We start from the raw sequence: 60948 nt of genomic DNA, 5'->3' as shown, positions 1-60948 counted from the left end.
TCTTGAGAAATCTAATTTAATATTTTTCAAAATTGGATTTCTCAGGAAAAATTTCACAGATTTTGCTCGAATTTTGAAATGCGTCGTTTAAAGTTGCATTCTTTAAAATTATGTATAAAAAATTGTATACCTTACTGTTTAAATCTTTTTTTCTACTATTATTAAGTCAAATAATAATAAAAAAATATTTAGTAGAAGTTATATTTTTCATGTATTTATCTTTGGATAAACAAATCTTATAATTATGTGCAAAAATGTTTCAATTCGATTTAAAGTTCGCGAGATACGATGATTACGCAAGAAGTAAACTTAACATTGAGGGGGTCTAAACTTTGGATCGCTCTTCTGTGCAAACTCTTAGGACCATATATCCCATATTGTGGCTATCCCTATATTTTGTAGGTCACAAATCCGAATACATTGGAAAACAAGTAAGTATGTTCAGAAAAAATACGTTTTTGTGTCTGATTTCGTAACCTAAAATAGTGTCTGCACTCAATTAATTTGCATATTTGAGGTCACCCCCTAAAACCGTTAAGATTGAGTTCTAGAACATGTAGATCCGATCATTAGATAAAAAGTTACTCAGGAGGCTTCGTTTATTAATTTTTTGCGCACTGTACATAAAGAGACAAGAAAAAAATGCAAATATATAAAAGTTTAATGAGAAAAAGATCAAATTACAGAGGAAAAGCTTAAAACAATTTCAAACTTAAATATAGTCTTCTCTTTTTCCTATTATAACCTAGAAATGAAAAAAAAAGAAACATAAATATGACAATTTTTAAACCTTTTAAGGTTTTTTTTTTTGTTTGAATTTGCATTATGTTCTACCCAATTAAATATAATATTTATAAATTAAATATGTACACAGTTACAAATTTATATACTTACGTATTTATGTTTTCTAAAATTATACTATTTACTTATTTTTTCATGTCATTAATTATATTGGTTACTTAAGAGAATACCTCGTTTTAAAATTTATAATACATTTTTATAAGTTGAAAAATATTAATATTTTTTCCTAAGTGTAGAAAAATCACCTCAGTTCACTGTACATTGTACATTTATTTTTTAAATACTCTGCTGTTTAAAATTAAACCGGTTATTTTAAGAACAACAGCTACTTTTTTCATGCAACATAAGAGTTTATGAAATTGAATACCGATTAACATCTTCAAAACGGGCGACACATATATGCATTTTCAGGGTGGCGACAATCAGGGTAAAGAAGGTCACCAAACAACTTCTTAAGCAGTTTATTTGTGGGTGAGTTTAACTTGTGGGTGAGTTTATTTACCTCTATTTAGTTCAAATAAAAAAAAAATTAGAGTTAATGTAGATTTGAAGAGGAAAGGACCTTTTGTCTAAGCCTTTCCAGACGGGCAATTCACCACTACTATAATGACCGATTTCTCGAATATTTGTCCGATTACTGCTTTTCTCTAAATAAAACTATTAACCATCTGCCCTTCCATATCCCTGAAATTGAAAGTTATGGTTGAAAAGGCTTGGTTGACCGAGGAAGTTGAATCACCGCTCCATGTCTTTCTAATAACTATTGTGACATTTTTTCATTTTTTTCGAGCAAAAGTGGAAAACATAATTTTAAAAAATTCGTTTAACACTTTCCAACTCCAAAACTTATTGAAAATTAAAAGAAAGGGCAAAAGTTTTTTTTTCAGACATAAGAGTAATAAGACATAAAAAGAGAAAGGAAATTTCATTTACCACTTTCCAACTCCAAAACTTATTGAAAATTAAAAGAAAGGGCAAAAGTTTATTTTAGACATAAGAGTAATAAGACATAAAAAGAGAAAGGGTTTCTTAGAAGCAAAAATTTCGTTTTCCACTTTCTAACTCTAAATCTTACTGAAAATTAAAAGAAAGAGTAAAGGTTTTTTTTAGACATAAGAGTAATACGACATAAAAAGAGAAAAGAAATTTCGTTTACCTCTTTCTAACTCCAAAACTTATTGAAAATTAAAAGAAAGGGCAAAGATTTAGTTTTAGACATAAGAGTAATAAGACATAAAAAGAGAATGGTTTTTTTAGACATACAAATTTCGTTTCCCACTTTGTAACTCTAAAACTTATTCAGAACTAAAAGAGAGGACAAAGGTTTTTCTTTTTTAGACACAAGACTTATGAGACATAAAAAGAGAAAGGAAATTTTGTTTTTCTCTTTCCAACTCCAAAACTTATTCAAAATTGAAAGAAAGGGGAAAGGTTTTTCTTTTCTAGACACAAGAGTCAAGAATCAAAGAAATAATAATTCATGTGATATTAGTTTTCCCAAAATTAATTTACACAGCACAAAAAAAATCAACTTAAATCTAAAATAACTTGAAACTTGAATTCTCATTCAATGCATTTTAACGTCAGAATAAATATATTTTTAATGAAATATTGAAAAAAAATTTTCAAAGAAAAATCATGAAGCGGAAAGTTATAATGTTTTACTAGCTTACTGGCAGTAAATGTTTTCCCCAAATGCGTATGACATTCGTTTCTGTCGTAGGGGTAGAAGCAGGTGTAACTTCACTCTCTTTAGCAATTGAAGTTTCGTGGTGTTCATTAGTATCCACGGTACTTGGTGATTCGTGCACTTGGTAAGTATTTGTTGATATCAAAGAACAAGTGGAATTAATGAGTTCGTAGCCATCAGAGCATTTGCAAGATGATCCTGAATGGTTGGGTAGGCATAAATGATGGCATTTATTGTTAGAGCAACGATTTTCACCTATAATAGAAATTAAGATTAGTTATACATTAGAAAATTAATGCTTCTCTAAGAAGAAGAGAGTGCTGTGTCAACATGAAGGCTCTGAAAAAAAAAAAAAGAAATTTTTTGAGGGAAATTTTTATTTTTTCTGGAAGAAGGATCTAAGCTATGGTCTCAGAGTATGTTTGGAGTGGAAAAAACAATCAAGTGCACTTGGTAACACAACGAAGCACCCCAAAAGAACCTCTCACACGACATCATGCTAGAAAAGAGAGGCCAGGATTAGGGTGGAACTTGGTGAATTCGCTTAAAATCAAAGTTCTCCAAGTATACTGTAAAGGTAGTATTCAACCGAGCCGTAGTGGCTCAGGGGATAGAGCAGTTGCCTTCGAATGAGGTCCGCATCCAGCTCGCGTTTATCACAGTGCTGACGTAAAATAATCTCAGTGGTAGACGGATCATAAATCAGAGCCCCTTTGTCGCCTGGCTAACCATGGAAGGTCTTCATGGTTTTCCTCTCCATGTAACCCAAATGTGGGTTAGTTACATCAAAAAGTCCTCCACGAAGGCAAATGTACCTTAATACTTGATCCAGGAGTTTCCTTGTCTTCTGGATTGGGTTCAAAATTACAAGGCTACGGAGTTAAACATTAATAGTTGTAAACTCTAAATTGGGTCGGCTATTCAACGACTGTTATGAAATTAAAAAATCTAGTATTCAAGGTATTTGATTGTCTATTCCTTGAAATATTGAGTTGTCAACTAAGTTGCGAGCAATTTCCATTTTTTTTTAAATTTTTGATGTGTGCAAGGATTACAATTTATCTGCCAGTTCCTTTCTCGTTCGAATTCAAGGCGAATTTTCGCGGGTAAAAGTTGCTTTAAATGCTCCTACTGGAAATCAATTGGACGGTCAGAACAAGGTATGAGTTTGAAATTGACATTTCTATTATTGAACTTGTTAAACCAATCAAATCACGAGCATTTATTTCAGCTATTGCATGCACAGCACATATGATATTAGCAGCTTTTGCTGCCTTAGAAACTTGATTAAAAGCAAAAAGAAGAAGGTGGTGAAAATGATAATTTTTCTCAACTTAAAATTCAATTTTATTGATCTGAATATTTTGAATGAACATAAAGAAACTCGAATATAAAACAAAAACAAAACGTAAATACCAATAAGAACAGGGCATCCGCTTTCAAAAGTCAATTGAAAACCTAGGTAAGTTGACCACCTATCGAAACGACCCTCTATAGTCAAGATCCAAATTCATACTGTATGATAAAAAGGAGAAAAACCTTTGTAATCCAACCACGTGTTTATCTTGTATGTTGATCTCGGAAATAATTTAAATTTCTTACGGAATGATGTTTAATGCTTTTCTAAACTCTTTATTAGTTGACCATTTAAAAAAAAAAGTAAAGAAATTAGTTTGCCTTTATGTTATGGGTATTAAACCTTCATCTAAGTATTGCATTAAAAGCTATCTTTATACCCTATTTTCAAGTTTAGCACTCGGTGAAACTACTAAGGGCTTTTATAAAAAACTATATTTGTAAGTACAAACAAAGTTATTGTTGGAAGGAGTTTTTAACTTTTGAATCTGAATGAAAATTTAATTTTTGAGCATTACTAAAATCTCATTTTTGAAGCTTACTAATTATGTGCTGTGTACGCGCTAAGCAAAATTTTTAAAGTAATGTTAAAAAAAAATAAAATTCCACTTATATTTATTTTGATTTGTAATTTATGATATGTATATAAATATTATGAACAATTTCAAATTCATGAGAGTTATATTATTTGAGAACTGATTAAAAACACAGCATCCCCTTTCTATAAGTTGACCACCATTCAAAGCTGACTACTGAAACATAACATAGAAAATAGTCAATTTATACAGGTTTTACTGAGCAGTATTTATAATAAAAATATTTATATAATATCATGTGTATTTGTAAACTTTTGCGTGTTAAATTTTTTCAGATATACTGAAAGAACAGAGCGTAAATATTAACTAAGTAAAAATAACAAGCAACTTATTAACTTTGAAATTAATTTAATTAAACGTTGCATCTACTCAAATCGTCACTGTTTCGATGTCTTAATTTTGATTGGATGACAAAAATTTTATTTTGATTTAAAAAAGTAAGGTAAATTCGACGTAAAATAATGGATTATATTATATTTAAAGTACTATAAATCAAACGGAATTCGTTAAAAGCGTGAATTAAAAGGTAAATTAATTATTATAATGTGAGTTATACTAGACAAAAAAAGTAAATTGGACTTGAACATGCAAATTAAATTATGCTAAAAAACTTAAACCAAAATATGTATCTTTAATAAATAAGAAAGTTAATTTCTGTTTAAAAAATAAGATGAGAAGAAATTTAAATTGGAAATTTAATAAAATTCTAAAGAAATTGAATAAGAGTTTTGCCTTAGTCAAAAATAGATTGTAGAAACCGGTGCTAAATAGCTAGGAACTAAGGGTCCAGAAAATGATCCCAGTCAAATATTTAAAAAAAAAAGAATGAATTGTTTTCAAAAAAGTATTCAATGCTATCAAATTCAACCCCTGAACCCCACTCCTGGGGGTGAGGTGATTCTTTATTGCAGATTTAGATTATCAAGACAAATATATTCCGATTTAGCTTTGCATTTTACTTAACAGATGGCGTAGTAATTGTAAAACAATTTTTCCTATAAAAATTGCTTTAATGATAGATAATTTTCTGGAGATAATTCGAAGAATACGTTAGATAAAAAAAAATGAAAACAGCAACGTTTAATGTATTGAAAAATAAAATAATAATAATGACCCAAAATTTGATGCATCACCTCCGAGATTCACCCTTGTTGAGGGGATGAAAGAGGGACTCTTGTTTGAAGTCCTTGGATGCATTAGTAAATACTTAACATCAGTTTTTTCATAATTCAAACTGAATCAAATTCTCCTTATTATATAGATAACCTGTATATAATATTAATTTGAATTAGATTCTGAACTTGGTTGAAAAAGTTCTGTTGAAATCAAAAACGAGTACAACTAAAATATTTTCAAAATTAAATGAAATGTAAATTTTTTTTAATCGTGACAATTTGTAACATAATTTGCTATCTAAAGCTTGTCTAAACAGTACTGGAACTTTATTAAAAGCGTGTCTAAGCACGTAAACTGGACATTAACATAACACTTTCATAAGCATTTTCAAGACAGTAAGCATAAACTATTTGTTCATTTACCGTCTTAACTTGTAATGTTTACAAGTCAAGACAGGAAGTAAACGCATGCATAAGCACTCTTAAGAGTTTCAAAACTTTGGGAAATAAGACATTACCTTTAGATTGTTTTGCTTTATGAAATATCATGATGGCATTTGCTTTTACGTTGCTTGAGTGAACTGGAATACAGTCTTCGCCAATGAATTTATCACATCTGTATATTGTATTGTTGTCGTAGTTTGAAAAGAACAAGTAGTCTTCGAAGATTGCCATGCTTAGTGGTTTATATTGCCCCTTTTCCAGCAGAATTTTCCTGCAAATGAAAAGAAACCCGGACATGCATTTAGAATCTAACTATACATGAATTGTTATTCTTCAACCATGACAAACGGAAAAGCGTAGTGGACGATTTAAAATTTTCATGGGTGGGGAAATTTAAAGTGTGTGAAATATGAACGTATTTCTTTAGGTGAGTGTATTGATGAAAGAAATATGCAAAATTAAATTATATTTAAAAAAAATTTCTTTAATGGCGGGCACTTGGGACATTGACCCATTGGCCACAGGAATGCCAGAACTGCTACCCTCTTACCTAGTGGGCACCTGTGGAGCAGCGTCACCCACGTCACACAACCGCAAACCCGTTTATAGGGCGGGTCACATTCACACAAAGAAGAAAGGACATAGAATACAGAGAGAGAAAGAAGCATCCATGCCCTGAGCAGGATTCGAACCCGCGACCATCGGCTCCGCAGTCAGGCACGCTAACCACTCGGCCATCCGGTCGGCAGTAGCCGGAATAAGAATCGATGAAATCGAAGAAAAATTATTATATAATTTTTCAATAATATTTAGCTTATAATTGAAACATTTTTACACGCAATTTTAAAGTTGGCTATCCAAAGATAATTCCATGTAAAAGATGCTTTTAGCAAATATTTATTACTTTATTAAAGAATGGTCGAAAAATTTTAAATTGTAAGGTATATTTTTTTGCATTATTTTAGAGAATGTATGGCAAGAACATGGTAAAACACAAAATTTGAGTGAAATCGATCGAATAATTCCTAAGCCAAAAGTAAAATTAACATTAAGGCATCCAAACTTTGCAGCACTTTCCTGACCGGGGGCCGTATTTCCCAGATTGCTGTACCTCAGATATTTTGAGGGTCAGAAATCTGAATCCATCGAAAAATTTGTATGTTTATTCAGAGAAAGTACGTTTCTGTGTGATTTTAAGTACGTTTCCGTAACTTAAATATCGTCTGTACTTATTAATTAGCATATATGAGGTCATCCCTTTGAACCATTGAGAATGAGTTAAAAGTTATTCAGGGTGCTCCGTTTTATTTGGCTCATCTTTCTCATAACATTCTTTCAAAGATAGACTAAAAATTTTAATGTATGAGCCATTTTTTTGTTGTCTGAACAGTTTCGGAATAATATTAACTGAGCCGGGATAGCCTGGTTGGTAGGACACTGATGTCCAAGAGTTCGTGGGTTCGATCCCCGAAGACTCCTAGTGTAGTAAATGACGACTGATGCACGTTAAATCTGTCGAGTCTCAAAGTCCTCCATGTTTCCATAACAAATCATACCTCTGAGGGTACTGATCAAGGAGTTACCTTGTCTTCTGGATTGGTTCAAAATTACAAGGCTACGTTGTAGAACATTAGTAGTCGTAAACCCAAAATTGGGTTGGCTGTGCAACGACGGTTATAAAACAAAATAATATTAACTGTATATTTTTCAAGATTTTAATATAATGCTAATAAAAATGTAATGCCTTATAGTTACTCTAATTTATAGCTTATAGCTTTTAACCTATTTTTTAGATTACATTAGGAAGTAATGTTGGAAAATATTTTCAATAAACGAATTAAAACAAAATTGAGCATAAATGATGTTTCATAATGGCATTATTTACCATGTCTGGCGTGTCTTTTCCCAAAATTTCAAAAAGTAAAAAATATTTTATCAAAATAGCTGCACAAATACAAATTTTATGCAACAACGAACCAAAAAAGAATTATCATTTTAATTATGAGAATATTTTTTTCTAGAAAAAAAGTTGTTGAAATTGCACAGATACGTTGTCTACATTATTAGAACTATTCAAAATATGGAATGCGAAGGACAGTAGATGAAAAGCAGCATTGAATGATTTTAGCAGAAGAAGACTCAAACCTATGGTCTATCCTTTCCCAATATTTGAAAATATATTCTAATTTGATATTTTGCACTGTGGAGTTTAAGCCAAAATCCCCGACACCAGTTTTTTATTACCCGATTTATTATTATTTGTTCAAGCTTGTTCTTCTGTCCTCTTGTTTCTCTACTTTTCTACTGTAATTTGGTGTTAAGACAATAAAAAAGGTTCTTGTTCATAGAATTAGGGTTAATTCTCAAAAGTGGTAACACTATTATTAAATGTTTTTTTATATTCTTATGCTTGTGGCAAATGGAATATTTTATATCCTCTTTCTGAATATATGCAGATCCGAAGGTGGAGCATATGAAATTTTAATTTTCGATAGTGGAAACTAAAATTAATAAATTTTTGGCTTCTTTATAACAAAGTTGATGCCAGTTTTTAATTTTTTGTAGGGATGGACGAACCCTGAGAATTGTCCATTTTATTTTTATTTACGCTTTATTCAGCTTGTTTTTTTGCTTTCGTCTACATAGCGCAAAGTATACTCTATTGTATTGAGCACAGAGGTTCGTGCTAATTGGAAATGAATGACACCTTACGACTCCAAAAATTTATTAGCAGAATCTTCCATAAAATACAACTATTTCTAGCTCGCAATTACAGCTCAAATAACAGTGTAAAACACACTGTTTACAGCCTCTGACGGTTCAATGAGCTCACAACAGACTTTCAAATCAGAGCACCATTACAGTCAACAAACAGACTAACACTCTCTCACTGATTTGACTTGATATGAGTGGGCATCTGACTCCTTTATCTCTCTAATTTGCCCTTAGGCGACTTTTGCCCTTAGGTGGAGGCTTGATATACGCCTAGAATACTAGTGTAATCTGGTGATGGTATACTCCTGAGTCGAGGATCATCTCAATACTCTCTCAGGGAAGGGCACTCCTATTTATATAGGCTTAGCGACGAAGCCCCGGAATTTACAATACGATTCTCGCGAACTACGTAAGTATTGGTCCTATCGCTTTGAAACTCTAGTTTTCAGAACAATCATTTCATGCCAAAATGGTCACCAAATCTCGCCAAGTCGGCAAAAATGTCATCAAACCAAGTCCTCCGTAAGAAAACATTAGGCGCATAGTTCTAATGTAATTCTTTCTTAATTACTTTAGAACTATAAGACTTTCTTGCAAATTTACTAATTAAACAGTTTATTTAGGATCCGTCTGAGATATTTAGACTCATAAAAAGAATATTTACAAAATTATACGCAAATTAACAATAGAACACTATCTTCCTTTTTGGATTTTAAGTATAATTGGGTTAGACTGACCTTTGACGGCCTTCAAAATCAGCAAATTCAACAACAAAGGTTTTTAAATCTGCCCAGTAAATTCTCTCTGTTACTTCATCGACAGTTACACAGGATGGAAAATACAAATCGTTCGTCACTATTACTACTCTCTCACTTCCATCTAAATCTGCTCTCTCTATTATTCCCCACTGGGACCGTGCAAAAACATTCCATATGCTCCAGAACATTATCCTAAAAACAAAGATATTTATTTAAAAAAAGCTGATTTAAAATTTTTTTAAATGATTGATGAAAGGCGATTAATTAGAAGCATATTACATATACTCCAAAACATTATTCTAACAATAAAAATAGTTATTTAAGCACGCTGATTCAACTAAGCTTTAAACAAAAAAGATTATAATGACGATAAATTAGATGAACTTTCTATATACTCCAAAACAATTTCCTAAACCAAATATAGTTATTGAAAATAGCTGATTCAACAAAGTTTTGAATAAAAGAGGATATAATTATAATTAATTAGAACAGCATTCGATATACTCCAAAACTTTATCTTTAAACAAATATAGTTATTGAAAAACACTGATTTATCAAAGTTTTGAACAAAAAAGGATATAATGACAATTAAGTAAAAGAACATTCTATATACTCCAAAACAATATTCTAAAACAGATATAGTTGTTGAAAAACACTGATTTATCAAAATTTTGAATAAAAAAGGATATAATTACAATTAAGTAGAAGAATATTCTATACTAGGAGGCTTCGCCACCTGCTCGCTGGCGCTCGTCAACCCCCGGAACTGCTTTCGCAGTCCTTTTCGGATTGCTCGCAATCCAATGCTCGCCTTGCTCGCTCATTGGATACGTTCTTAACGTCTAGCTTTTGTATACTTTTTTGAATACTGAAGTTCCGAAAACTTTTCACTGCAGAAAATTCCAAACCTGTACATTTCAATATTAATTTGAAAAAGCTAACAGTTCACATATTTTGCTTAATCACACTATTCTAAATTTCAGTTGTTGAGAAAAGTAACTGTTGTAAGTTTTGTTTTAAAGTCTTTCCCACCAGAGGGCTAAAGTCATGTGTTGTAAAATAATATGAAATAGTAGTCTGCCACTGAACGCCGGAAGTAAAGCATTGGCTTCCATGAAGATAATTTTGTATTTTTAATTCTCTGAAGGGCGCCACCCTAATAATATAGAATTTGTGAAATAAACGTATATATTTTTGATTGTTGATGAAGCCCATCATTTTGTGTTTTCATCAGTGTTCAGAAGCAGAACAACTATAAGTTTTTTATTTTATCACAAAAATATAAAATGTATAAAAAACAAAGAAAAGAGTAAGAAAATGAGTATAGTCATAGAAAAAGTTAAAATTATAATATAGTATTTGTCAGTTAAAATAAAACTTTTTGTTTAAGTCATTGTTAACAATTCAAATTTCTCCGAGGCAACTTTAATTTTGTTCTAAATGTCAGTATTCAGACACACAACAGAAGTTTAATATGAAGTTGTAAAATGCATATATATATATATATATATATATATATATATATATATATATATATATATATATATATATATATATATATATATATATATATATATATATATATATATATATATATATATATATATATATATATATATATATATAAGGATATATAGTTTTGGTGTCAGCAATACAATGCAATTTTTCACAAAAACGATTGCTACCATTATTAAATTCAGTGTCAACAATTCAAATTTTTCTGAGGCAACTCTTAACCTCTAAATATTATTTTTTTTAAGTACCCATTTATGTCAGTATTCAACCACAAAACAACTTGAAGTCCTCAAATTTAGTATGAAGTTGTAAAATGTAATGAAAGAGGGTCATAGCAATAATGTAAGTAGAAGTAAAGTTAGTACTGTAAAATTAAAACAATATTTTTATTCAATGAGCCAAGTTCTTCAAGAAGCAGATGTAGAAGTAGCTGGATAGAAGTTTTTTTTATATAAAACTTTTTATAGAATTTCTTTAAAAGCACAATTGTTAATCTGGGCATTTGGCGATACAACACTTATACAATTGAAGGATTTGTTACGTCAAGCGCTCAGGTATCATAATTTTGATCCAGTTGCGCTTCTATGTCATTTTGATTTATGTTGCTAAGTTAACTTTCAGAAAATTCTATGACTGGCAACAGCATTTATATTTTTTAAGTTGTTTATTTTTATTTCTTTGTTTTGTTTATTTTATTCGTTCTTTTTTTAGCGAAATGTTTTTTAACCTAACAGAATTCTTTGCCGACTGTTATCTGTATATATGAAGAAAATAAAGTAAATTAATTAATTCCTAATTGAGTTTAAATTAAATATTATCATGTTTTTAGGGCATGAATCTGAATTGAACAATCTGATAATGCTCACTCTGGTTATTGTTTTCGTTTTTAAAAGCGCTATATGTTGAGCCACTTCATCTAGATTTGCCATGTGACATTTTTAGCAGCAATCATTGGTCGATTTTCTAACGTTGCCATTCGGGGAGTTGCAATGAGGCTTTTTTTTGGTGCCGTGTATGAGAAATATATACATAGATACTCCAAAGCAATATTCTAAAACAAATATAGTTATTGAAAAACACTGATTTATCAAAGTTTTGAATAAAAAAAGGATAATTTGACGATTAAGTAGAAGAACATTCTATATACTCCAAAACAATATTCTGAAACAGATTTAGTTACTGAAAAACACTGATTTATCAAAGTTTTGAATAAAAAAGGCTATAATGAAGATTAATTAGAAGCACATACCATATACTCCAAAACATTATCCTAAAACAAACATAGTTATAAAAATGCTGATTTAACAAAGTTTTAAATGAAAAAGGGTATAATGATGATTAATTACAAAGGAGAGTAAACTGTAACCGTATTATTGCAACCATTGGTTTCCCATAATTCATTTATTTATTTATTTAATTTTTTTTTACTGGTAGACTTTTATAAACACCACAACATTTCAACTTATGGTTTGCAAAAACTTCATCAATTGATATTTGCTTTCTTGTCATGCAATGGGCTGGATTGATTTTTAATTTCTAGGATTATACGTTTCTCAAGACAGCAGAAATTATTATTAAATTATTTAAAATTATCTTCCTTCTTCATTATTCATAAACATATTAAAATTGATGGCCAAGAGAGTAATTATGAATAAGTTAATCATAAAAGGAACATAAAATTATTCTTAGAACAAACACATTACGTAAAAAAAAGTTTAAAATGCAAGTTGTTGAAAATAAATGTAAAAACCTTAGTCTGGAGAACAATCATCCTTAAGAAGTTTCAAAATTATAGCCTGTTTGCTTTTATAATCGCGATCGCAACGAACTATAGGGGGCGTTGTTGTATGAGATCTTTATAGGTCACATTAGGAAAACATTTATCGGTCATCAGGAAAACATTTATCGGTTATCAAGAAACCATATACAGGTTATCTGGAAAACATTTATATGTTATAATGACAACTTTATAAGTCATAAGGAAAACATTTACTAGTTATTAGGAAAACATTTACTAGTTATTAGGAAAACATTTACTAGTTATTAGGAAAACATTTATAGGTCATTATCAGGAAACCAGTTTACGATACGTATGCTTAACATCGATGGAGCACTAATTCGATAGTTACATGCTAGGAATCAGATTGTCGCAGCAGGGCACATGAGTATTGACATAATTACTGTAGACTCTTTGCATTATGATGCGCGTTAGCTTTAAACGTCCTAGATTAGCTCAGAAAAATTAAGACTCTATAAATCAGCAAGCATTACACTTGCAGTATTGCTAGGTGTTGTTGTTGCCGATCCTTTGCGATCCAGCTCCAGCTGGGTCAAATTCATGACTACGAAAATCCTTGAAAAATCAAGCTCCAAATGTGGTTTCAAGGATAGGCCTCTGAATTCTGGATTTATACAACTTGAAATTAAAGAGAAAATTTGTCATATGTACGTTAGAAGTGTTTAGAGTTCAACTTAGTGGCGTACAATGATATGTCTATCAACTTTCTACGCTTTTTGCGAACATTTCTCCTTGTGGTAGGTAAGTTTATGTTTTAATGCATAATTCTTTGTTTTGTTAATTTATTTTAAAGTTGTTTTCTACACCATTACATGCAAATGATTCAAAAGTGCACATAAAATGTCACTTTGATCCAGATCTCTAGTGGTAAGGCTTTTGAAATATTGGTCAAAAGACCAAAAATTCTGATGGATTCGCATCACTGGCTGTGGTCGGAAAGCGGTAGGTGTCCATTTCGATCTGCCTTGGTAGGGACTGAGGATGCGTGGTATCTGTCCTTTTTAAACTGTTTTACCTTGTAGTGATCGACTTCACACGCAGGTCATCGAGCTACCAAAGCGGGGGAGCTATCAATTCTGCAGAGGATCAAAATTGTGATGGCATGTCCTCTTTTCATCTTCAGGGATGTTTCCTAGATCATCGCCAAATAACGCAGCTCTTGTGCGACGTAAATAAAGTAAATACCTAAATAGAAACTAAAGCGGAAAGATACTTGATATAAAATTTGCTTAGATCAAACAAAAAAAAAAAAGAAAAAAAAAATAGTGCATGGAGTCCCTCCGCGCGGAAGAAGTTAAACTTCGCAACCCACTACGTTAATTGTAGAAGAATCAGCAGTCGTAAAAGGATCACTAGTTCTATTTAACGATTCTTTTTCCTGCTCCGCTCGCTTCCGTGCTCTGTAATCACGGTAATATTGTGCATTTTTCTCTCGTGGACCTCTTGAACCAGTGGAAGTGCTTGTGGTTGCCTCATCGTCTCGTCCTGGAAAATGTATTTGTACTAATAATGTATGTGAATGCGTCATAATGTAATTTCAGAAGAGAAAACCTAACAGTCAATTGATATTCACAAGAGACGTACCTTGACATAACCTTAAATCCGTCGCATTGTCCGTGGGTTTGTTTTCACTCGTTTTTTACAATTGTTATCCACTAAATTTGAAAATAAAAAATACTATCCTATTAAATTATATGTGTATCAAAGCAAACTAAAAAAATATTTATAGAAAAACAATACTTTTATGACTTTTATTATTTTTATGCTAGTGAGAACCAAAACAATATGGAAATAAATGAGGGAAAACTGGATCCTTCCACGTGATTTCCCGGCCAATGTAGCGTTAAACGGTTAACGCAACCTTGTTGGAAGTCGCATAAGAAGTATAATTTCAAAAAAAAAATATGAAAATGGTAATAAAAGACGGCATGTTTAGAGCACTCATAAAATAAGCGCTTGTTTTCAAAACCAGCTAGACATGAAAATTCACCAGCAAATGAGTTTTTATATTAACTATTATTTTATATTATGTTTGAGGTTGAACTATAAAGTAAATGGAAAGACAAATGGTATCTTACCCGTTCTTTGGTGATATATCAAAACCGCTACTGAAATAACCTGCATTTAGTATGGCTGTTGCACAATATTTACCACTTTCGTTGCAGGCAACTATAGACCCATCATCATTGGTATAAAAGAAAGTTCTGGTCAACCAGTCCCACTTCACGGATGTTGGCCGTATGGGGGTCGTTAGCAAGGTGATTCTTTCGTTCGTTATTGGGGCATAACTATTCAAAGTGCTCTGCAAAAAAAAAAAAATGTTTCAAATGCATTTTTAATTTAATATTTTGTGCAAAAGTAAAAAATGTCATTTGATCAATTTTTTTAACTCTATCATGCTTTAAGATTTGTGTTTTTTCATAATTTATCCGAATAAATTGAACTATTCGATCAAAAAAATCTGATTATCAGTTCCAAACCTAATCCAATAAAATTTAGATTATTAAAAGCAGGAAAGCAATAAGGCATATCAAAACTTTTCTAACGGAACGTTCTGCGATGTTCTAAGATAGTTTAACTCGAAAAAAAATCTACATTTTAATGGAAAATTTATTGTATTGTATCTTTGATTGGTTGGTAGTCTGGTCCATGGGTAGTCTACTAGATGGTACCGTGGGTGGTCCACACAGCCTCAGCTACCTGAAAGCAAATGTCCGCATATGAAAAAAAAAAGGTTACCTTTAATATTGCGTCCTTATTTCAGGCAACTGAAATGTGTATGATAGATCTCATTTTTCTAGCAGATACCAAATTTTTCCCCATTGTAGCTATGCAGAACTTGCATATTATTTTTTTGTGATATCTTTATAATGACTTATTGATTAATGCTTTCTTATTATCATATTTTTTATTAAGCAATAAATGCTCGTTAATTCGCCTCTCCAAGTATTAAAAAATGGCTATATTAGAGTTCTCTCTTTTCTTTTCTTTTTTGTCTTTTTATTGTGTAATTTATAGATTTATTCAAAATTTTTCTAACAATTATGAGAACTTAAAAAAAGGACATACATTTATAAAAAAAAATTGCAATACTAATAGAAAAATAATTGCAAATCAAAATAAAAGAACTGAATTTTTAAATAACCAAATTTTTCCTAATAATAATGAATACAAAATTTTAACTAGGCAACTTCATCTCTAAGATTGAGAATTCAACTGCCGAACATGAAACCTAATATAAGATGAGTAATGATAAAACGATGAAAAGATTTCAGTCATCGTTTTCTTTTAAATATAAAAAAGTTCTAAAAGTAGAAACAAAGTAGTCTTTTAATGGAATATATAATAAGGAAATAGTTAATACGAACTTAATTGTCTTTATTTACTTTAATTATGAAGTCGGGGTTCCACTGGAAGAAAATTGATTATTTAGGGTTCCGTAGCAGAAAAAAATGGGAACCGCTGGTCTAGATAGTTCACGAAAATGTAGTTCCAATTTTTTTTGTAGACAAGTTTGGTTATTTAACTAAAGTGAATTTCATTATCATTTATAGCTTTTAATAAGGTACGGAACCTGAACAATTTTTATTTCATAGTATTAATCAACAGGCGATAAGTGCTGTAAATTGAACTAATTTCTATAACAAAAATTAAAATATGCAATTTTGATAATTTTTTCTGAAATTTAATAAATTCATACCATTTGAGGAATTCATAACATTATCGATTTCTCTGAAATTTTATAAATTCGTAACAATAGTAAAATTCATAACATTAGTGGTTTCTCTTAAATTTTATAAATTCATAACATTAATGGAATTCATTACTTTAGCGGTGAAATTCCTTACATTAGTGCATTAGTGGCCGACCCAATTTTGAGTTTATAACTACCAATGCTCAACTCCGCAGCTTTGTAATTTTGAGCCCAACTCAGAAAGATAAGGGAACTCCTGGATCAAATATTGAGCTCAATTCGTCTTAATAGAGCCCTTTTTGATGGAACTAATTTGCAGCGTTACAAGGAGAAGAAAACTACGAAAACCTTTCTCGGTCAGCCCAAGAATAAGGGGATTCTAACCCATTATCCATCTACCACTGAGAATATTTTACGTTAACACTGTTGTCGGTGTAAGCCGGGTACGAAATTCGTAATAAACACCCATCGCTGGTACTCTAACCTGGGTGATCTCATCGGGAGGCTAGAGCTCTATCTCCTGAGTCATATTATCTCTATAATGAATTGCTACTTTTGGAACAGAAAACATTACTTACGAGTTTCCAGTCAGTCCAAAAAAACTTGAATTCCTCTGCATCGTAGTCCAAACCACGCATATCCCCACCTTCATCGCTATAGAACATTGTATGATAGTTAGTGCTCATCTGAAGTCCTCCTATTGAGTCAGATAGCAGATATACTAAAGTCGCTTGACCGCCATTTGGCATGCATTTTCTGCGATCTTGCGTCAAGACGTATGCATCAACGCAGCTGCATTCGACACCACCTATCGTATTGTTGCAAAGCTGGCTGCAGTATCCTGGCATAGAACACTCATTAATGTCTTTACAAGTAACTCCGTCATCCATTAACTCGTAGCCAGAATTGCAAGAACATTTTGATCCAGTCGGAGTTTTACTGCACTTTTGCGAACAATTCCCATTGTTTCTGCATGCCGTATAGCATAGGGGTCCTTCATCCGTTCCATCTGTACAATCAGCATTTCCATCGCAGGTTTTTGTCCACGGAATACATTTACCAGATAAATCGCAAATGAATTCTGTGCATGCTAACCCTGAAAAACATATGAACATTATTACTAAAAAAAAAAAAACTGCATGAATAAAGCACAAATGAAAATACATAAATGTACGTACTATAGTTTCGGTTTTATACACAATAACCTTCATCAAGGTCTAAGCACCAAATGGTAATAGAGCAGTAAAGAGCAGAGTGGTTTAAGCAATAGGGACAGAAGAACAATTTTGAACAAGATCGCCGAATCGATTTAATCTTGACTGCTTCAACTCAGTTTTGTTGTTCATTATTCTCAATGAAAATATTTTAAACGTATTAGTTCAGTTATTTTAGTTTTGATTCCTTTAACCCAGGGGTCGCCAAACTTTTTTGATTATCGACCCCTACATAATTTTTCGAAATCTCCATCGACCCCCGCAAAAGTAATTTTCTGTTAATTAAAATAAAACTCTATTAGATACTGTGTTTGTACATTTATTTTATGATTTTAAACATTTATTAAAGTAATAGTACATTATGTAACAATAGTTTTATGAAAAATATATTAATATTGAAATTTAAATACCTTATTATTAAATAATAAGTAATTATGCATAAGTAGATATAATAAGTAAAGTTACTAAAGATTTACTGCTTCTTGATCAATAAGATGGGTGGGCCTGGTGTTTTTTTGCAAGGTTCGCCATATTGGGTTCAAAATGGGTCAATTTTAATTTTCGTCAAAATTGGTCAATTTTGTAATTTTCGTAAAAAAATACAAAGTGTGCTATAGTTTTGTCGCGGGCTGTACTAATCCATATCATTAATGCTTACCTTCTTTTTTGTGCATTGATAAATAAAATTGATATCTAAACCAAACGAATGGTTTTATCGAAACAATAACTAATTATCCAAAAATATAAAAGTTTTAATAATGACACTGCAAATATTCAACACAGTTTGCAAAGATAGTTGAAACTGCGTATGATATTTGCATTTGTAACGTCAATACTCGTCACACGTGACATTTGGACAAGCGCACATATGCATATGACTTATAAACTGCGCTGAGTTCGTGCCACTGCGCGGTGTTACGTACATACTTGTTTCTCCCCAATAAATATACGTTTATTAATTTATGTTTTATAAAGAAACTGATATTGAGTCAATTATAAAAAAAATTCACAAATTTTACATACTTAATTAGGTATGTGTGATTTGCGTATTGAGAACTGTTTCTTTTTTCAACCCACAATTGACCCTTCCGATTCGGATCGACCCCCATTCGCCCCCCTGTCTCAGATCGACCCCTGCTTTTGTTAAATAGACCCTTGGGGGTCTATATAGACCACTTTGGCGACCTCTGCTTTAACCATTGTGTCATTTCAACCTTTAAATTGATCGACTTATTTTTTAGCATTGACACATAAAGGGTTACTTCTTCCCCTCGTGCTTAGCTTAAAATCACTTGATGAGTATTTTCCACCTGAGAAGGTGACCTCTTTTCAATAGAACTTTTACAGCATCCACTGTGTGTCCTTATTTATTTGAATAATTTCTGGGAGATTTTTAAATAAGCTAATACTAAAATCTTAATTCAATTTAATAGCTCTAATTCATTTCCAAATTAGAAAATGGTTTTTGAAAATTTAAGCAGGCAGTCTGGAAAAAGGCACGTGCATTTTCTTCTAGGCGATCTCCTTTCTTCGCCATAGGAGCATGTATATATATATATATATATATATATATATATATATATATATATATATATATATATATATATATATATATACACTCCTCAAAAGTGAAATTGCAACACCAAGAAATAATGCACGTAGCGTCATGCAAATTTCAGGAGCGATAGTAGTGAGATGGATATGCAAATGATTAAATTTGCGCACGCATCTGATCACGTGGTACGCGTATTCGGGCTATAAAGGCCAGCAACTTTCCCTTCTCATAAACGGCATCTGAGGTTTTGCGTAGTATTTGCGACTTTCGAAAAAGCGTAGAAAATGCCTCTGAGACGTCGACGAGCTCAATACCATCAGTTAACGACCGGGGAACGTGACCGTATTATCGAACTCCATGAACTTGGTTTGTCGCTGCGCGCAATAGCAACTCGTGTTGGGCACAACGTGAGTACCATCCAACGTTGTGTCACGCGATGGATTCAGGAAGGTCTACGTGCACGCCGAAGAGGAAGTGGTGCGCACAGGTGCACGCCAGAGCGCACAGACCGGCGTATTCGCCAGTTGACTATTCGAGACCCTTTCTCCACGGCACGTGCCATCCGAAGCCGGTTGCCTTCAGGAGCAGGTGGATCTGTGTCCACCCAAACCATACACAACAGATTGCATGAAGTACAGTTACGTGCACGGGTACCAGCAACAGGGGTACCGTTAACCGCTTTACAGAGGGCTAGACGCCTGGCGTGGTGTCATCGTCATCGTACCTGGACCATCCAATGGCATCGGGTATTGTTCACGGATGAATCTCGTTTCTGTCTGTGGAGAAATGACGGCCGTCGACGGGTATGGCGGCGACCCGGAGAACGCTGCGAACCAGCCCATTACGCCGAGCGTCACAACGGTCCTACACCGGGCATCATGGTTTGGGGTGGCATAATGTTTGATCGCAGATCGCCCCTAGTACACATTCACGGCAGTTTGACAGCGGACCGCTACGTCACACAAGTTGTGTATCCCTTCGTTCTGTCCTTGTTGCAGGGCGCACCCAACACGGTATTCCAGCAAGCAATGTCGCACGGCGAACTCTTAACAGCCTGACATCCTTCCCTGGCGGGCAGTCTCTCCAGATCGGAATCCCATAGAACACCTATGGGATCTCATTGGACGTGGCATGAACAGAGGACCAATGGCGCAAACCATCGATGATCTGCGCTCAGCAGTGGATGTGGCTTGGCAAAGGTTACCTCAGGCAACCATCAATGGAGTCATTGATAGCATGCCTCGCCGGATAGAGGCCTGTATAGCTGCCCGAGGTGGCCACATTAGATATTGAATAAATTGCTTTATAATGATTTTATTAGTCTGTTTTTTTAATCATTTGCATATCCATCTCACTACTATCGCTCCTGAAATTTGCATGACGCTACGTGCATTATTTCTTGGTGTTGCAATTTCACTTTTGAGGAGTGTATATACCGCAGAGCTATTACATTATGACCGTTTTGACATTACATTATGACCTATTACAGTTTTGAGGGGTAAAGGTGGTCCTACATGTTATTAGCAGGGTGGTCATAATGTAATGGCTCTCTCTCTCTCTCTCTTTATATATATATATATATATATATATATATATATATATATATATATATATATATATATATATATATATATATATATATATATATATATATATATATATATATATATATATATATATATATATACAGGTACAGGGTGATTCTAAAAAGATGGGCAAAATTTTAGGAAGTGAAAGTGCACACCCAAGCAAACAATTTTTTATTAAAGAATGCATGGTCGAAAATAAAACGCAAAACCGCTAGAGGGCGTCAAAGTTTATGTTCCTATATGAGGCAAAAACACCCAAAGAACGATGAAGTTAAGTTATAAAAGCAAATTTAATGGCATGTGATAGCAATAAGTGTTCAAAATAGTGGCCGGCAGCGGCTATGCACGCAGTATAATGGCGAAGAAAACATAGGCGAACATTCTGAAACACACCAGGCATATCATGAACTTTCCCCGCAGCGACCGAAAGCTTGGCGACAAGTTCTTCTGCAGATTCAATGGGAGTCTCATACATAAGAGCCTTCAGCTGTCCCCACAAAAAGAAATCGAGACATGAAAGATATGGCAAGCGCGGTGGCCAAGCTGTAGGATCACCTCCCCGATCTATTGGTTTGGAAAGGTTACGTCCAGATAGTTTCGCACTTCTCTTACGTAGTGAGATGGTGCTGCATCATCAAATAACGTTTGCATCAAACAACTTTCCAAATGCGCCAGCACCTTTGCGTTCGAAATCTGGAAAATGTTGGCTCTCACAGGTGACTGTCAACAATCACATAGTCGCTTTGCTGAATGTCCGAAATATTTGCTGTATGCAATTTTATATTAATTTATTCGTTAATATTATTATATTTATTTGATATATTTATTCTATATTTTAATACGTACTGATGATAGATTAGAAGAAACATCAGTGTTTGGAGTATCGGGCAAATATATACCGGCAATGGCACTTGCCCTTAAAAAAACATCAGTGTAGGGTATACCGGGCAAATGTATACCGGGCAATGGCGCTTGACCTTAAAAAAACATCAGTGTAGGGTATACCGGGCAGTGGCACTTAACCTTAAAAAAACATCAGTGTAGGGTTAAAATATCGAATAAATGTAATTAGATCCACGAATAAATTCATATCAAATCGAATGTAATAAATATTTCGGACATTCACCAAAGCATAGCTGTGATTGTCGACATGCACCGGTGAGGGTCCGAATGTACAAGAATGTAATGAAATATTCGATCGTTCAACGACGTATTTGGTGTTTGTCGACATTCACCGGTGAAAGTCAACAACCACCGATTTTGGTCTTTCACCGTGACATATGCACTTGAATAATTTTTAACATTGACAAATCATTTATTTAATTGGCAAATGATAAATTTTTTCAAGGCGATCTCTTAGAAGTTTCCGAAAAATTGTTCTTTTGGATGGCAGATGAATGATTAGTTTATTTTTTGTATAATAAAAAAAATCTAAAAAAATTATTTTAAAATATATTTGAATTTAAAATATAACTCGAATTCATAACTAGCAAAGGAATTACCTATTAGAGGAATGTTTTTTTTATGAATACTCTTTTTATGATTTCTAAAGAAATGTTTTTTATTTTTTATTTATTTTAAAAACAAATCACAAAAATCTTTATTTTGAAAAAACTATTTCAGCGAATTGAATTGTTAAAATTGACAAGAAACTTGTATGATTATTTTATTAGAGATAATTTTTTTAAGGTTTCCAAAGATTATTTTTCGAATATTAAAAAATAAATAAATCGGAAAGTTTTTTTTAAAAAAAATATTTCAGTTTAATATTTTATATATATATCGAAAGCTATAAAAGTTTATCCTATGATGCAAAATTTTTGTAAATATATTTTTCATACTTTTCTTTCACTATACTGTATTAAATTTAGGTCAAAATATGTGAAAATATATTTTTTAGAGTTTGAATAATTTATGGTTATGAAATACAGCATGCAACACCAGTGTCTGTTTCTGCGGTAAAGGTAAAATCTCCCAAACACGGCTTACTTTTAAAAACAATTTTTTTTTTAAATTTTCACCTATTTGCAGCTATTTAGATCAAAGAGGAACAGTTAAGCAGTTATTAATCACTGAAATTTCTTTAATTTTCAAATTAATTTTTTAAACATGAATGAAAAAAAAAATTTCCAAGCTACCCTTTTTTCGGATTTTATAATTCAGTACATATATAATTCCGATAGTCAAACAGATTTTTTAGTAACTACTAGATTGCTTTTTACAATTAAAAAATACCAAAATAAATTTTTACTAGTCAGAAAAAAAACATACAAAAGGGACACCATTGCTCCATCTGCGTGGAAGTGTTAAAAATATAATAATTTTCTTAGGAGTGCTACTTTATTTATTTGACTCATCACGGCAATCTTATAGGCGCATATACAAATTTATAATAGATCCGCAAACCATCTTTCTTTGAAACTGCTGGTCACTGATTTGGCAACTATAAAGTTAAAAAAGTAATGCTGTCTTAATTTATTTACTAGTGCAATTTCGTTCATCTGACCCATCTGGACAATCTTGTCTTTGGTCACAAACAAGTACCTCATCGATACAAGTGCCATCTTGACATCGGAACTCTTTGTCAGTACAGGACATTGATTTGGAAGCTATAAAGTAAAAAAGAAGTATTAAAGTTTAATGAACGTATTCAAGAAAATGTTTTTTTTTTCTTTTTCATTGAGTTTTCTAGTGGTAACTACATCTGGTAGTGAGAAGTTATCTAATTGAACTAGACAAGTTCTCTATAATGATAAAAGATAAGAGCCACTGCAACTGCTTTGGGTGTTCAACTTTACACGTTACAATTTGTTTTGAGGTGAAAATATTATGGGGCTTACAAACTTTAATGCACGAAGATATACAGAAAAGAAGTACTGTACTATAGAATAAAAACTTTTATTCCATAGATTCTCCATTTTAGAAGTATTAATTGTTAAAATTGTAGTTAAAATAGCACGTGGGCTGCTTTGCAGTATACAGAAATGTAACTACAGATATGGAATTTCATGTTCTGAAAGAGGCATTTTAATTTGTGAATTATTTTTTTAAAATTTCAATTTGTTCGAAAAAAATCGCATTACGATGTTTTGCAAATTTCTGCTCATTCTTTTGTTTTAAACAATGGCCATCTATTTGTTCATCTCATAAGATTTTTATTTAATTGTAGCTAAATACTTGATTTTCGTACGTAGGAAAAAGTAAATAATTAATTAAACGATGTTAATTAATGCTAACAAAACCTTCAACGGACTAAAAAAAACTTTTTTTTTTAGTCTCAATTTAGTATTTATTTATTTTGTTGCCCTTACTTGTAGCTTAGCTTTATTAAATCAATTAAAGCAAGTAATTAGAAGTTCATCATATGAAAATAACAATAATCTATATATAAAGATAGTTCATAGTAGCCAAAATTTACCACAATCAAGTAATTTGTATTGTACTTATATATTTTGAGGAACATGAAACATATTATTATTATATAAGAAATAACTAACACATTTGTATATTTGGTAACTATAAAAAAAGCATCTTTTAACACAATATTATTAGCACTAATTAAGCATCACTGGTGTCAATAGCTGTTTAGCGTTTTTGAAGTTATACTACTTATGCGACTTCCAACAAGGTTGCGTTAAACGTTTAACGCTACATTTTTATTGGCCGGGAAATCACGTAGTAGGATCCAGTTTTCCCTCATTCATTTCCATATTGTTTTGGTTCTCACTAGCATAAAAATAATAAAAGTCATAAAAGTGTTGTTTTTCTATAAATATTTTTTTAGTTTGTTTTGATACACACATAATTTAATAGGGTAGTATCTTTTATTTTCAAATTTAGTGGATAACAATTGTAAAAAATGAGTGAAAACAATCCCACGGACAATGCGACGGATTTAAGGTTATGTCAAGGTACGTCTCTTGAGAATATCAATTGATTGTTAGGTCTTTCCTGAAATTACATTATGACGCATTCACATACATTATTAATACAAATACATTTTCCAGGGCGAGACGATGAGGCAACCACAAGCACTTCCACTGGTTCAAGAGGTCGACGAGGGAAAAATGCACAATATTACCGTGATTACAGAGCACGGAAGTGAGCGGAGCAGGAAAAAGAGTCGTTGAATAGAACTAGAGATCCTTCTACGACTGCTGATTCTTCTACAATTAACGTCGCAGGATGCGAAGTTTTACTTCCTCCGCGCGGAGGGACTCCACGCACAATTTTTTTTATAAGCTTCCTCGAAACGAATAAATGCTTTTCTTCATCAATTTTGATTTTCAGCACAATATTTATATTTTTGCTTCATTTTACCCTTGATTTCAAATTATTTAGCTTTATAGAAAAACCTTTCAATGCGTAACTCTAAACAAAATAAACTTGTGGCTTCATTCAACTTAAAAAAGTACTAATCTGATTGGATTACATCACATGGCATCTATGTTTATCACCGATCTTGAGCCGTGGCAGCTCAGGAGATTCAACGTTCGCCTTCCAATGAGGTGAACCGGGTTTGAATTCCGACAACAACAAGAGTTCCCTTTTCGGCTTGCACCGACCACAGTGAAGTAAGATATCCTCAGTGGCAGACTGACCATTGCCGTCAGGCTAACAGTTGGAGGATTTCGCGGTTTTTCTCTCCATATAACGCAAAGGCGGATTAGTTTCACCAAAATGTCCTCCACGAAAGTTCCCTTGTCTTCTGTATTGGGTTCGAAATTACAAGGCTACGGTCGGCTCTTCAACGATGGCTATAATATCATTGATATATAATAGCATTATACAGTAAATAAAAATAATTCTATACTAACGAACAATCAACAAATTTCTCTATCTCTTTAAAAATAGAGTTGTAGGCAAGCAAATATCAGGGATATTACCTGATTGAAAACTTTATTCACTTCAAAGATATACAAATAGGAAATAACAGTCGGGACGTTTCAAGCGCTTTAAAAACTGCCTCCCATTTACATGACTTGCCTGACGTGAAAATGATTTGAAATAAAAACGTAAAGTTGTCAACGAAAAATGGAAAAATAAAGGTGAGAAACAAAATCAGAAAAACCACAGTTGCCGGATTTAAATCAAATTAATCGAATTTTCATGTTTTTATTAAATTAAAAAAAATTGCTCTTTTTATTTTTTATCATCTTTGATTAGATGCCATTGCAGTTTTATGTAAGCAAACATAGCTTTCTATTTCTGTCTCTTGGGGTTATTGATTTATTCTGTCTTTTAAAGTCGGACTTAAAATTATATACAAAGATGTGACAAACCTATATCAAACATAATTCGTTTATTACGTTTCTAGGAATTGCATCAGTTGCTCAATATTATCCTAAATATAACTAAATAATTCCCCAGTGGGACTGATCGTTAAAGTACGCTTGCCAGTAGATCACCGAAGTCAAGTGTCACAACTGGCAGCGGTCAATGTGCGGATGAATGACCACTTTGATTAATCTGCGGAGGGTGTATGGTATCGGTTTTCGTTAAAATGTTCCACCGCAAAGTGCTCGACTTCACTAAGAGGGGAAGCCATTTCCTCAGCAGAGGATCAAAATTATGATAACATGTCTTCGGATCATCATGCAGCTCTAGTGTACGGAAATAATATATTACAATTAAATTAAAAACCAAATAGCTACTAAAAACAACATGAAAATGTAAAACTAATGTTATTTTCTTGCTTTTTGAAAGAAAAAGATTTTTGAATGACAGCACTTACAGCAGTTCTTTTCATCCGTGCCATCCCTACAGTCTGACGTGCCATCACAAGTCCAAAACTTAGGTATGCATTGACCATCCTCACATCTGAGATCCGTCTCGCCATTGCAAGTAGTTTTATCACAATCTTCCTCATCGCCTCCATCTGTGCAATCACTTTCACCATCACATTTCCAAATAAGAGATATACATTCTCCGCTTGAGCAACGCACTTGATTCTTATCACAAGCTTCAGGATGGACTATAACAGAAAAAAAGGTTGATTTATTTACTGGGATGGACTTATTATAGCTTGCTTATAGAGCGCCTCAAATTCGAAGGCCGATTTAATTGTATACAGGAAGTGACGTCAAGTGTGTGTGTCGAACTTGATTGACTTCTGAATATACGAATGTCATGATTTATCTACTATGACTTCCCTTGCAGGTATCCTACTAAGGCAGTAAGTCTTGAAATGTTGTGGCGTTTATGAATGACTATTTATAGCTGCCACGCTCTTCTATGTAGAATGTTCTTTTTAAATGAACAATGTATAACCTGTAATCGCACTAATACGATCTGAGTATTTTTTTCTTTTTGCAATAAATAAATATTTTTTAAAAATATTTGTTTGATATTTCATTATCCAATGGAATTCTGCCTTGAAAAAAACCTCTGTGTAGGGAATACCGGTTAGGTATTGTGATAATAGCTACTACTGTCCAGTCGGATATTTTAAAGATTAATAATTCTTTCGTGGTATTCCCTACACTGAAGGTTATTCTAAAGTTTCGGTCCATTGCCATTGCAATCCTCAATCGGACCAGTATTACTTTAACTGGTATTTTATTCAGGTAAGTGCCACTGCCCGATATTCTCAACACTGAGTTTTTTCTTAATCTATCCTAATCAGATATCGAATAAATATTAAAATATCTATGTCTAAACTAATATCAGACGTAACAAAATGTTTATGACATTCACAAAAGTGACTATGAGATTTCTGACATATGAAGGTGAAAGTCGATTTTGCAGATTTCGGTATTTGGTGGTAACACAGATGCCTAAAAGCGTCTATGGAAATTAAACAATTAGATCAAACACTTTTTGTGTCTTTTTCGATTGATAGAAAAAATTGCGATAGAAAAAATTCCTCACTTGTCTATATAGGAATGTAGTACCATTCAATCTGGAATATGGAAAATAGGCATTTTTCGTCATTCAGACTCGGTTAATGAAAATTTGTTATGTAAGTGCAAAAATAAATGGATATCATATTGAAATTAGTAAACCAAACAATAAGCAAAATCAGTCATTACATTGCAACTCCTTTTTTATGATTTATATTTTGCAGGCATGTGTTATCAATGGTTAATGCGTAAATTTCAGCATAATCCTTTTACTCTTGCCTCCTGGAGAAGCAATAGACGCGCCTATAGTTCATTTATTCTTGCCTCAATGGGAAGCATGATGCCTGCCTAATCCATTTATTCTTGCCTCAATAGGAGGCGTGAGATGTGTCAATTTCACTTATTCTTGCCTCAATGGGAGGGATGAAATGTCTATTCTATTTATTTTTGCCACTAATTACAGGTGTAATTCCGAGTATTGAACCGTAAAGATTTCCTGACTAATAAATATGACAATCCACTGTGTGAACTGTTTATTCTGAGACTGTTGGAATAAAAACTGTTATATTCTTATACTTACGGCATCCAATTTCGTCAGAATTGTCACCACAATCATCATTGTTATCACACTTCCATCTGTTAGGAACACATCGTCCATTTAAACACTGAAAGTCATCATCTAGGCAGGTAATCACTGGATCAAAATATACAACAATATATACAGTCAGGACAGGATTTAACGAACTTAAATTTATCGAACTCCGTGGTGTAACGATTGCATTTACTTTAAAATAAATAATCAAAGAACATCTGTTGATATAATTCACCGTTTGTAAGTGCTCCTCAGACTACAGATATAAGGTACTTATGAAACAGGATTTAAAGTAGGAAAATAGTAAAAGGAACAAAATAATTAAACTATGCCCCCCACTAACTTAACCATGAAGTTCTTATGATTTAAGTAACATCAGCAAAATCACTCAGTTTTCTGAAACCATTGTTAACGTGAATAAATCCCTTCGCGAATAGTAAACCTCCAAAAAGATGCATAATATAACACTGCTTTAACTATTTAACTGGCAAGCAGAAATTTTAGGCGTAAATATATTTAATAACATTTTTTAGTTTTAAATATGTTTACATTATTTATTTACATTTAACTATATTTTTTTTCTGTTTAAATGAGTAAAAAATAGATACTTTTATTTTTATTACAAACAAATTCGAATGATATCCCATTGTTACATGATACCCCATTGGTATTATTGTTGAATGATACCACATTGTATGTAAAATGATTTAAAATCTTAAAAATATCCTGTCAGTTTTTTAAATTTCAATTTAATAAAAAATGAATAAATCTTTGCAGAATATTTAACAAAACAACTGAAAAATGATATAATATTTTTAGTACTCCGTAGCCATGCTTTTTGAAACAATCACGCGACATGATCTAAAATAAGGTTATTGATGTACGCTGCTAGAATTTGATTACATTATAGTTGAAAACCTTGCATAAATAAATTTAATTTGAATATTACTTTTTTTTTCTTACACCACGTTATATCTATGCAAGTAAATGGATTTTGGAATGTAAATGGAATTGGTCACTATGAAATATCAAATTTGACGTGAGCAAACCATTAGAACCATTAGCTCTGATATTTGTTTTAGTCATTGTCTTGCTGCACTGTCAAATTTAGTACCATCATTTGGTCTGCATACTTCAGAAGATTGTTTTTTAAAATATACAAATATAAGAAGCAACCCATAATTCCTTTAATTTGAATCTAACAGCTGAAAAACTTCTTAAACTATAACTTTGCATCCACCCTGTTTGTGAGCAGCGAATTTATATTTAACTCTATTTCTCTTTCACAACGAATATACTTTCAGCCATCTTTTTGGAGTAGATTTCTCGAATAGATCATTATAAAGAAAGTTATTCCAGGTAATATAATTTTTTTGCCTGTTTCATTTATTGCAATAATTGTAAAGTTTCTTGAAACTGAACTATTCTAATTTATAGGGTTCGATCAAGAAACATACTCTTTTTTTTACAGCAGTTCTTCTCATCGGATCCATCTGGACAGTCATTACTTCCATCACAATTCCATGTTTTAGGTATGCAAGTACGATCTTCTGCGCACTGGAACTGACTTGAAAGACATATTGCTTGAGGCTTTTCACTGCCTAAGAAAACGAAGACGTTATAAAGATATAAATTAACATTTTGGAACAGCTTGAGATTCCCTAAATAACTCAAACAGAATTCCCTTGCGAAAAAAGGTAAAAATCAAGAAAAAAAATTGTTGAGAAAACTATAACATATTACTGGTTTATTAAATGAACGAGAATTACGCAGGTTCAATCTAAAGTATGGCGACAACACTGTAAAACATGAAATCGTGGGTGAGAGTTTGAATCTGGACTCGAAATGAGTGTTTACAAAATAGACACAGCTCAAATTACATACCTACGAAAATGGACACAGCTCAAAATGCATTATTATGAAAATGGACGGAGCTCAAAATGCGTGTTTACGAAAAAGGGCACGGCGCGAAATGTCTCTTTAAAATGTAAAACGGTCGAAAAGTGTGTGTACAAAAATGGGCTCATCTCAAAATACTCTTTTAAAATATAAATTAATAAGCCTAGCTTAACTATTCAACAACCCAAAAAGAAATACTTTTGAATACTTGAAGAAATACTTTTTTTTTCTCAAGTTAACACCAAATTGAGTATTTATATAATTTGAAGGGTGCAGTTAAATTTAAAACCCTTAACACTGGAAAAGGTTTATTTTAAGTTCCCGCCTAACGTTAAAAACTTCCATTTGCAGAAATAAAAAAATCCTTGTTGGTGCATTTTTTTAAATCGTCTGATGTACGCTAACAATCGATAACCAGTTTGAATGAGTTTGCGGTTGTCTCTAATGCTGCTATGCAGCAATTGAAATAAAAATTCACAATTAAAATATGTAGGCATGAGTTTAGTTGGTATGATAAAGATGCGTTTATTTTAATTTTGAAATCATTATCAATTATATTAAATAATTTTATTATTTGTAATTTCTATTCGCTTCTTCTCTGTTGAGCCTAGATCGAATTCTTCTTATCGAATTCTTCAGTGTAAACGAACATTCTTGGTGACATGGAGCTCCACATTGGTGTTAAGTAGTTACCACGCAGTATTAGGATGAAATTTTCTTAAAATATAATTAAGAACAGTTTGATGTCGAAATGTCACCTTTGAAAAAATTGTGAGACTAAGTGCTATAATGCCTTATTCCTTTAATTTTACGATATTTCATGGCATCATGGAAAATGAAATTTTGATTCAATTCCGAAGATTCTCCTGAATCACATATTTGATGCAATTTTTGATGCAAAATCAACTTACCACAGCTCTCTTCATCTTTAAAATTTCCACAGTCATTGTCTCCATCGCAAAGCCACAGTTCACTAACGCATTTACCATTACCACAGTCAATCCATGATTCAGGACAACCAGAAAAATCTAAAAGAATTTTTAAAAAAAATATTGTAATAATAATTGCGGCGTCATTAAAGGCATTAAGTATTTCCCAAATTTAAAACTTTTTTTATTTCATAAAATTCATTTATTATATTTAATGATACCTAACCTTTCGTAAATAAATAAAGCAGTTAATAAAATTTTTATTTAATTTCAATAAAAGGAAATCGTCGTCTCATTTATAAATCAGGACAATGCCTGAAATGCGTGTTTAAGAAAATGGACATCCATTGAAATATGTGATACGAAAATGGACACTGCTAAAAATGTACGTTCCTTAAAATAGACACAGTTTAAAATAAGTGTTCGCAAAAATGGACACAGTTCGATATGCATGCTCGCAAAAATGGACACAGCTCGAAATGCGTGTTCTCAAAAATGGACACAGCTCGAAATGCGTGTTCTCAAAAGTGGACACAGCTCCAAATGCGTGTTCGCAAAGATGGACACAGCTCCAATGCGTGCTCGCAAAAATACACACAGCTCGAAATGCGTGCTTACGAAAACTGGAACAGCTCAAAATGCGTATTTACGAAGATGGACACAGCTTGGATTGCGTGGTTACACAGAATGAAATTTTTTTTTTAAAGTTTTCTATTTAAATTTAACATTTAGACGGAGTATCACGAGCTTAAGCCCCATTCAAATGATAAATAATTTCATTACTTATTTAAATACTAAGCGCACTAATACTCACTACGGGGAAACGTCTTAGACTTTGTGATCGAGGTGGAAAGGTGTTTTTATAGAAAGCACTTTTTTGGCGAATTCTTCGTATTCGGAGTTATAAGCGATAAAGTGAGTTTTAAAACGATAAATTCTCAACTTCTTCTATTTTATGGGACTAAAACTATATTAAACTTTATGGCAATTTTTGATTATTAACGTCCTTTTAATAAAAATGTTTAATAAAAGTTATTCAAGCAAATGTACGATAGCGCATTACGAATTTATTTGGTTTCATTAGTTCGTTTTTAAAAAAAGAGCACAATACTCATAAAAGAAACTTGAGAAACGGAATAAAATTGCTATGTCAATTTTCGTGAAAGCACTTTTTGAGCTGTGTTCCTTTTCATAGGCATGCACTGACATCAGTGTTCATTTTTGTAAGCACATAAAGCATATAAACTTTGTTCAGTTTCGTGAACGAGAGTTTTTAGGCTATTTCCAGGTTTAAGAAACGAACATTTCCTAGAAGATAAAAAGACGCCAACACGGATCAATTTAAGTAGTCCAACACAACGAACATAAACTGCGCAGTTCGGAAGATGTCACTGTGCTCGGGCTTCTAAGCTGCGCACTGGAGGATAGTGCGAAAGATATCATTACATTTCGACTACTAAAGGAATCAAAGTTTTGTTTATGGTCTCTCTTCTAAGATGTGTTTGTTAAAAAAGGTAACTTATTTCTTTATCTACTTCAATAGAACAGGTAACAACAAAAGGGTTTCTTACCTTGTTCTTCTACCCGGGTCGGTACGTATCTAAATAAATCAAATCAGTGACCACAAACTCAATAAAAGTACTCCTACGAAATGGGTAAAATATGTATATTAACAGCACTAAACACTACAAAAAAAGCATGATCTCTCCAACGACAGTAACATAATCAAACTAACTAAAAAATTGTTGTTCTTAGAGAGTTCTAAATCTCGTGGCGCCATCTATTGGTTCGTTTTCTAGCAAAGGAAAATGGTATTTTGTTTTTAACAGTGTTGTTAAAACTCGCTGACGAAATGCAAATATGTTTATTCATTTCCTTTCGCAATAAATGCAAAAGATAACTTTTTATTCAGATGAATCACGTAAACGTATTATTATTTGAGGTTTATCAAAATCCATGATTGATCTACCTTTATTGTAAGCTGCTTTCATTTCAACATAAAAATGCTTCAGCTACAGGGCAGAATGAGATTGTTACCGTTATTTTGGTGTTTAATGCGTTAGCCGATTTGTTTAAATTTAAATTAATGTGGGGTTGGCCGAGCTTTTGGTTGTGTATTTTTTCGATAAGTCTCTTATAATCGATATTTTCTTCCTATTCGGTTTAAGAATGCACAGACTCCTGAGATTTAAATTGGCGAGAGGGGAACTTTTGAGGTACTGTTGGTATTTTAATCCAAAAGTTGAAAAATTTAAAAAATTGTTGAATTTTTTTTATTTGTTTAGAAATATGTATCTTTAAGATAATTCACAAAATTTCTATTTTTCAAAATAAAAAAATAGGTATTGACATTTACAAGGAATGTTTTTCTTATGAGGGTACAAACGACCCATTTTAGCCGTTTTAGGTATTTCTATGATTATTTATTTCATTAATCAACATAAACACATCGGATTTTGATACATTAGGGGAGAGTGGCGTCAATTATAAAATTTTTTACTTAACTATTTTTAACTAACAAGAAATCCAATATATTATTAGTATTAATTGACAGACGAGTAAAGTAGACTATCCTCTACTAGAAAAAAACAACAACCTTATTTTAATTGTTATTATATAAGTTATTAACAATTTTTGACAGTCGTGCACTTGTTACAATTGTCCCCACTTACGGGGTCAATTGTAAGAGTTCAGAAATTCAAGTAAAACATAGTTAATTATACATATTATCATAGTTGCGATATATTTTTTTATTCATCAAAATAGTAGTGATATTTTAGGAGTAAAAATAATAATGAGCAGAGACCTAAAGGGTTAAACTTCTAGGGGTTAAAAACTTAAATTTATGCTGTGAAACGTGACAAATAAAATAATGCACATACAACATAATATAGAATGATATAGGAAACTACTGGTGGTTCTTAAAGAGTTAAGTAATGGTTTGTAAACATAAGATTATTTATTTTCAGCTGTTACAATCGTCCCTTTGCTTATAGTTACAATCGTCCCCAAGACGACATTTCAGCTTCATTTCTTAAAAGCAATGCTAGTTAATTCACAAAACTAATTTTTTTTTACTGAAATGTTAATTAAGGTGTCCACTTACATATTCGGTTTATAATTTTTATTTGTTTAAACAAAATTACTTTCTCACAATATAATATTCTAATACATGTAGATTTATTAAATACACCTTGTGCGCCACCTAGGAACCAAATCTAGAACCCGGCACTAGAAATTTTTGCTCTGTTACAATCGTACCCTGCACAGTGGGCCAGCATCCAAGGTTTCGTGGCCAAAATTGGCATTTCGATAAAATTTGTTTCAAAATTTGGGGTTTTTTATTTAGGATTTTCATGTGCAGGTAAATTGAATTCATAGTTAAAATTTTGAAATACGCTAAAAATACCAACAAAAAAAAATGGCGGCTGAAATATGGCGAGCAAAAAAATATATATATAGTAAGTTTAAATAATTAAATATAGCAATGAAAATATAATAATTTTCGTAATTTTATAATAAAAATGAAAATCAAATTATATTTCTGAAGTAATATTACAAAATAACGCGAATTAATTACAAAATAACGCGAAAACAAGAAAAAAACCCATAATTTTTGCTTTTTTGGGTATATTTAGTCTACCCTTGCAATATGGGCAAAATGGGGCAGGTTTTTTCGAAAGAAGAAACATCAAAGAAGACAACAGAAAAAGTTGAGTTAATTACTTCGTGGAACTTTTTGGAGATAAGTTTCGAAAGTTATTCAAACATTGTAAAATGTCAAATGATAAGATATAAACTATAAGTCTGTCAAGAATATTAACTAATCCAACAAATTGAAAAATTGCACTATAATTTCAGACTAGTTACTCTGATAAAAATGTAACAGAAAGGTGAAATTCATATATATATATTTCTGAAATATAAATTTAAAAGTTACATTACAAAAAAAAATGTGAAATATTTTTCTCTCCATAGTACTCTCGTTGGTCCAAAAAGTAAATTACAGTGAATTCGCGATAACTCGAATCTGATAGGACTGACGAAAAACTTCGACATATCGGAAGTTCGACTTATCGTTAGTTTCGGTTTTGGACTTTCAAAATATTGTTGGATTATTTAATTAATGCTTATTAATCATTTTTTTGACAAGCCATTTACGATAAGACTGTTTGAAGCACTTTATGATACCCTGGTCTATCGGCTGCAACTTTGCTGTTGTGTTAGGCGGGAGAAACTGCAAGTTTACTGCTTTCAAATTAGGTTGATCACTATGTGCTGTGCATTTATCCATGAAGAGTATCACTTTGATTTTTTTAGCGAATAATTTCCGATCCAATTTTCTTACATAGTTTTCAAATAAAACTGATGTCATCCAAAACTTTTTGTTAGACCTGTAATCCAAAGGATACGTTTTTATATTCTTGAAACATCGGGGATTTCGCTTTTTTCTGATAACAAGTAAGGGCAATTTCTCTGTCCCAGACGCATTTCCTCCAACTAGGACAGTCAAACATTCCTTGCTCATTTTACCACCTGAGCAGTTTTATCCTTAAACATCATAGTCTTATTTGGAAGACATTTAAAAAATAAACCCATTTCATCAATATTGAAAACATCATTTTAACTGTATCCTTGAAGTAAATTTGGTAACGTTTCACTTAACCACTGTTCACATACTTCAAGAGGGACAGCTTTAGCTTCTCCATGAAGAGTGCGAAAGATATTGTGTGTGTGTTGCAAAGGAAGGGGCAAGATATCCGCTCCTAGGTTTTTTTTCTTGCTTTAAAAGATCCAAAAAAAATCGAGTTAAAGGGAGTAAAATTCGAGTAATCGAGAATAATTAACATGAAATTGAAGATAAAAGGGTCGGGACCTCATAAAAAAATCGAGTTATAGTAATATTCGAGTTATCGTACTTCGAGTTATGGCGAATTGACTGTATAATGTTTGAAATGATTATGAATACTTAATTTGGGCGATATTAAAGCTGCCAAAACATATTTTAGTTGAATTTAATTTTTGACTTTTGGCCAAAGATCATGGTCTTCTGGCCCACTGTGCCCTGTTACAATTGACCCCACTCTCCCCTACAAGTAGAAACAATTTAGCAAAAGGCAAAAAATAAATTTGAGCTTCTTATCTCATTTGAATTGTTGACAAACAACATTAGAAATGTCATTCGAATGACATTTCTAATGTTGTTTTTTAACAATTCAAATGAGATAAGAAGCTCATATTTATTTTTTGCCTTATACTCATATTTTTTGCCTTATACTCATATTTATTTTTCAAGCGAATGCATTCGCTTGAAAAATATACAAAATGGAAATCACAGTCGACATGTTTCAAGCACTGAAATATCGGAGCCCATTTTATTATTAAGTTATTTTTAGTTGTTCCTAAAAATTATGCACTCTCGATGAACCTTTTTTACCTCAAAAGAAATATTATTAAGTGAAAACCTCTTGAGAAGCAATACGTTGTTTTCCCCAACTGAATGACTGTATTTTTCTATTTGTTTTTCTTTTTACTCGAGAGCATTATTGTGAAAACAATTGTGCAATACAATTGTGCAATACAATTGAGCAATACAGCAACAATAAAACAATTTAAGTATTCTATTTACCTGAGACAACTCCACTGCCGAAGAATATAGTGATGATGAACGTGAATAAGCTCAACCGGAGCATTATGAGAAAACATTAAAATTAAATACCACTTCTGATTTGCTTTTAAATCACTTATTATCTTAAATCTCTTATTATCTGCTTAGAACCATGAAGCATTTTGCATAACACTTGTTGAAAAGGAAAGTTTTAGCTTATTCAGCGATCAGATAATGTCTCTGAGAGAGAGGGAGAGAGAGAGTCTATTTTAATCAAAATAGTTACAAATATTTATATTCTAGTTTAAGATGTTTGTAGTTATCAAGATAAAATGTAGTTTCACTTTCAAATACCGCTTATGAATATTTGTGAATGCTTTGTATTTTTTATGCGCTTGAAAATAATAAAATGAAGGAGGATATAGTTATGGTACCTTTTTATCAATATATATATATATATATATATATATATATATATATATATATATATATATATATATATATATATATATATATATATATATATATATATATATATATATATATATATATATATATATATACATATATACATATATATATATATATATATATATATATATATATACATATATATATATATATATATATAGTGGGGACAGCATGAGTGGTCGTCTTTGAAAATGAGAGACACCAGGGGCGTACGCAAGGGGGGTGTTTAGGGGTTTAAACTCCCCCTTGAACTCAGACAAAATGGCAAAAATAAAAATTTTAGTAGAAATTATGCGAGTTATTATTTTTTAAGACTATATAGGTTTATTTGCCTTATGCCTATTTTTCTCCTCACGGTATTTCTCAGAATACAGAAAAAACATTTACTATAATAGGTTTTTTGAAACCAAATTCACGTGATACTGTTATGGGCGAGCCCCGATTGCTGGTTCCTTTCTGTCCTGCCAGTCCGATAGTTTTCGAGACTGGCTGGCATTCGCGTGGTTTTTCCATGATGATTCTGGAATCCTAGATGTTCTGCCGTCTTTGAATCAATTCGAGAATTTTGGAGATGCAGTGAAAAATTATATGAAAGGGGGAACGAAGTACAAAGGAGTTAGTTAGTCAGACTAAGAGTTATCTCTGTCTGTAGAAAAATCGCTCTAATTTTCCCTAATCGACACACGAAACATATTTCAGAGTTAGTGTATTTATTCCATTTATAGAAAATTTTATAACACAATCAGACTTAAGATTTGTATCGCATCGTGATATTTCGAAAGGATTTCAGTGCCTTATTCCTGCCGATCCTTTCATTTGCCAACCTACAAATATAAAGGTTTTTGAAGCACTAGTGGAATTTTAAATTCAAGATTTGGATACATGTAAAGCCTTAAATCTGAACTAAAATTCTGGTACAAAAGATTAAAAAGGATTAGTGAATACGAAGGTAGTGTTCCAAAGACTGCGGCGGATGCTTTTGGAATGTGCAATAAAGATATAACACCAAACATTTTCAAACTCCTAGAAATATTGGTCGTTCTACCTGTTTCAACGAGTGCAAACGAAAGATCCTTTTCGACTTTGCGCCGTTGAAAGAGTTATTTACGCAATAAAACGGGTAATAATAGAATGAATGGATTGGCACTCTTAAACATTCATATAAAATTTACCCCAGCTGTAGAAGACGTTTAAAACGAACTTGCAAAAAAAAACTGTATAAAATTACTGTATAAAATAAATTTTAATTCCCCCCCCCTGGTTTAATTCCCAATTTGTTGGTAAGTTATTTTTTCTTATTTTTTGGTCAAATTCATTGATTTTCTATAGAATATTCACATTTATACGGTTATTATTAGGTAGCTGTTACATTATGAGTAGCTTTTTATGACTGAATTAATTCCTACTTTTTAATGAAAATAAAATATTTTACCTCTTATTATAAAAAAAAAAATTATGTTCTTGAACTTAAAATATCAAATCGAAATTTAACTAAGCAATGTTGTCTAAATAAAAAAGTCAAAATTGTCTAACTGTCTAAATTAGGAAAATAATAGTGCTTTATTATATACTCGAATTTCTTTTAGTAGTTTCAGAAAATTATGAACACCCCCCTTGAAAAAATTCTACGTACGCCACTGAGAGACACTGTACTTTAACAAAGCATATATTAAACGCTAAATTTACATAAAGATGGACGATAAACAAACACAGAAATAACACAAAATAAATGAGTTCGTCATCGTGAAGTTAAAAGAAAATTATCATTGCTACTCCTCCCTGGAATCCATAAGCGTCTCCTTTTTGGTTAGTTCCATTACGCGCTCCCGTGTCTCTCGTGTCTTAGGGAAATTCGCACGGGGTCTAACTTGCAGCTTACATAATCTGGTTGGATTTCTAGCTAGATCAGCTTACAGTACAGGAACTGGTACTATAGATCGGAACTGGCACTTCATATATATATATATATATATATATATATATATATATATATATATATATATATATATATATATATATATATATATATATATATATATATATATATATATATATATATATATATATATATATATATATATCCCTGAATATTGGCACGTAAAATTCATTTTTACTGGAGCATGTTAGGGAACAATAAATAAATGAAATAGCGTAGATATTGCGGTAATTATTGCTGTAATTTTTACAGCAATAATTATCATAAAATTACTGAATCACTCTAAATACTGCAAAAATTACGGTATAATATTTGAAGGTAAAAATTGATTTCATGGTAAAATGAATTTTACGGGTGATGCACAGAAAGTGCTGGTACTTTATACCGTAGTTTTTTCCAGAATTTTTTTACAATGTACTACAGAACTCTTTAGAGCAAAACTTTTAATCTACTTTCTTATACATACTACACGTCCAACACATTATTTAAAAAAAAGTAATTCAATTTTTGGTAGCTCATAATTTCGTAAGTATTTAAAAACTAATGCATTCAACATTAATTTATTATTAAGTTTTGATGACAAAGAAATATTTTACATACTACAAAGAAGTGAAAATTACAAACTACTATGACTTGTACTTTAATATTACTTTTATTCTACACGTTTTTAGTTTTTAATTAACACATTTCTTCGGAATTAAAGGAATAGACGTATGATCCTAATAATTTATATCAAAATATTTCTGCGTAATAGTGCCTTTTAATTTAATTTGAAATTTGAATAAGCGTTAATTTATTGATATATATTACAAAACAAATCCATCCTTTTAAATCTATCGGTTTAATCCATACTTTAAAATGCATCGATCGCCTTTTTAAATTCATTGATTTCGTACTCTCTTTGATCGAAATAAAATAATTGTTTTCAAGACAAACTATTAATTAATTAATCAATAACCGTTAAAAAATACTATTATGAATAAAATCGAAATAATTTTTTTGATAATTGTTATAAGAATATATTAACTTAATTCGATTAAATAAAAATAAAATTGCCTCTTAATTTATGAAGTCAGTTTTTTTTTTATCGTGGAAACCAATATTTCCCAGTACCTATTAAAATAATCGTATTAAATTATTTCTTTAAGAAATCTTTTTTCTTAAAATTTTTCTTTATTTTTATTTTTTAAATTTTCCAATGAGCTGCACAATCGGTCTTGTCGATGAACAGACCTAGTGCGTTCTCCAGAGGTGGTATCCACTCTTTTAGGACCACCACAATGGGTGAGATACCGTTGGTCATGTTAATTTGGGCGTCTAGTTTCCGCCACACTAGATGGCAGCATCGAGACTCTATTTGGATGACAGAATGACTAGGAATACTTTAAGAAAAACTAAATGCTATTATTTATCAAATTAGTTTTGTGAAAATGTGTGTGTCAAATAAATATGCAATTTATTAGTTAAGATCATTGGTATTTAGCAGTTTACGTTGGACACTTCTACATATTACATTGATGGTTTCTCATAGCAGGAAGGTTGGGATTTGCACAGATTTATCAAGCTATGAAAATGTGAAAAAGCCACTCATTTTTGATGCTTCCTTATATTTATCTAATGATTCTAAAAAAAAGAAAATGGTTGCAAGAATATACTTAACTTGATCAAACGATATACTGATTTGTTCGAAAACGCCACACCATTTAAACTTAAGGGAACTTTTGCAATTTTCTTTAGAATTATGTCTCTAAAAATTATTACCCATTAACTTCAGAAAAATTTTTTTTGATTACAAATGCAGATTACGGATATATGTGAAAGAATAATCTTCTAAGTCTTGAAACTGATAAGAGAAATTTATTTAAGAGATTTATTATAGAAAGATGCGTATGAGACATGCTATACTACATGCATCATGTTTACCACATTATTTGAAAAAAGTTAGTTTAATAATTTGTTACCTGTAATTTCATTTGTATTTGATATTTAATGTATCTAAAATTAAATTGTTAATAAGTTTTCATGACAAAGAAGCATATTAAATACTGCACAGTAGGACAAGTTAAACTACAATATTACTTTTATACTATGCGTTGTAATTTTTTATTTAACACATCTCTATTGAATTAAAAGAATAGACGAATGATTCGAATCAATTACATCAAAAAATTTTTGCTATAGTATATTTTAATTTAATTTAAAATTTGAATCAGTTCTAGTTTATAGATATATATATTACAAAACAACGTGTCTCTTTATATCCATTGATTTAGTACTTCCTTTGTTCAAAATAAAATAAGTTGCTTTAAGATAAAGTATAAATCAATTAATCGATAACCGTTAAAAAGTACTTTTATGAAAAATCAAGTTATTATTATTATTTTTTTATTATTGTTATTGAAAATACATTAATTTAATTCAATAAAATAAACACTTCTTAATTTATTAAGTCAGTTTTTCTTAATCATGAAAACGAATATTTTCCCGTACTTATTAAAACAATCGCACTCAATTACTTAGTTAAGGATTTAAAATGGCATAAATTATAATTTTAAACTCAGCGGCGTGACAGCCTACAGAGGGCCAAGGCCTACTGCGCCCATCTCAGTTTTCTTGACCTTTGGGCTCTGGGGTGCAGGAGCAGATGTTCCGGTTAGGTGGTCAGCAGAACGCGAAACGCCCAGTGTTTAGTTCCCAAGCATGCTTGGTACTCATTTATCGACCCACTGAAGGGATGAAAGGCTGAGTCAACCTTGCCCGGCCCGATGATCGAACCAGGGACCTGTGGCACGACAGTGCGAAGCGCTACCGCTCAGCCACCGGGAGTCAATTTATCAAATTGGTTTTCTGAAAATAAAGATAAATCGAAATTTTATTAAAATATTGATTTTTGTACTCAACATAATATATCATGCAATCATTCCTTTTAAACACAAGTGAGCAGTATATTTTCTAATAAAATGTCGAAAAGAAGTGAAACTAAAAGTACAGAACTTTCTGTTTTATTTCACATCATGGCTATTTGTGGAACTGTGAAATCTAAATCTAGAATTATTTTCATTTTAGGGATTTTATATTCTATTTTATTTCATTTCGGATGCATAAATTTAATTGCAATTTTAATATTTTATGTATCCAAGGGCTTAGAAGACATTCGTACAATCTTCGCTGATATTATGGGATGGTTTCTTTTTTTACTCACATGGCATAGCTTGTGACGTAAAAGTAAAAATATAAAAAATAATTTTACCTATATGGAAAAAATAACAATGTCAAATCGAAGAAGTATAATAAGTTCAAGGGAAAGGAAGATTACCAGATGTACTGTACTTCTTGTTTCGCTTGTGCCGGTTGTATTCTATATCAGCTTGACCGCTTGACAGCTGTCAGCTTGACCGTTGACTACTGGATGTATGGTTTGCACATATAAAAAAAGCATTTGTATAAAATTTTGTTCTTTGCCAAATTTTTCACTCATCGTATCTTGGAAATAGTTTTCATTTTGGTAAATGTTTGCGTGTATTTAACATGTTGTCGATACGTGACATTTTCACTGTCAAAGTTCCACAAGGGTATGAAAGTAGCATGCTCAATTTCCTCCATTTTTTCTCAACAAAAAAACCTGGCAAAGCAGTATTTGCTCATTATTGAAAGCTTGTACAAAATACAAAGGACATTCTCAAGAAGTATTTGTTACCAATGCTTATCTTGTATATGCTTTATGTTTTCGTCCATCGCTATTTTTCTAATCCAGTTAGAAGTTGAGTATTTCTCGACAAAAACTAATAAATTTTTTAAAACTGAGACGGGATTTTACATTATAATATTTATCACCTCTTTCTACGCAGTTTATCATTTTGCTGGTGAAATTCTAACACAGATGAGAAGTATCAAAAATACCTATCACACAGAATATGCCACACTTAAACTCTCAGTCAAGAAAAATGTTGAATCATCATCAGAATCTATTTTAAAATAATTGATGAATAAGCCAGATATAATTCTATCAGGATCAAATATTTTGATGTTTACGAAAACTAATTTTTTTGGAGTGGTCGGAGTATTCGTGTCATTTGGATTCATAATTTTAGGCATTCATTGCAAGCAAGCCTGATCAATGGTTTTTTTATTTATCTATTTTTTTGTCAAGTACTCAACTTGTTCTTTATAATACCATTTAAACATTTATTTTACGTTTTAATCGAGAAAAAATGAAGGATCATTATTAGTACCTATTTTGAAAGAATTAGTGAATCAAACATATATTGTCCTGTCAGGAACATTCTTGTAATTTTAACTCATAATTTTTTGATTGATATTGATCAGTACCAAGCGTAATGTTTTATTTTTTTGTCAAGAACTCAACTAGTTCTTTTTCTTTTTTATAGCAAATATACATTTATTAATAAGAGCTCAACTTAATACTTTTAATAGCATATAAATAATTATTTTAAATTTAAGTCAAGAAAAAAGTAGGATAGTTATTGGAATCTATTTTAAAAGAATTGATGAATCAGTCAGATACAGTCCTATCTGGATCAAATATTTCGATGTTAACAAGGACTAATTTTTTGGTGTTGTCGAGTTTTCGAGTCATAATGGCCCATAAATTTATGTATTGATTGCAAACAACCACAATTTTTTACTTTATTTATTTTTTGTTATCACAAAATCAACTTATTCCTTTTAATAGCAAATAAACAATAATTTTAAATTCAAATTTCCATATCAACTTTGGAATTTTAAGAATGCGCCTTATTGTGCTAAGTAATGTGGCACTATTTTAAATGAAAAATAAATTGCAACGACTGAGATTTTAGACAAAATTGTATAAATAACAGTATATTAATATCGTTACAAGAGAAGATTTTACGTGGTTTAAAGGTTCAACAAAAATAATAAAAAATTCGAATATTTTGCATTTTATTAAAAGCGAATTAAATATGCTCATGCTATCTTCTGAAAGACATTGCAAAATAGAAAAAACTATCTCTTGTTTATTCGTAAATATCAAATGATAGTTTATAAAGCATCTTTTGAAGTGTCACACCCGGAAACATTTTTCAAAATGGTGATAAATGGTCATGAGGATCATGGAAATTTTTAAAGTTATTATTTCACTTTAATTCCAGGCATTACGGTGGGTGGTCTTAACAGCTATGTATATGTGTTTCTTTTAATTTATAAAAAATATCTTGCTAGATAGGGATTAATACAAACAATTTGTTTTTTAATTTTTCTCTATAAATTCTTAAATTTTTTTCGATCACGATCTTCTTAATACTTATCTTTTCCTAAACCTTTCAACCCAAAGAGATTGAAAACAGAAGTAATGTTATAAAATCTCATTACTAAATGGCAGTACCAAATACTTTCTATTCTATCACTTTTTGGAAGAAAGCTATGCTCATAAATAAATTATTATAAGCCGTTTTTAAAATGTCATTTGGTACTCAAAATAGTTATGAAAGAGTAAAATAGAATAAAATAAATCTTTTAGTTGAAAAACTTTCGGTTAAAGTGAAAAATATATGAAACAGAAAGACAGGAATCATTACGACAAACCCATGGGTTTTTCGTGCACTCACTGCAAAAGCACTTTTCACATACTTAGGACACAATAATAATGTGAATATTTTTGTCTATCACATTTTCTTTCATCTGAATTTATGTTTATTCGAGAATAAAGAATATCGAATAAAAAACAGAATGAATATCAAGTATAAATGAACCATGCTAATGTATCGCAATATCAAAGACAAAACAACTTTCAAGAAATTACTCGGGTAGCTTTTGTAATTATTACTTGCATAATCTCTTAACCCTCTTACTCAGAATTTAAATTAAACATACTTTTTATTCTTTTTTCATCCTTTTGGATTAATTTAGGTCAAAATAAGTCATTTTTACTCTAAAGTTTTAATAACTTTATAATTATCAAGCACTAAATTATATTATAATTATGTAAGCTCTTTTCGAATGATAATAATAATAATGTAACAATCACGTGTTTTAAATGACTTTTAAACTACAAACATTAGCAAAAATCAGTAAGCAGGTGAAACGTAAAAATAAAAGCAATTGCTTTATGCAATATTCATTTAAATTATTGAATATTACATTCGACCAGCATATTTCTACCAAAACATTATTGTCTGATCCAGTAAAAACTCAGAATCAGAAATCAGATGCCCCGGTATATGAGAATATTTCATACAAGTTAAATAGTTTTTGTTTATTTTTTTTAAAGATAACTCTTTTTCATTAATTGTTTCATTTGAGTTTTATTCGACTATTTACTTTACGAAGAAGGAATTAAGTAGAAAATGTAAAGACATTTAGAGAATGTTTTAGTTCTATTCCAGGCCTAAAATGGTTTTCGAATAGAGTACAGTTTTGTAATTTCACATATTTTCCAATAGATGCAACACAAATAAGTATATCGTACTGACATATTGCAAATTTAATATTTAGATGCTATTCTTTATTTATATTCGAAATTCGTATTATGATGCTGTTAAAAGTAAAAAAAAAATGTCGCTATTATTGATAAAATGTAAAAACAGAGTTCTAGTGAGAGAGTTCCAAGAGTTCCTAAATTTCTAACATTTTATCGTGTTTTCAGTGTTATAATCGACACTAAACTTAAATCACTCGATATTTCAGACCCTCGTAATAATAACTGAGCGTTTCATTAGAATGGACGTTTCATAATAACTGAGAGTCAAGTAATTAATTAACATCAAAGTAAAATCATTTTTTTTCAAGATTCCTTCCCTCAGATAAGCATGCAATGGCCCATCATTTAACCCACAACTCAAAACCGATTTAGGAAGCTGCAACAGAAAACACTGCATTGTTAAAATAACATGATTGTTGAATTAAGTTTTCTGCCACGGAGCTTCTTGGAAACAGATATTGCATAGTGAGAGATCTGGACTGTGAGAGGGATATGGCATAGTTTTAATACTTCATTTACTAAGATATTTCTAAACAGAATTAGTGACATGCAGATGCAAATTTTCATGATGTTACGTAGAATTCCATTCTAGTTTCTGATGCATTATCGATATAGGTTGTCAAAAAATTGTGAAAACTGAAACATATTGTTCACCATTCACGTTAAATTTTGGTGGCCACACTGATAGAACAAACAATGTGCTTATAGATTACTTCTATAAAACTGAAAACAAAGAAAAAACAAAGAAAAAAATCATCATACATTTTCTAGCAGATTTGTTTTGACGAATTTGCTTCCGGAGACTGAGAATCTGCTTGTTTTCATACTCTTGTAGCGAACAGAATGATTCACCCTAGAGGAGTCTAGAAAGCGTCAATACATTCTTTAAGGCCGGGATAGCCTGGTTGGTAGGTCATTTGGCCTATGTCCAACAGTTCGTGGGTTCGCCGACCGAACACTCCCCATTTAGTAAATGGTGACTGATGCACGTTACATGTGCTAGTCGCAAAGTCCTCCATGTTCCCATAACAAATCAATACCTCTAGGGGTACTGATCCAGGAGTTTTCTTGTCTTCTGGATTGGTTCAAAATTACAAGGCTACGGAGCTGAACATTAGTAGTCGTATACCCAAAAATATTGGATCGGCTGTTCAACGACGCATATAATACATATGATTCCATTAGGATATGTTTAAGCATCTGTTTCCATTAACAGCATATGTGATTTCCCGACCTTTAGTAAATTGATGAGGTACCCATCTCGAATAAGTAGGGCGAAGCGAAAAATTGTCGCGTAGAGTGCGAAAGATCGACGTTTTCGAAATGTTAGTTGATGCTGCTATCTACACACATGACATAAGATGATATTCTTGCAAGAATGACCAGACTGTTTTAACATTTCGAGCATTCATAACAATTTTTGACCGAGCAGACTGAGAAGTTAGCTATGCTGACAAATCTTCTTTTTTGAAATCATTGCGCCATCCAAAAACCGTACACCAATAAAAACATTCGTCTTTATAAGTTTCTTTCATTATCTTAGCTGTTTTGTCCAAACGATAGCAAACGATAGTTTTATGGCAAAACGTATATCGTTTTTTTTCATTCTGAATCACTAGCCCCAATTTCTGTTGGGAAAATAAACGCATGCAACACTCTCCTCTCAGCTCTTTAGCACGAAACTGGAAAGTAAAATTGTCTGCTTTGTTTAGAATATTTATAAATGTCCATCTAATATTTTGATAAACTTCACCTGCACTTTTATTTTTTAGTTTCTAGGCGTTGCATTGTGGAACAAAAATCATTTTTCGATTTCAAAAATAAAAAAAATGAAGTTGTAAGAAAAAAATCTCAATATGGTTTTGTGTAGTAAAGTGTCCAAGGAATATGACGGTGTATTTTTTTTTTTTTTTGGTTTATTAATGGAAATAGCAATTAAATAAAAAAAAATTGAAATAAAAAAAATAAATTTTTCAGTTAAATTTTTATTAAGATGCTAAATCCTTTTAGTAAATAAAAATATTAAAATTATGCAGGATTTATACATAAATGTATTTCTAAGATATATATGAATTCATTATTTTACATAAATACTATTAAAACCAGGGCCATTTCCCTATTTCTGCCCTGTACAAAGAAATTGTAACTTTAGGGTGCTTTATAAAAAAAGCCTTACGTTGTCGAGGTAAAAAAAATGTGTACATTTGTTTGGTATATATACTCAGGAACTAAAAAAAATTAGCTGCGAATACTTGCGAATTTGGCTGATATATCGATTTTTATAGTTCGTGTCATTTTTATAATAATGATTTTCTTATATCTACAAGTATGAACAATCTTGTCATTTTTTAAAATTTTTTATATCTAGCAAAATAGATTCATTATTTTTTTAAAATTCGATAATCGAATTTGTAATTAACGATCTTAAATATTTTGATTCAATTTATTTAGTTTAAATTTGTTTTGATAAATATTTGTGATTTTACATCCATTACTTTATTTATTAAAATTATTTACCACAAATTTGTAATCAAAGATCTCAAAAACTACTAGTAGATAATTTATATTTATTTATTTGCAATTTTTTCAATAATCTTCCGACATTTTTTTTTTAAATTTTGACTTCATATTTGAAATCAGCGACCCAAAAAACCTATAAGTGATCAATTTTTAGAACATTGAAGTTAATTTTCTAATTTTGGCTGCATTTTTCTGATTTTGTCCCACTGTGCGTTGCCACTAAGTAAGAAATAACTTTCACATTTTATGGAATGCTCTTTATATTTTAAAAAATTTGTTGCTGAAAATCAAAGCTGATTTACAAGTGTTTCGAATGACTCTGCCATCACCTAATATCCATCTAACAATCCTTTACTGTAAGATTCGTGCTCACACTCTCGAGCAAGAAAAAAACTTTTGCTTGATAATATTTGTTCAAGAGATATTTTTAATAGGCAATTTTTGCTTGAAATAGGTAATGAATAAAGCGATTGTGAAATAGAAAAATGGCCTTTTGATTAATTTATAGATAGCGCATTTGCTGTATTTCAAAGGTTATAAGTAAACTATTTTAACTTTTGAAACTGCTATCATCTCGTTTCTGCCTCTGGGTTACAATAACTTTTAAGTTATGCTTCAACAATAACAAGCTAAATTCAAACAATAATAGTTAATTTACAATAAATTGAATAGGAGCAGATAATGGCCGAAGTTTATTAGACATACAACAGTTTTCAATTCTTGTCTATAAATGAATTTTATGTAGCTATTTTTTCAGTTTTTTTATGTAGCTATTTTCTCTGGCTTAAGAGATGAACTGATATTAACATGAAGAATAAACTTGGCCATCGTACTCACCAGGAAATAAATTTACAACACAGTTAAAGCATTTTAATACATTCTATTATACATTCGCTTAAAAAACTGATCATATAATTGGTAACGTAGTGCATTTTCTTGCGTTTTAAATTGAAAATAGAGCTTTGATACATAATTATAGTTTCATTTACGATATATATTAAAATTTCGGATGTTTAAAGTACAGATAAATGTTGCTTAATAACTCATAAAGCTCCAATTAGCTGCAACTATCGACTAGATAAAATATAAATTCAAGAAGTTTGCTTTCAAAGTTTGTCACAAAGCTTGAGAGTTGAAAACTTTATATCAACGGAAAAACTTCAAATAAGCATTAAAAAATACAACATAAATTTTTTTTAAACAGAATATTTTAATGAACTTAACCAATAAGTACACTTTCTTTGCGTTTTCCGCGTTAATTTGACTGCAATGAATAAAAATACTTGTTAACCTTCTTCACCGCAATTCAGTACAAAATACAGCAAAATCCAAGCAAGGAATCGTAAAGCCTTTATACTATTATTTATATATTTTTTTGTATGTTGATTGAGTTAAAGCTCTGATTTTGCATATTTGGCTTCAAATAATCTTTTTACTCATGTTCATATAAGGAAAATTTGCTGTTTATCTTGATCCAGTAAATTATTTTACTTGATATTTAATTTCCCAATTGTCTTCAAGTGTATTATAAAAATTATTTAATGCAGTATGGTTAATAAAAGTATTGAAAAAATTATAAAAGCATATTTAATACATTCGAGAAAGTACAAAACGAAAATATTTCAAAGCACATATTATTAAATTTAAATAAAACTTGATGTAGTTCTATAGGTCAAATGATTATCGTTACATATAGTGTCTTTCAATATTTGCTAAAATAAGTCCAAAAGAAATTATCGTTCCAATAACTGCCAACAAATTACTTTTTGTAAAATAAAAAATATCTAAACCTGACAATACTACATCGGGCCAGCCAATCATTTCTTTCAAGAGAGAATCTTTAAAAAATTGAGTTCCATGCATTTCCGAGAGGTTCAATTTTGCGTATACATTATTAAATAAATTTTTGAACTTCGCCAATTGAATGGGGATCTCCCCAGCAAAAACGAATAGCGAAATCAATGACGTCATATTAAGTAGAATATAATAGGAGTGCTCAATTAGGAGGGAAAAATTACAGTACTCTTTAATTTCCCTTGGCTGCGATCCAGCTATAAAGAAAGCTGTAGAAGAAAACACAAAACATATTAAAGATAAAAACTGAAAAAATGAACTTCTGGAAAAAGTTAGTTGGAGTTTTCTTAGAGCATCGTGAACTTGAACATACCTTTTCGTGAATTTTCGTTTGTGAATTTCGAGGAATGCCTTTTCAAAAGATGAATTGAAGTCATCCACTAATTGAGATAACGCTGAAGAAAGGGAATAACAACATGTTAAATATAGTACTAACATCATAGTATGACAACTTAATGTCATGCCATAAAGAATGAGGGACTTAACAATCACACACATGATCTTAATTTTTTTGTTGTGAAATTCGTAACCATAAAGTAAATAACCGGCATGAATTTCTTGAAATTCTTTATCAGATACAAAATAAAGTGTAATAAAAAACACAAATGGAGAAAGAACTACGAGAAGTAAAAAATCAATTTTTATATAACTTCTTTTACTATCAATGACCGGGGTATTCCATTGTTTTATTTCCTTAATTACTTTTAGAACTTCTACTATTTCTTTTCTATTTCTGCGCAATGCATGCCAGGCAAAAAGTTGCAAAATATACCCCATGATATGAGCACTAATAACTCTTATATCAGTATAACCTTTTATTAAGTATCTCATGAGTAATATGGTCATATCAGCGACGCCAATGTGGTACAAAATCATGACAATTGAACCAAATATTCTTATGATTTTAAATTTAGATGATAAAATTCCATATAGAGTGATGCATTTAGAAAGCAATACTATTTTGTTTAACTTAAACATTGTGCTTGTCAGATAATATATATATATATATATATAATATATAAACGACAAATGAAATATATTAAACTTGAAAATATTGAAGTGGATTTTTAATCGTACAATTAAAGTTAATATTTTTTGCGAACAAACCATAAATTCTGCTCGAGTAGTTTGTAGCTTTTTATTCGCCGTTAGTCTACAATAGATGTTAAAATTAACTTAAAAAATCTTAAAAGGCAATCAAATGTATCCTATCCACTCTTAGTCAATTATAATCTATCTTTATAAAAGTCTAGAATTGCATATTTGGTTTAAATCAGAATTGCATTATTTTTTTAATTTTAATAAATTAATATAAAGTTTTCAAAATACACACTATGTAATTAGGCATAATGTCAATTGACATGCGATGAATACATTACATTCGTTATTTTTTAAACGAATCTAGTAAAAGTTTTCAAATAGGCTTATAAAATATTGATGATATTAAAAGGAAGTAATTTTGCATGCCTATTATAAAGGGCCTGAGTCATTACATGTAATTTAATTCATTTAAATCTGCGATAGTTGCATTAAAGTAATTGTCTGTAAGAAAATAAATTTTATACTCACACGTAATAAAAAAATAAATGTTATACATATTAAAATAATGAACTTAGAAAAACTTCGTTTAAATAGTAAACCAGAAACTTTTGGTTCAGCTAAAAGGAATAAAATTATGTAATAAAAACTTTATGTAGTATATAGTTTTATTAATTATTTAACTAGATGTGTTTATGTGCATTTTCAAATCTAGGGGCAACAGATAGATTTTAGAAATAAAATATTTTTTTTGAAAACATTTAAGCAAATTGAAAAATGTTTACACGCAATTGTAAAAAAAAATTTATTCAAAGATAATTATATGAAATTTTTTTTGTTATTATTCGTAATTTTTTATTATTTTATTTAGCAGTAGTTGAAAAAATTTGAAATGCAAGGTACGTAATTCTTTACATTTAAAAAAAATGTAATTTCGCATTAATAAAAAAAAATGTAATCTCGCATGTAATTTCGTATTTGGGCGAAATTGGTCGAATAGTTTCTGAAAAATTATATATTTATATTTATATTTTTTAAAATTGGATTGATTTGCATTTGCATGTCATGATTTGCCATTCGCATGGAGGACTCATATTTATTGTGAAAGGAATTAAAAGAAATAATTGTTTGGTTTTTGAATTATAGGAGATAATGTTACTCTCAATTTTGCACGTCATTATACAAAAAGATCTTACTGAGATTGAGATTATTAGTTCATAGATTCACTGAAAAAGTGATTTAATGAAATAATAATTTAGTTTTTAAGGAATCGTAAACATGTTACGCTAAGAATTTCGTGACAGTCAAGATTGCTTTTAGTTAATTTGAAGTTGTTTCACCACATTGACCATTTTTAATAACATCCGTACTAGTCGTATTTTAAAGTTTAGAATGCTTGCTGTTATTATCTTTATTTTTAATTAAACTGTTTTCAATCACACAATAATTGTTTTACTATGAAAAAAGATGATATGGCCACAAAATTTTTAATATCACTAAACGCGATCGTTTAGTAAAAATTAAAAAAAAAAAAATCAGAATCAATATTTGAAAAAGTTAAACTTTTAACATTAAACTTGCGTAAATTTTAATCCATTTTTAATTTATTATACATAAAAGTTCTAAAATAGCTAGAATACATTTATTTACATCCAAGTAAAGTAGCGTATTCTATAGGCTATTACTTTCGCAAAAAATATGATAATAAAATAATTGTGTGCAAAGAAAAGATATTGATGTAACAATGTCAAAATTTCGTATTTAGTAAAAAGTAAAGTAATAAAAATTAAAATAATAAAAAGTTAAATAATAAAGCGTAATGTAATAAAAAATAAAAATAATCGAAGAATATTTTAGTGTCATATTTTTCCTTTCTACTTATTTTTAGTGATACATTTAAAATTAACTGAAGGTGTTATTTTTTAATACTATACCTTAAATTACCATTTTGCATACTAAAATGCTCCGTTTTTCAACTTTTTTTCGAAGCAAACTGAATACCCTTCAAAACTGGCCAATCTACATGGACATGCAGATATAATTTTTTTAAAAACAAACAATACCTTCTGTGAGAAGTATTGCCTCAAAAGTTCGAAATTTTCATCAAAAATACCAGAATTCTCATTCATTTTAGTTAAGAAACATCCATCTAATTGCGTTTTTAAATGCTCCTTTCGTTAAAAACTTAGTTTTAATTTTTAAAAATTCAAGTTAAATATCTTTAAGATCCTTAGGGGACAGTGATGCACCAGATAGAAATTGATGTGGAGAGCAAATTTGGTACAGTTGGTACATAATGTTCTTCTAATTTCTTAGCTCACTTGGTCACATGCTAGCCAAACGATTCAAGGAACACGATGTATTGGTGGCTCTTCTTTTAAGAAAAAATATAAAAGAAGCACAAAATTTCGAGAATATAAATGAAATGAAAATATAAAAGAACCACATGTCCAATCAAAACCGAACGTGGCACGTAAGTCAAGACAAATAATGGGGCTACTTAAACAAGGTAATCTAGGTCTATAAGAAGATTAAGAGAAAAAAGAATAAATTAGCATTTCAAATTGCTGAAAATGACGAAAAAGAAGCTTCTTATGGACTTGGCATTAATGCATTATAATTAGATGCACTATTTTATATATTTATATTTTTATATATTTTATATATCTCTTACTTGCTGTACTTCTAACTACTTCAATTTTCAAGCAATTTACTTCACATTTTTGATACAATGTTTACAATAGATATAGTTTTTGTTGCACGTAGTGTCTTTTTTTTAAAATTGAGTTAATTGGTTTTGAGCAATCCGTGGAAAATGTAATTTGTTTTTTGCAATTTTTTGACACTTTTTCAAAACACAGCAATTTCTGACCTTTTTTATGTCCAGTCCAATGTCGTGCAACAAATACAACATTCATGTTTTTTTTTTAAAAAAAATGGAGTTAGGAGGATTTTTTTCACTTATGAGTACAAGCTATGGTAATAATTTAAAAAATTAAGTCATAAATATTTTATAAGTAATAATTTTTAAATTGTTACATTTGTAAAATGATAAAAAAAAAACTATCTGTGTACAATAAGATGAAAAAAGTTTAGCACAATCGTTGCAAACTTTTGAGGCGATATTCCTAACCAAAGATTTTTTTTTACCATATATCAATCTATCTATCTATCTATCTATCTATCTATCTATCTATCTATCTATCTATCTATCTATCTATCTATATAAATATATATATATATATATATATTCCAGTTAAAAAATGCATAGATTTCAACTCTAACTTAGCCAATAAGGTTTTTTCTAATATTATTGCCAATCAAATTCATAGATTTTACAGGAATAATTCTAACTATAACGAGTTTTTATTAGATACTGATATATATAAAAACGATTTAATTAATAGCCATTTTCCTAGTTCATTTCTTAATTTCTATTTTAAAAAAATCCTAAAAAACTTGGTACTTTTTAATTTTTATTTAATTTTTCTGTTTTAAGAATATGCTCTGATTTTTTCAAGGTAGGAACTAACTATGATAAACTATTCCTAAAGCCACTGGACGGAATAGTTTGGATGTATGACCTTTTATACTGGATTAGTTAAATATTTTTTAGTTTTTTAGTTTAGTTATTTGTAGCCTCTTAAAATTAATTTAATTTTAATTGTCCAGTATAATAAACAGTTTATTTATTTATTTATTTTTTTAATTATTTATTATTTTTGTATAAGTGGAATGGGCTCTGGCTCGTAAAGAACCACCCCAAATGAATGCAGGTGATACGTGTATACTTTAAAATTATGTAAACTTGTATGAATGAAGAATAAAACCTATAAACGGTTTTCTATTCCTATATGCAGGCTCTGATTTTTAAATAAGTCACCCTATGAAAGATGGATATGTGTATTCTGTAAAATTATGTTAGAATTTATGAATGAATAATAAGTCTATAAACGGCTTTCTATCCTGACAGACTGACTTTTAAATTAATTTCCCTATAAATGATTTTTTTTTAAGACTGCTAATTTATTCAATCCGTTAAACATTTTTATTATTATTTAAATTTTATTACCTTTTTACTAATTGTTTCTCATAGATGGCAGCACTAATATTTTACCTAAACATTTTTTTCTTCTTCTTCGATCAAATGTTTTTTTAATTTTATTATATTCGATTCAAGCTATAAGCAATATTTTACATCTTCGCGATTTTTGTTAACTGTTTTATTATTGTACTTTTAAACCTAAACCGCGTTTTAATTCACGCCGGTAAGTTTGATTTCCTTTTACATTTTTCTTTTATTTCATGATTTTTTACAACATAAGGTTTTTTGCGATATCGACACATATAAAGAATAATTTTTATCTTAGGATAATTATTCTTTATTCAGAAATATCGCATTTATAGCAACAGATGTGTCTTGACAACGACTATTTGCTTTTACCATTCTTGTTTCTCTACCATTTAGTTTTTTATTTTATTCATGTTTTTCATGTTAATTTGTGTTTATGTGTTTATATATATATATATATATATATATATATATATATATATATATATGTAACATAAAAAGCTTCAATTAATCTTTTTATGTTAGTTTCTTCGTTATAAAACAACTCCTGATTTATTACTACTTAATTCTTCGAATCGAAGCACTTTATGATACTTTTAAAGAAACCACATCCTGTTTCTAAATCTATTTTTAGCCAACTATACATAAATTTAAATGAAGATATTTTTCCTTTTAAGTCTTGTGAGAATCGCGTGATATATTTAATTAACCAATAGTAATTTCTGAGTTTTCCCTCTTTTCCCTAAATAGAGGCATTTTAGGATTTTTTGCAAGATTTTCCCTACCAGAAAGACTGTTTGCTGATGGAGTAAGCATCACTTTTTCGCTCCCACTCAACTAAGAATGATCAAATAAAACTTACTCTGATTTAATTAAAATCCTGTGTCTGTTTCCCTGCTCGGTCCGACTGCATCATTTTACAAGCCGAGCAGGATTTTAAGAACTGATGAAACGGGCACAGGATAATATTAAATGCTTCTTCAAAACATAAAAATAAAAAATTAACTAAAAGAACACACTTCTACTATGATGGAAGATTTGAGCCTTTTAACGAACGGATCGAAGACTTCACAGAGAATGCTTAGCAGTTCATTGCCAATGCTGCGAAATTAATTGGATTTGGATGAACCTTGAAAGCATAGTCTGCAAATTTATCAATTTCGGCGTTAGTCAGTGACTCATCTTAACGAAGAAGATGGTTTATTCCCCTTTTCTACTAACTCTTCTCGTGTTTACTCTTGGAATGGTGCGACTATGGAGAAAACATTAAGAAAAAAAAAAAAAAATGTTTCGTTTACCCTTTTCGAGAATTCCATGCCTCTAAAGACCATCTGTTCCATATTTGTGAGTTCCTGCTTATTTCAAAGTGACAGCGATTCTACATTTCCAGAAGTTCATCTTAATGGCTACGATTCTGTTCGCGTGTACAGTTTAGTGATAATACAGTGATTCGCGCAGTGATTCCCAGTGTTTAGTGATAATCCTCGATGGAAAATTCTTCAATGGTATTCATATAATGAAAATTTACTTCGATCCGTGCTTTTACTTCGATCCGTGCTTATAATAATTTACAAATATTTTTTGATTATCAAAATATGTGGTGTTTGAACAGCGAAAATAATAATAGATTTTGGTTATATTCGGAAATTTTTTTTTCTCATTCTTGATATTTCATTGTGATGATTATTAATTTTTATGATTATGAATTTTTCATGATTATTAATTTTTATTCATTGTTCTTATTTTGATTGTTTATTTATGCATTTTCAAAAACTTATAATTATTGAAATTTACTTATTCTTCGAGGAATATTATATTATTAAATTGATTTAATATTATTAGCATAAAAATGTTAAAGGATATTTAGTTTCGTTTTGATTATATTATGTGTTGTAATATATGATCAATTGAATATTTTTTTTAAAATTTTGCTTTAGTGTTTATCGTAAGGTAACGATAAATAAGCAACTATGAGATTTAATTTACTTCTAAATGCTATATTTAATTGTTAAAATTTATTTTGGTTATTTGAATGCCCTTACGGAGTGGCAAAAATTACAAATTTAAAATGGATGAAAATGCCAAAAGCAATACAGATAATTCTGAAAAAGAATTGAGTGATAATTTACTAAAATTAAGTATGGATCAAAGTGTACAGGATAAACCAGACATACTAGTCTTTGAGCCTGACATTGGTGTTCAATTCACATCCTGGCTCAAACACTTCGAAAAACAAACTCTAGATGCTAAATGTAATGACGAATGGAAAGTTAAAAATTTTCAAAAATTCATTAAGGGTTCAGCTTTAAAATTGTATATTAATAACTGTCTTAATTGTAATTCATATCAAGAAATAGTGGAAATTTTTAGAGAGCATTATTTTTCACCTCCATTTGGCTTTAACGATTTTCAAAATTTAAAATTTTCGGGCCAAGCTAAAGACCTAAATTCGTATTTTACCGAAAAGGTAGAGTTGGGTCGAAAAATAAATTTAAGTAATGAACATATAATTGAGGGTCTATCTATTGGTTTGCCCCACCAAATCAGAACACTTTTGGTTTTAAAAGAACCTAAAACCCCAATTGAATGGCTCACTATTGTTTCGAAAATAATTCACGATGTACCTACGGTCTTACCCCAAACTGAAACTAAAAAATTACCTGAGTCTAAATTTAATGGGTATAGACCACAATCAGAGGCGTATCTAGAGAAAATGGCGCCTATGGCAATCCTCCTATCGGCGCCCTTTTTAAGATATTTTTATTCTCTATTGTTTCACACACACATGTATATATATATATATATATATATATATATATATATATATATATATATATATATATATATATATATATATATATATATATATATATATATATATTGTGTTTGTATCAATAAAATGCTAAAAATTCATTTATATAAGCAAAAAAATATTATAAAGTGTTACAAATATAATTTTGAACAAAAATACGCGCACACAAATGTTGCTCTGAGTTAAAGAAAACCGTAACATAACTGGATGCTGAAAATTAAAACTGAAAGAAGTTGATTTTTTAAGAGTAATTATGTTTTATTATCATCAAAGCAGTAAAATTATCGTGATATTATAAATTTATTAAAGATCACAGAGTAAATAATTACGTTTTGTTATGGCAATTATAAATTAAATAATTGTTATTAAATTATTCATTTTGATATATTTATTATTTACAAGTCATTAGAAACAATACGCTTTCAATGTAGGTCAGATAAGTTTGACAACCATATTATACTAAGTTATAATAATAAAAATGTCTGCTCATAATTACATACTCTAGATTATATAATGACAATAATACATTATTTGATACGATAAATAAGTCCCGCAGTGGACTGATCGATAAGACACGGTTCCCAGCAGATCACCGAAGTCAAGCATCACTGGCGGCGGTCAGTGTGCGGGTGGGTGACCACTTGGATCAGTCTGCGTAGGGACCGAGGGTGTGCGGTATTGGATCCTCGTTAAACTGTGCTACAGTAAAGTGCTCGACTTCGCGCGCAGGTCGTCGGGCTACCAAAGCGGGGGTGCCATTCCCTCCGCAGAGGATCAAAATTGTGATGGCATGTCTTCGTATCATCCTCCGGGATGTTTCCCAGACCGTCGCCAATAGCCCATTGTGCAGCTCTGGTGCGACGTAAATTAACAACAACAACAACGATACGATAAATATTGCAAGAAGTTTCTAAAAATAATTGATCCAAGTAATCAATTTAGTTAATTTATTTACAATTCATTAAAGAAAACGATGCTCTTAATATAACTAAATTTGGCAAACATTACATACTAGCAGATAATAAATTAAAAACATTATCTACTCATAATTATATACGAAACTCTTGATTAAATATTGACAATAATACATTCTTTCATGCAAAGAATATTGCAGGATGTTTCTAAAAATAAATGAACCAAATAATCAATTTAGTTAATTTATTTACAATTCATTGGGAAAAAAAACGACGCTCTTAATGTAATTAAATTTTGCAAACATTACATACTTATAAATAATAACAAAAAAGCATCTACACATAATTACATACGAAACTCTTGATTAAATAGTGACAATAATACATTATTTGATACAAAAAATATTGCAGGATCAATACAATAGTGCGAGGAACACTCAAAAAAATTTTTTGAAACAAAATAGAACACATTAAGTAATAAATATCACGCAAAAAGCAGAAAATGAAATGTAAAGAAAAAACTGAACAAAACACACAACAAAATCTATAAAGCGAGTAGCTAATTCAAATGAACTTACATGTACGGGAAAATTTTGAAAGAATGATTTAAAATATTTCCGTAATAAAATTGTCAGATTGTAAAATATAAAAACAGAAACGCAAATTGAGGTAAAAGCGTAAATAGAGGGATTTGTTTTAAAGCGCGTTCTTACTGAAGCGCGTTTAATTTGTTAGTTACCAAAGATTGGCTTGAAAATGGATGTGCGCAAGGTGATATTATACTGGATAATTAAAGAAGTTTATGATAATTAAGGTTGATATTTAGTCATACAATTTTAATGATTTTAGAAAAATAACATTTATATAACAGGGAAAGGAACATGATTTGCCGCTTTGCACATATTTTTAGCTATGAAATTGCCCGAAATGGATTTGCACATTATATAAATTATAAAATTATATAAATTAACCAAGAAGTTTTGAATAAACTTATTTATAATGACATACAATTAACTCAATAATTTCACATAGAATATTATTACTTAAGTTGGGTATCCATTGTTTTTTATCAAATTTTTAAAGAGTTTGCCACTTTAAAAAAAAAAAAAAAAAAAAAAAAAAACTTTTTTTTTAATAAATAAACATTACTACATGTTCTTTTAATTCTATTAATTTGATTAAAAATGGTATTTAAATAGATATTTTTAGAAATATTAGAATTCTAAGAAATTTGTTTATTTATATTAAAATTGAAATCATTTCTGTTATCGTTCAAATCAACAAAGCAGATATTTTCTTCTTCTATAATACCCAAATCTAAAAAATTAAAATTAATATTATCATCATGATTACGAATCAAGATGAATTCTTCGGGGTAAATATTATTTAATAAAATTGTATAACCTTGAAAATTAAAGATAATTACATCATCAATAAATCTAAAACTAAATTTAATATTAAGAGTATATTTTTTTTCCTTTCATAATAGTGCAAAAATAAGTTAGCTAAGAGAGATAAAAAATTAAATCCTTGTGATATTCCATCGATATTCTAAACTCGGGTGATTATAAGTGACAATTCAGGAAAAACCTTCTTTAATAATATTGTTAATAATTAATATTAAAGTAGTTAGAGAAAATGGAAACCACTATGTACATATTTTTCCGGCATTGTGCTTGAAATTTTTAAAAGGAAAATAAAGGCAGTTAAAGTCTAGACATTTCAGTTTCGTTTCGCATTTTTTCTTCTTTTTTAGGATAATAAAACTTTTTTTAAAAATCGTATTGTAGACTTGGAACTATTCAAAAGAATTATATGTTTAATAAAAAGTTTGTATATTTAAATTAAAAATTCTTATCTTTAATTCTTGTTTGTTCATTTTATACACTTAAGTCTGAAGGTGGTAGGAACCCATCAAGCAAATTAGAAAAAGAATTAATTTTGATAATCCTAATTATTAGTATCAGATAATCATGCATTATTACAATTTTAATGGTTCGATAGGAAAACGTTAAATCTTTTATTTTAAATTACAAAATATTACGATAAAATTGTAAGTTACTTTATTTTTCTTTAAACCCATAGAAATAAGCTGAAAAATTAGTACATACAGTAACGTGAGCAATAAAATCAAATATGAAAACGTAAACATACTTCCCCT

General features: G+C 30.4%; 1 protein-coding gene across 5 annotated transcripts; it reads right to left on the bottom strand.

Moving 5' to 3' along the window:
* Positions 1–643: 643 nt before the first annotated feature.
* LOC107443791 (vitellogenin receptor) lies at positions 644–36957 on the bottom strand. 5 transcript variants are annotated; one of them, XM_087152272.1, is made up of 12 exons: positions 36732–36957; positions 31085–31201; positions 29732–29875; positions 28263–28376; positions 26575–26814; positions 23324–23449; positions 17061–17578; positions 14867–15090; positions 9455–9667; positions 6077–6273; positions 2475–2746; positions 644–745 (listed from the first exon to the last, which is right to left on the bottom strand). In XM_087152272.1, the coding sequence occupies exons 1-12, from the start codon at positions 36793–36795 to the stop codon at positions 713–715; spliced, it is 2262 nt and encodes a 753-aa protein (XP_087008398.1). In that variant the 5' UTR covers positions 36796–36957; the 3' UTR covers positions 644–712. The 5 variants fall into 5 exon arrangements, with proteins under 5 accessions (XP_087008398.1, XP_087008399.1, XP_087008400.1 ...); XM_087152273.1 differs by having other exon boundaries at positions 28263–28361; positions 36732–36914; XM_087152274.1 differs by lacking the exon at positions 23324–23449 and having other exon boundaries at positions 36732–36915.
* Between the last annotated feature and the right edge of the window lie 23991 nt (positions 36958–60948).

Source organism: Parasteatoda tepidariorum, chromosome 9 (genome assembly GCF_982258835.1).
Source record: "Parasteatoda tepidariorum strain Cologne lab strain chromosome 9, Ptep-v5.0, whole genome shotgun sequence".
NCBI lineage: Eukaryota > Metazoa > Arthropoda > Arachnida > Araneae > Theridiidae > Parasteatoda > Parasteatoda tepidariorum.
Note: the sequence above shows the minus strand (reverse complement) of the source record. Positions and strands in the feature narration are given on the sequence as shown.

Coding starts and splice junctions, on each gene's coding strand:
- LOC107443791 (XM_087152272.1), bottom strand. CDS start 36,795: ATGCTCCGGTTGAGCTTATTCACGTTCATCATCACTATATTCTTCGGC. Junction 29,876..31,084: donor TAAAGATGAAGAGAGCTGTG/GTAAGTTGATTT, acceptor TCGTTTTCTTAG/GCAGTGAAAAGCCTCAAGCA. Junction 15,091..17,060: donor TTTGGACTGACTGGAAACTC/GTAAGTAATGTT, acceptor TTTTTTTTGCAG/AGCACTTTGAATAGTTATGC.